We start from the raw sequence: 72,089 nt of genomic DNA, 5'->3' as shown, positions 1-72,089 counted from the left end.
GCCTGTTTTACAATATGTCCAGCTGTGTATGTCTATCACTTGTCTTATTCCTTAAAAATAGTCGAAATTTTGTTGTACAAAGCATAGGCACAGGCACAGTAAGAAATATAGAAATAATGTTATGAAATGAATTAGATAGTTAATTTGGGCACGACTACAAACCTTGAACTAGTGGAGCTGAATCCAGGTTTTCATTAGATTTTGTTTTTTATCACCATAAGATGATCCTTTGTTTTGCATTATTAATAGTTTATTAAGGATCATTATCTAACAAGCACATAAACTAACCTATTATATTACACATAGTAATCATATTATAATTGTATTTTCTCCTGTCCAGGTCCCTACAAGCAGTATGGAGTTCTCCAATCACACATCAAAAAAATTGGGTCACATAGAAGATGCCTACATTATTATGGATCGTCTCCAGCCAGAAAAAACAGCCCAGACTAACCGCATCCTATTAACAGACCTTTGCCATAATAAGCAATATTTATATTCACATGACTGTTTCTGTTTCTCAGCTGTGAAAAATAGACAATCGATCTGTCTTTAACACCTGTTATTCCATTTTTGACAGCGGAGTGTCATCCATTTTGCTTCTGTTACCCATCCACTGATTCATTCTTATTGGACATTACTCTGACATCAATTTGTTTTAATGGATCCATTCAGTGTCAGACTAGGATGTCTAGGGTCCACCAGTGGAATTGTTTCTAGGAGCCCACCACCAGGACCCCTGCAGATCATCTATACCAAGACAGGGCAGCTAAAGGAAATAACATATCGGGCGCCATTCTGCTTACCCGCCATACAATGTGCACCACTGCACTTCCTAAACTACAGCTAAGCTGAACTAAGCTAGACTCTGTATGGCAAGTGTACAGCACGGTTCCAAGAATTGTTACCATTATCTGTAGATGCATTGTCCTGGAATTGCTGATCTGCAAACATCCTGGCTTTCGGACTCCTGCAGATATAATATTGATGTCCTATCCTAAGGAAAATCAATATTAGAAAGATGGATAAATCCTTTAAAGAGGTTGTCCAGGGATTGAAGCAATCCATGAGTTGAGCAGAAGGCATAAAATAATGATAATAATAAATTTTTTTAAAAAAAAGCATACTCACCTGTCCCTGGCGCTCTATTGTCCATCACCAGTGTCCATTCAGTCTCATGCTGACGCCTTCTTGCTGGCAGTCCTGCACCTCATGTGACTGCTGAGACCAATTAAGTACAGGATTTATAGAAATGAGGCCATGAGACCAAACAGACACAGGCAGGGAACAACGGGGTCCTGTGGACAGGTGAGTAAGCTTTTAAAAAATAAATAAATTTACACCTCCCTGGTGGCCGCCACAGTATTCACTCCAATTTATGGACAACCTCTTTAGAGGGGTTGTCTGGGCCAAAGTTTTTTAATGGTCCCAAACAGTGGCCTCTTCACTGGCTCCCCATACTGTATGGGGAAGAGTGATTGGGCCATTATATTATGTGGGGGCAGTGATGGAGGCTAACATCCCGTGGGGAGTACATTAAACAGTTTGGGGCATATTAATGGGGTTGTCTAGGGTTAACTTTTTTATGGCCTATCCTCAAGCCATAAGTACCTGATTACTAGGGGGCAGGCCCCATCAATTGTACGGAGCCACTTCTGCCTGTTCTGTATACAATACAGGGCTGGAAGCCGAAAGCTCCATCCACTATATAGTAGCCCAGCACCTTCACTGCAGCTCAGCTCCCACTAACTTCAATATGTACTGAGCTGTAGCTAAGATACAGTGGACAGAGCTTTCTGCTTCCAGACCCGTATTCTGTACAGGATGGGCACTGGAAGTTGCTCTGTAATGCTGACCAGTCCGCAGGCTGGGTGTCTGCCCCCTACATATCAGGTATTAATGGCCTATCCTAAGGACAGCCCATAAAAATTTCTGCCTGGACAACCCCTTTAATATAATCAGTAATGCCTCACACTTTCAAGAGGTTGTCCAGTATTATTATTAGTCTGTGGGAAGAATATGCAAATCTGTCTCCCAAGATGTATACAGGGAGACAGTGCCTGTTATGCTGTCCTCTATAGCAAGCACCCTGAACATCATGCCCGACTTGCCAGAAGTCTTCACTGCATAACGCGAGGTTATAACCAAATCAATTTCTCAGCTACGGACGGCACTGTTTCTGTCTCTTTGGGCTTCATCAGCGCAACCTAGAGAGAATTGATTTGGCTTAAGTGAGAGGCTGAGAGACCAGATTATGGGGATAACGTCTATCCTTAGGGAGAGACCACCTTCTCAGGTGTGTGGAGACTTATACAGCCATAGTTGCTCCACTGCAAGGGAACATGGGAAGAATATGCAAATCTGTCTCCCAAGATGTAAACAGGGAGACAGTGCCTCTGTTATGCTGCCCTCTATAGCAAGCACCCTGAACATCATGCCCGACTTCCCAGAAGTCTTCACTGCATGATTCGAGGTTATAACCAAATCAATTTCTCAGCTATGGACGGCACAGTTTCTGTCTCTTTGGACTTCATCAGCGCAGCCTGATTATGCAGTGAAGATCACCAGCAGGATCCAGTTTTGCAGCTCTACTGTTTTCTTTTGCTGGCAGACCTCGCTGGCACAAGCGGTCATGTTCAGTGGTAATAAATCAACAGAGCTGCAGGACCAAACCACGCTGGAAGACTATGGGGTACAGAAGGGTAAGTTTTTTGTTTTTATTTTGGGGGGGTTCACTTGCCCCAGCCTGATTAAAAAAAAAAAAAAAAAAAGTTAACCTGTAACCCCTTTAATGTCCCCCAGCATATTAGCCCCCATCACTGCCCCCCTCCCCCCAATATAATCACCCCATCAATGGTCCCCATACGGTATAGGGGTACAGTGTCCCCCTTTGACACCCCTGAGTATAATAATGAGAGACTCAGGGGAGGTGTAAAAACATAAAAAAAATGTTACTCACCTATCCTTGACCCGGCATTACTCCTTCCAGATGTCCCATGGACCAGGCCAACTTCATTATGCGTCACAATGCTGGTCAGGCCCATATAAGATAAGATAATCCTTTAATAGTCCCACACTGGGGAAATTTCAGTATGTTACAGCAGCATAGTAATACAGATATAGTATAATACACAGTAATATATTACAGAAGTAGACACATAATCTGAGAAAAAGAAGATATACTAGGAGTCCATAGCAGCTAAGTAAGAAAAGAAAGGAAGGAAAGACTTCAGGGTCATTTAGTTCTCTGTGCGGAGTGATCTTCTCTTGATGTAGATTATGTAGCCTGATTGCGGTTGGGAGGAAGGACCTACAGTATTATGCCCCACAATGGCTCCAGCAATCTGTATTATGACCCACAGTCTTTCTATAGCCTGCCTCAGGCAGCAAAGAGGCTAGGTTCAACCCTGACCAGTAGTGATCCTACGTTTATGACTTTAGTAATGGCGCTATCTCACACAACCCCATAAAGAGTTCCTTTCACCACCTCAAACAAGTCCAGTTCATTACATAAATAGGTGCTGCCCCTGATTTTGGCACAGTTGGAATTTTTTGCATAGCCCCCACTTTTCATGAGTAATCAATCCTTTTACAAAAATTTGTAGAGGATCAGGGCACTCACCAGGCAACAGGTATTAAAATCGATAAGTCTTTATTTCATCTTCTTAAAAATACAGCATTGTTTGTGCAGGAATAGAGATCGATGGAAAAATGTACAAATGAAACGACTAGAGATGAGCGAGTACTGTTCGGATCAGCTGATCCGAACAGCACGCGCCATAGAAATGAATGGATGCACCTGGTACTTCCGCTTTGACGGCGGCCGGCCGCTTAACCCCCCCGCGTGCCGGCTACGTCCATTCATTTCTATGCGAGCGTGCTGTTCGGATCGGCTGATCCGAACAGTAGTCGCTCATCTCTAGAAGCGACGATCATTTCATGCGAGTTACATTTCGTCATTTTTCCATCGATCTCTATTCCCGTGCAAAAAATGCTGTAGTTTTAAGAAGATGAAATAAAAACTTATCGATTTTAATACCTGTTGCCTGGTGAGTGCCCTGATCCTCTACAAATTTTTGTATTTTTCTGCTACAAAGTTCTTTTTCACAGTGAGCACCACTATGAACTGGTTATGATATATGGTGATCCAGAATTTATCCCTCACATTATCCTTTTTCCTATGAGTGAAATATCAATGTATTATTGAAAAATGATTTACTGTCCCGGGGCTAGTAGTGCCGCTGTTTTGTTCTTTATTTTTTCCAATCAATCCTTTTAGTTTTGGGGCCTGATATGCAAAATAGGCTTGGTACTATCAAGAGGGTGGTGTCAGGCAGGAACAAGTCAAGGAATATGATTCTAGGCTCTGATACTAGGTTACTGTTATTTGAGCTCTGAGTCATTCCCCCTGCCTGTCACTGTCCTTCTGACATTACAGAGCTTAAATAGCACATTAGGTCCATTTATCCACCTGCTGGTCTCCAAGTGGCTTTCATCTACCTTCATTGACCACTTCATCAACTGTCTCACACATTTCCTTTCAACTGATATCCTCACTATCATCATGGGAAATTTTAACACCCCCCATTGACTCAAACCATCTTTCTGGTTTCAAACTCTAATCTCTCACCACCTACTTTGGACTCTCACATTGCTCCTCTACATATGGAAACACACACATGATCTAATCTCCACCCACCTCTGTTCTCTAGTCAGCCTTTGTAACGCTTCTACCACGTTTTCTAACCATAATTTACTTACAAATTCCCATTCCAAAAACTCACACTACTTTCCCTTGCAGGAACCTTAACTGCCTTTACATCTACAGACTCTCTTCTAAAACTTTCAGGCACATCCTCACTCCAGGACACAGATGCTTTCATTGCTTTCTATAACAGCACCTTCAGCCTTTGACTCAGTGGACCCCCTCACACGCACCAGAGCTTGACCAAGCGATAGACAACCCTAACATACAGTCCTGACAAAAAAAATTAACGTGGTTCAAGGTTTGCACTACGTCTCTGGAAGAAAAGCCACTCCAAGGAAGACTTCTTCAGTTGCAAACAGGCGGTTGTCAACTTCATGAATGCACTCAACTCTGCAAAACAGGTCTACACCACTACACTCTATACTATGGTTTCTATCTTGCAACCCCAAACAGTTATTTAATACTTTTAACACCCTTCCCTATCCCCCAAGGCCCTCTGCGGCATCACTTATCTCAGCTGAAGACTTTGCCTATTATTTCACCATCAGAGAGAACCTCAACCGACACCCCACACAACCACTGTACTCAACTGTTCATTACTCTTCCTCCATAACTTAAATGCCTTCTTCTCTACAGTGTTTACACAAGAAAACCCAATGTCCAGCAACATGATTAGGGGTCATGTTAATTCTCAATTAAATACCCCCTGTCTAGCCCAGGAGGAAGTGCGGCGCCAACTTCAAAACACTAAAATAGAGAAATCGCTAGGTCTAGATGGAATGCACCCCCAAGTTCTGAGTGAATTAAGCATGGTGATAGATAGACCCTTACATCAAATATTTAAGGATTCAGTAATTACTGGGTCTGTTCCACAGGATTGGCGCATAGCAAATGTGGTGCCAATTTTCAAAAAGGGGTCTAAAAGTGAACCTGGAAACTATAGGCCAGTAAGTTTGACTTCTGTGGTGGGTAAGATATTTGAGGGCTTTCTAAGAGATGCTATCCTGGAGTATCTCAATGTAAATAATCTTATAACACCCAATCAGCATGGGTTTATGAGGAATCATGTCCTGTCAGACTAATCTGATCAGATTCTATGAGGAGGTCAGTTCAAGACTGGACATGGGTAATGCAGTAGATGTGGTGTACCTGGACATGGGTAATGCAGTAGACGTGGTGTATCTGGACATGGGTGATGCAGTAGACGTGGTGTATCTGGACATGGGTAATGCAGTAGATGTGGTGGATCTGGACATGGGTAATGCAGTGGACGTGGTGTATCTGGACATGGGTAATGCAGTAGATGTGGTGTATCTGGACATGGGTAATACAGTAGACGTGGTGTATCTGGACATGGGTAATGCAGTCAACGTGGTGTATCTGGACATGGGTGATACAGTAGACGTGGTGTATCTGGACATGGCTAATGGAGTAGACGTGGTGTATGTGGACATGGGTAATGGAGTAGACGTGGTGTATCTGGACATGGGTAATGCAGTAGACGTGGTGTATCAGGACATGGGTGATACAGTAGACGTGGTGTATCTGGACATGGGTAATGTAGTAGACGTGGTGTATCTGGACGTGGGTAATGCAGTAGATGTGGTGTATCTGGACATGGGTAATGCAGTGGACGTGGTATACCTGGACTTGGTTTATGCAGTAGACATGGTATATCTGGACATGGGTAATGCAGTGGACGTGGTGTATCTGGACATGGGTAATGCAGTGGACGTGGTGTATCTGGACTTTTCAAAGGCTTTTGATACTGTTCCACATAAAAGGTTGGTATGCAAAATGAGAATGTTGGGACTTGGAGAAAACATATGCATTTGGGTTAGCAACTGGCTCACTGATAAGAAACAGAGGGTACTTGTTAATGGTAAATATTCAGACTGGGTCACAGTTACCAGTGGGGGGCCACAGGGGTCAGTATTAGGTCCTCTCCTGTTTAATATCTTTATTAATGACCTGGTAGAGGGTTTACAAAGCAGAGTTCCATATTTGCAGATGATACTAAACTTTGTAAGATAATCAAAAATGAGGAGGATAGTAGAAGGGGATCAATTGAAGCTGGAAGCATGGGTGGAGATTCGGCAAATGATGTTCAATGTAGACATGCATGTAGGTTATGCATTTTGGTCGATGAAATAAAATGTATGACTATGTACTTAATAGTAAATTACTGGGTAAGACTGCCAATGAAAAAGACTTAGGGATTTTTGTGGACAGCAAGCTTACCTTTAGTGACCAGTGTCAGGCAGCTGCTGCTAAGGCAAATAAAAATATGGGATGCATCAAAAGAGGTCTAGATTCTCATGACAAGGACATAGTTATACCTCAATACAAATCACTGGTACGGCCACACTTAGACTATTGTGTGCACTTTTGGGCCCCAGTATACAAGAAAGATATAATCAAACTTGAAAAAGTACAAAGAAGGGCAACCAAAATTATTAGGGAAATGGGTGGATTGGAGTAAAATGAGAGATTAACAAACTTGGGGTTATTCATTTTAGAGAAAAACCATCTACGGGGAGATCTAACAACAATGTACAAATACATGAGGGGGCAACACAAATAACTTTCTAATGATCTTTTTACTCCTAGGCCAGTGACAGTGACAAGGGGACATCCACTACGTCTGGAGGAGAGAAAATTTCACCAACAACATAGAAGGACAGTAAGAACAGTGAGGCTCTGGAACTCTCTGACCTAGGAAGTGGTGATGGTGGATTCATTAAACAAGTTCAAAGAGGGCCTGGATGCCTTTCTTGAAGAGAACAATATTACAGGTTATGGATTCTAGATTTTAAGGATACGTTGATCCAGGGTTTTTATACTGACTGCCAAATTGGATTTGGGAAGGGATTTTTTCCCCCTGAAATGGGGAAATTGGCATAAGCCTCATGGGTTTTTTTTGCCTTCCTCTGGATCAACACTGTAGGGGACTGTAGGTTGGACTTGATGGACTGATGTCTTCATCCAACCTCATCTACTATATGACTTTGTAACTTGCTTCTCCACCTTTACCACTGAAAAGCTCTCTCCCCTAATTTCAAATTCAGACCTTACCACACGTGCGTGTGACTCAATTCAATCACACCTCATCCCCAACTTCCTTGAAGTCTTTTCTCCTACTCTAACCCACCTCTTAACCTATCTCTAACCAGTGGTAACTTTCCTTCTGCCTTTAAACACACTAGTGTCACACCCACACACACTTCCTTAAGAAATCATCATTTGACCTGTTCTCTCCAGCCAACTTTTGTCCTTTTTGTACTTTCTCACCTCTGAAACTACGAAAATGCTAGTCAACACCCTCATAATCTCCCACTTAGACTATTGTAACATCCTTCATTATGACCACCCATCAAGTGCTGTCATTCCCCTCCAGTCCACACTAAATTCTGCAGTTTTCTTCAACCAACTGTCCCCCAATTTCTCATCAACCTCTCCCCTCTCATCACTTCACTGGCTATCCATTACCCAGAGAAAAGAGTTTAAAATGTTAACACTAACATACAAACCACAACCTGCCTGTTCATACATCTCTGACCTAATCTCCCACCACCTACTAATACGTAATCTGCAATCCTCTCAAGACCTCCTATTTTGCTGTGCTATTATCTGTTTTTCACACAACTGCCACCAAGACTTCTCCTGTGCATCCACTGCCCCCTGGAACTCACTACCATAACACATAAGACACAGTCACAACCTTCAAAATTACTGTAAAGACTCATGTCTGTTATACTCCAATTCACCCCCCATACAGCAGTCACCAACTAAGAGGAAGATGAGACCCCACAAATTGTTATACCCTAAAACACCCCCCCCCATACAGCCATCACCAACTAAGAGGAAGATGAGACCCCACGGACTGTTATACCCCAAATCACCCACCTCCCATACCCACAACTCCCCCCCCCCCCCACACACACACTTTACTAGCTTTGGCAATGCCAAATATCTATTCGGTCGTGCCAATAAAGCTTGTTTGATTTGATTTGATCTCTTCAGGAAAGCCTACAGCCTTAAATAAGCTTGCTGCCACCACACCACCATCTGAACAGCTTCTATCCTCATCTACTGTCTCTATCCCCCTTCCCTCATAGATTGTATCCCTTGTGGGCAGAACTCTCTGTCCCTCTATCCCAGCTGGTCACTGTTAGTATTGTACATGTTTTGTGTATTTTGTATTGAACCCCTCAAATGTACATCACCATGGAATTAATATAATAATGTACAGTACCATAGAATTAATATAATAATGTACAGCACCATGGAATTAATATAATAATGTACAGTACCATGGAATTAATAAAATAACATAAAGCACCATGGAATTAATATAATAATGTACAGCACAATGGAATTAATATAATAATATACAGTACCATACAATTAATAAAATAATGTACAGCACCAAGTAATTAATTTAATAATGTACAACACCATGGAATTAATATAATAATGTATAGCACCATGGAATTAATATAATAATGTACAGTACCATAGAAGTAATAAAATAATGTACAGCAACAAGTAATTAATTCAATAATGTACAGCACCAAGGAATTAGTACAATAATATACAGCACCATGGAATTAATATAATAATGTACAGCACCATGGAATTAATAAAATAATGTAAAGCACCATGGAATTAATAAAATAATGTACAGCGCCAAGTAATTAATTTAATAATGTACAGCACCATGGAATTAATATAATAATGTACAGCACCATAGAATTAATAAAATAATATACAGCACCGAGTAATTAATTTAATAATGTACAGCACCATGGAATTAATATAATAATGTACAGCACCATGGAATTAATATAATAATATACAGAACCATGGAATTAATGGTGCTATAGAAATAAATAATGATAAATAATTATAATAATTCATCATTATTGAAATAAATCTGTCACTTTGGAAAGATGTATTGGTTACTCGTGTAAATAGGAATCTTGTCATTATAGGCATGACTGGAGTTTTAATGTGAGACTGTGATCTATGTAATGAAGGATAACTTTTCATTTTCTTGAAATGTAGTGATCTTACATTTTATTGATCAGGTGCTTTCTGAATAGTCATTAAGTGACAATTTTTCAGAACCCGAAGCTAATTGTATAGTTAAACCATCAGTCTCTATGACCTTACAGTGCTCTCAGAAACAATCTAATTGGTAATTTGTTTTATTCATAACATGTGGGCATTGGACAGATCCCATATTGCACTATTGTTTGCTCTTGGGGTCCTGCTGAGTATAAAGAGTACATGGCTTTTTAGAACCTTTGATTTGATCTGGCTCATATTATATCCTTGGGTTTGCGAAGGATGAAATACTCCTGGTACCTATACAATTCTATTTGAATCATATATTTTAATGTGAAATGTTTTACATTTTTGTAGGGTTTTACAATACAAAAACATCTACTGAGAATAACAAGCAATCATAAAGCGGGGTGGGAAAGCCTTGGGGCATAAGGGAGACAATTTGAGGAATTTCGGCTCATTTAAATTGAGTTTTTTTTATGAGCTAAAGACTGCATGACTCCACAGCCAGTTGTTTGGCTTTACCCCCCTGGGCTAACAGTTGCCAACTCTATCCTGCCAAAGTCCAGGTTTTCAGTCTTCAGGCTTCTGAGATTCACACTGACATTTAAAGGAAAGTTAGAATTGTAGTATTTCAACATCCAAATGTCAGTTTCACTGCAATGTGAAAGACCAATCTAAATGCAATTGAAAACAATATAGAAACAAGTTATCTTTCTACCCGTTGTAAGTCACACATTGCTAAACCAGGTCCTAAATATCTCTTTCTATGCAATGATGGTAGGCAATGATTAGAAATTGTTTTATTATTCTGAAACTAAATCTTTTACTACAGTGAAACATTTCAAATAGTTTCCACCTATGTGCGACAGGCCGTAAAAGACAAGTGTTGTGCATAAAATGCCAAGGGCATCTTATCCTCTGGCTCCACATTTATTAGCAAGTAATAGAAGATATTTATCAGGACGGATTTGGTGAAAGGGCAACCTGGGGCCAGTCTGACAAACCTGCTAAATTTGGCGCTTTGAAGCAGTGGATTACAGTTGTTGGTGTGTGAGAAAGTAATGAATGTACAATACGGCTTAATGAAGACAGATCAGCCCCACTGTTAGTATATACCTGCTGGGTTAAGGGAAGTTCATAGCTAGATAACAAGAATTAGGAAGACTTAGATGAGGCAAATAAATTGAAGGCGATACTTGTTGGCTTGTTCCTGTGAAGATCAACATTATATTGTTGTCACTGGCGAGCTGGAGAAGAAGAAGGTGGGAAATATCCACAACACTATCAGATGCAAGGATCAGTAGTGGTTCAAGACTGGTTTTATTGTCCAATACTAAGCTGTGTGCAACATTTTTCCTCCAAATGTTACATGATGAATGATGTGTTATACTCTAGAGACAACTAGTGAACATTTGACATGCCCCCCTCCAACTGACCAACTTCCCCCGCATTCCTGCAGGCACTATTATGCCCCATAGCGGCTCCCGCACGCAGTATTATGCCCCATATTGTCCCCTGTACACAGTATTATGCCCCATAGTGGCCTCTGCACACAGTATTATGCCCGATATTGGCCCCTGTACACAGTATTATGCCCCATAGTGGCCCCTGCACACAGTATTATGCCCCATATTGGCCCCTGTACACAGTATTATGCCCCATAGTGGCCTCTGCACACAGTATTATGCCCCATATTGGCCCCTGTACACAGTATTATGCCCCATAGTGGCCCCTGCACACAGTATTATGCCCCCATATTGGTCCCTGCACACAGTATTATTTCCCCTAGTGACTCCTGCACACAGTATTATGCCCCATTGTGGACACCCATGAACAATTATTATACTCAGGGATCTTATCAGCATAATAATAGGAGACACAGGGGAAGGTAAAAACATAAAAAAAACACTGTTACTTGCCTATCCCTGGCTCCGGTGCGGTCCCTGCTGATGTCAGCCATCTTCAATGACGTACGAGATGTCATTTGACCCGGGCCTGTGTCACGATGCATAAGGACACAGGCCCCGGTCATGTGACATCAGGGACATTACACAAGTAGGTCTGAAGCCTGCCTGGAGCCAGGAGAGGTAAGTAAATAGGGACCATAACCAGCTGAATTATTCCAGCCAGTAACCGCCTATTACAAAAAAACAAAAAACACAGCAATAGTGGTTGTCACCTGGCGCCCTAATGTCCTGGGCCTTGTGACAGCCACTACCACTGCTACCTCAATAGTTACGCCCCTGGACAAACTTTGACTCTTCTAAGCCTAATATCTTTTTCTTATTTTTTTTTTGTAAACATGATGTGTCCAGATGTGTCATGTACTTTATAAAACTCAGGGAATAACAATACTAACATGAAGGATTTTGCAATTTTCCTTATGTTTTTGGCTGTCCTGATGGCTCATCCTCTTTTCAAAACACGGCATGCTTTGGGTCTGGTTTTTTTCCCACTCATTTTCCAATAGATGTCTTTATAGGGGAAAAAGATGACAGAAAAATACCAGTAAAATCATGAGTGGGCAATAAAACTCTAATACAAAAAAACATTGCAAAGAGTAGCAAACCCACAAACACTTTTTTAATGCAAAATATGCCAAGGATAAAAACAGCGTGCAAGTTGCCTAAAGGCTCGGGTGTTATTCATTTGCCTCTTGTGTTGAAATATTTCATTAGAATTTACACCTTCTCATCATCCACCATAAATATAACAGCTGTTGGGCATTACCGTGGTTCAGTGGTTTGCACTGTTGCCTTGCAGTGCTGGGATCCCAACCAGGGACATTGGATTTTTATGTTCTCCCTGTCTCCATAGGTTTCCTCCCACATGCCAGAAATATAGGGGCCCCAGGCACCTTGAGGATCAAGGCCAGTTATGCAGTTTAGGTTAGAAGGCTCTATTCTTCCTGTAATTGGTGCTAATATTTCGGCCCCGAAAACAGGAAAAATCAGAAAAAAAATGTAATGTCAAAATGCCCCTCAAAGGTCAGACATGTATTTTGTTTTAATTTTACAGAATATTTAAAGAAAGAAAAAACATTCAAAAATAAAATTGCGTAAAACTAAAAGCCTACATATCTCCAGAAAAAGCCCAAAAATTCTTTCATTAATTCTGTGAAAAAAAATGTTATAGCCCTCAAAACTACATTTACCAAAAATCTCAGATTTGTGTCCATTTATGATCTACGGTGAATGGCCCAGTCATGAGGTGGCTTAATACATTAAATACTTTTCTCAAACTGAAATTTTCTTTGCATTACTATATTCTGACCCCAATAAATGTTTATATTTGCTACTACAGAGTTATGTATGACTCTTGTTTTGTCGGAATGAGCTGAAAATTCGATATCTCTTTGACATTCTGATGAGATGGCAGTCTGTTCCAATATGGTGGGGTTCATATCCTGCAACAGCTAAGATTCCATAGTTACAATAGACTGTGGCATTTAAGTGGTTAATAGTCGCAAACAGCGAGTTCACCATTATGTCTATTAGCAATGGGGGGTGGCTACTGTACAATAAAGCCTGCAACCGGTTGTATATGGAGAGGAGTCCTCTCCATACTCTCCACCCAACATTATGACGTACTAAATAAGGGGTTAACTAGAGGGATAGAGATGGAGCCCTCAGGAGCTGTTAGCACCATAGCCACCTTCCAGCATTATCCATGATCAGAGACAATAGTAGAAATAGCGATGGACACAAAATGGACTAGTAAATCCCTCACCTTCAGGTGTTGTGGTGAATGGGTCACAACACCAATGGAGGCATTGAGGTGACGGTGGCAGCAGAATCCAAAGACCAGACAGTAATCAGGGAGAGGAAAGCCAGCGGCTAAAGATGGAGGTCTGCGCTCTCTGGTCCACAAATTGGAATGTTAACAGGGTGGATAAAATATATAACCTTTATTGGACAAAAACCTACTGCACAACACGTTTTGAGCTCCACAAGCTCTTCTTCAGGTTCACAATTTCTTGCCATCGACAGATCTTTGGTCTTCACCATAGTAGAGTTTGGAGTGTGACTGTTTGAGGTTGTGGACAGGTGTCTTTTATACTGATAACAAGTTCAGACAGGAGCCATTACTACAGGTAATGAGTAGAGGACAGAGGAGCTTCTTACAGAAGAAGTCACAGGTCTGTGAGAGCCAGAAATCTTTCTTGTTTGTAGGTGACCAAATACTTATTTTCCACCATAATTTGCAAATAAATTCTTTCCAAGACAATGTGATTTTCTGGATTTGTTTTCTCATTTTGTCTCTCCTAGTTGAGGTCTACCTATGATGCCAATTACAGGCCGACCTCATCTTTTTAAGTGGGAGAACTTGCACAATTGATGGCTGACTAAATACTTGTTTTCTCCATTGTAGTAGTGAATTTACTACACAACAGATACAAAAATATTTGTTGCAGTTTAGCAGTTAGTCCTGCAGACACAGCTAGAAGTAAACTATATTATGCAGCTTTTTTATCCTTAGTTCTCAGGGTTTAGTGTCACTTTCATGCTGTTTACACATGGCTGGACTCTTCAACTCACACTGGACAGTGATTGACACAAACAACATCCAAAACAGTCACACACACCCAGGAGGGTAACTATAGGGGGTCAGAGGATGACCATGCAAAACCTCGTCTCTAGTACATCCCAATAGCCCGCTGTGAGTGATCAATTTGCCTCTCTTTTTTATACTGGCGTGGATGAAAAAGAATCCCAGATTCCACAGTTCAATGTTTTGGTACACTAATACCTGTCTAGATTTCTATTTGTAGTCTTTAATCATCATCACGAACACCTATTAACATAAAACAATATATAAAATTCATAATTTGCATGTGTTAATGCAATAATTCATTCAATATGAAGAAATAGCAGCATTTTACTAGGATATACCATCTCTTCCTAACTGGTGAGGGTCTCATTACTATAGTCCTCAGAATGAAGGGGCCATACAGATAAATAACGCTGCTACAGTCATTGGAATGGCGCTGTGTTTTTGTGTCTCTGTCCAATGCTGAGGAATGTGTTTAATATAAACAACAAGAAATATGTGAATATTACAGATATGGATGTTATCTAAAAGTGGCTTTACATTCAGACATGTTTTGTATAATATACCATTGTATAGACTGGTGTTATTATCATTGGTGTGTGTACATATGCTTCTGCCAGTGGCGTAACTACCGGGGTAGCAGGGGTAGCAGCTGCCACAGGGCCAGGGACATTAGGGGCCCTGCAACAGTCGCTACCGCTGTGTTTTTTAGGTTTTTTTAATAGGCCGTTACCAGCTGGGGTTACCCCAGCTGGTAACAGCCCCTATTTACTTACCGATCCTGCAATCGGCCGAGATCGGTGACGCCACGGGCCCCACAAACACTATTATTATACTCGGGGGTCTTTTCAGACCCCCAAGTATAATGATCGTAGGCCCGGAAGAGGTAAGAGAACATAAAAAACAGTGTTACTTACCTCTCCGCGCTCCAGACAGGCTTAGGGCCTAGTTGTATGACGAGCCTAACATCACATGACCGGGACATGCGTCCTGGGTCATGTGACGTCCGACGTCATTGAAGATGGCTGACACCACTGAGGACTGCATGTTGCTGCTAGTGGAAAAAAAAGAAGCGAGCTGCCCTTTCATCAGGCGGATTCCGCAGCTTGTTGATCTGCGGTGTCCGCCTGGCAGCAGCAACCTCCGGACTCAGCCTATTCATTTGAGCCAACTCTAGAGGGGGAAGCAGTGCCCGAGACAGTCGTGGCAGGTGGGTTTTGACCCGAGAGTGACACGGCTCCCCGTGTGAACTAGCCCTTACAATGAATGCTTTATACTAAATTTTTCTGACTTATATTTAGATGACTTACCAACTGCTTTTGTCCTGAGATTGTTACGATCAGTCTAAGTCATCAAGAGAGCATTGGAGACTTTAGTAAAAGCAGTTTCTACAAAGTGTACCGTTGGAGGATACTGTTGACTATGCCTCAAAATTCCCATTGGCAGAATATTTTTGTCTTTGCATTTGCAGGCAATGTTGACCTGCAAAGAGTGACCCTAATGTAAATGGAGATGTCCTGAACTGCAGGATACACCATGTGCTGTAGACTCAGTTGGTTTGATCCCGAGAGGCATTTCCTCTTGTGACCCTCCAAATAGGACTATACCTCGTAATTGGTTGTTTAAGGGCAGACATGGAACTACATGCCTATTAGATAGCGGCAGTTAATAATCACTTACCTACTAGTCTTTAGTCAATTACTTAGATGGGTTCCTGTGATTAGTTCACTATATTGATGCTTGAAGGGGTTTTCCATAATTAACTTTTATGACATGTCAATTAAATAGGCCATGAAAGTGTGATGACTGTGGACCTGACTACTGGGACCTTAAAGATCCTCCTGAGAATGAGACACTGTCATTCTTTATTGAAATGGATGGCACATATGTAAAAAGGTCAATTGAGCGCGGACCCTATGGCCAGAGGGTGACAGTCCCCTGCCTTTCCATCCCATACGTCTACCTGTTGTTTACTCTAAAATGAAAGGAGTGTAAAGCTGGAAGTACAATGGCATTGTGTGAATTTTAAAGTTAGCTCATATTGTTTTGAGGGGTTTTCTAACCTAAATTCCACAAGTTATGCTTTTTTTTTTAAATTTAGATTGTGAGACCCATATAGGTTTCACAATGTGCTTTTTGTTTCCTATCAGTATGTCTTTGTAGAATGGGAGGAAAGCCACGCAAACACAGGAGAACATATAAACTTGTTGCCGATGTTGTTCCTGGCAGAATTCAAACCAAGGACTCCAGCGCTGCAAGGCTAAAGTGCTAACTACTGAGCCACCATGTTGCCCCATGGCACTGTGCAATTTGTCAAGTGTTGTTGTTTATATGAAGTTTTATTTTTCAATTATTTTGGACCTTTTTAGGACCAGACTTTTTTTTTTTATTATGTCCGGAAATGGAAAACTAGAAAATTCCACAATGAAGTACTTTGCTTTTCTCGTGTCTTGTACTGTACAAATTACTAGTAAATATCTAAACAGTCAGCAAGATAACCTATCACAAAACCTCAACGACACAGGCGGTAAACAATGTGCTGTTGTGTGCAACTTCCATTTAATCTCTTTAGGCACTTCCTAGAAATTACAGCCACTTCCTGGACTGACAGTTTTGGGAAATGCTTAAAATATCCAGTACATTTCAAAATCTGAATTATGAAATAATTTTGAAAATATCTTTCCTTACCAATTGCACATGAGAAAATCACTCCAGTTGTGACACTCAAATCCAGTGGTAAAGTGGCTACCCAAGAATAAAATGGCTGCCCTTGATCGGTGGGAGTTTGACACTTAGCCCCTGCACTGATCAGCTGTTGTCTATACAGTATATAGAGATTGAAGGATATGGCTCAGTACACTATGCAGTAGCCGAACAACAATATTTAGTTAAAGCAATAGAGCAAACAATTTGGGGAACCGCCTGTTGTCAATACCATACACAATGCTTAGGCTAGATGCACATGAACAAGGTACAAAATGGACATGAAAAATGGCCATTTTTCACAGCCATCTTACACCCGCTGGGAACTTGTATTGCACATGTGTATCTATTCATACTGAAGTAGGAAATTGTAGACTTGACAGTGTTAGCCTAAAGCCCTACGTTGCAAAAATGCAGCATTTTTGCTACAGCGGAAATTCTGCAGAAAAAAAGCTACTTTTTACATTACCTGCAAAGTGAATGAGATTCTGGCTAATCCCATCCACACATTGCAGAAATAAAATCTGGCGTGGAAAAGCTCCGTTTTCAAAAAAACCTTTGGTTTTGAAAATCCCATGTTCCAAAAAGCTGCGTTTTGCATTACCTTCTGGCCAACTCCATACACACATTCTAGCAAATCCCATCCACACATTGCAGAAAAATCCACACAGTGATTTCCAAAACCGTTGTCAATCACAGCGTATCAGTTATACCAACGGAAACGCTGGCGGTTTCCCTATTGGTATAATAGAAGCAGAGGAAACCTTTGTGGACTTTCTGTAGAAAGCACTGCAGGAAAAACTGCGATTTGTGGCCACCGCAGTTTATCACTCTCCGCTTTTTTGCTGTGGCCCGCTACGTGGGGCCTTAGACTAAAAGTTACTGAAAGGTCAAGGCATTCCATTTTATTCTAAAAAGATTTTGGAGAAAATGCATCATTTCAAGTGAATTTGTCAGACGGTTCTTCCGCCCTAGACTGGGTAATTACCTTTCCTATGGCGCCCCTCACTAAGCTTTCTGCTTTTGAAAAGCCAGGTTATAAGCTTAGATTGGCATTTGCAAATTCACCTTAACTAGTCACGGGGGGAGTCATCACTCTAAATTTACACCCTGTGTGGCGTGACCGACATGTCCCTCACAGTCAGACCTCAAAAGGTTGGCTTCCCATGATTTAGCACAATGACTGCATGACTAGATGAAGCTGCTCACCTTCGTTGATTGATGACCTATTCTTATGATCAGCTGTGTGTAGAGACCACAGAGTTTGGAGGAGAGTTGTGGCCTCTTCACAGAAAACCAAGCACAGCAACATACATTATGGTGTCAAACTTGAATCGGATTGAGCTACAATGGCACTGATGAATATGGCATCAAATGGCATTTGAAGTAGAAGCAGCACACAGGGAGCGCCACTTCACATCTGATTTGTACCGTTTAGAACAGAGGTATATTTTATGTGGCAGGGGGCCACTGGGGTCCTATCAAAGTCTTTGGTCAGGTAGTAACTGCACACCCTGATAGCTATGCCCATGCACAAAGGCACAAGTGAGCTGTGTGGTGAGTGTAGGTTAGAAGATGTGGCTAGTACAACATAACTATAGATATGACTGCCTAGTCTCTGTTGCTCTTAGGGAGCCTTTACATGGAGTTATGTTAAAAGTCGTTCAGAATGAGCGCGTAAAAACCAGCTCCCATTGACTTGAATGGGTGCCGGCATACGATTGCTACCCATTGAGAGGCTTTTTTCCCTATTGCTAAAAAAGCCTCCCATTGATTTCAATGGGCAGCGCGCGTATGCCGGCACCCATGCAAGTCAATGGGATTTGTTTTTTATGCTGCTCACTCTGAACGAGTTTACAGTCAGAATGAGCGGAGCGTAAACTCCATGTGAAGGTTCCCGGAGGCTTATTTTTCAGCATGGAAAATTCCACACCAAATTCCTCACCATTTTCCTCTGTGTGAATGGACCCTCAGGGTACGTTCACACAGGGTTTATTGGTCAGGATTTTGAGGCCGTATCTGCCTCAAAATCCTGACCAAAAAGACGGCCCCCTTTGAAATCAATGGGAGCTGGTCAGTTCTTTTTCCGTCTCCTAGAAAAAGAAGCAATATGCTCATTCTTTCAGGCGGATTCGCCTCGCGACATCCGCCTGAAGACACTCCCTAGCAACTAGGCCCATTCATTTGGGCCTAATCCGGAGCGGAGTGTGCGACTGGATGCCGGTGCACTGCACTGGCATCCAGTCGCGGCTACCCATATTTTGGTCCGGAACCTGAGGCAGACCTCCAGACCAAAAAACCCCGATTGAACTTACCCTTAGGATCCATTCACATGAAGGAAAATGGTGAGGAATTTGGTGTGGAAATTCAGTGCAAAAAAGCCTCCTATTGACTTCAATGGGCTCTGCTAGCTTTTTTTTACACTAGCGGAAAGTTCCACTAGTGGAAAAAAAAGCTAGTGGCACCCATTGAAATCAATGGGAGGGTTTTTTTCAGCATGGAAAATTCAACGCCAAATAAAGTGCCATTTTCCTCTTTGTGAATGGACCCTATGGTGTGTGAAGGGAAGAGAGAATATAGGACAGAGGAAGACTATTCCTAGCACACTGAATATCTCACTTAGGCTGAGCCCCTACGTTGCGTAAACGCCATGGTTAAAATGTCACGCAAAAAAACACAGAGTTTTACACTCATTGTATAGTGGATAGGATTCCAGAGCACCGTTTCTGTTGCCCGCTACATGAGGCCTTAACTTAAGGCCTCGTTCACATCTGTGATGGTAATCTATTCGGGGGAGTCCGCATGGGGATCCCCCGAACGGAATACCAAACGCACTGGCAAGCAGTGAGCCAGACCCCCAGATCTCCGCAGGGAACATGCGGACAGGAAAGTACTTCACAATCTACTTTTCTGTCCACATAACTTGTGTGATCTCTCGGCAAGCACACAGACCCCATTATAGTCTATGGGGTCTGTGTGCTTTCACTGTACACCGCTTGCAAATGTGTTCGGTAGTCCGTTCCAGGGGTCCCCATGCAGACTCCCCAAACGGATTACTGAACGCAGATGTGAACTAAGGATTAGTCTATGTCTGAGGAAGAGGCAGAGCCAGAGAACAGGACACAGGGAAAAAGATAATAGGCAGAGGCCCACAGAGAGCACTGGCTGATCTGGCATTTGCCAGAATTGTCAGATGGGCACCTAAGTGCCATTTAGTCCCACCAAGAATATCATACATGTTTATGGTAAGACATGTGACAATATTGAAGTGATGTGGTACTACGGAAACTTTCCAGAATTTCAACCACCGAAGTCCCTTTCTTTTGGGAAGGAACAGAAGTCCTGTAAACAATATTCTGTCCTGACAGTCCTCACATTACTAGCAATAGTACGTCAACAAAAAGAAGAAATATACTGCTTCTTCTACAACTAGCCGGCCTCTCTCCAATTCTGCAGCAAACACATTGCAATGACCATTCCTCTATGGATCACCATTTCTTTGTAAATGGATTTGGTTTTCAGATCCGAGACAAACTGCAATATCCAATAAAAAAAAGATCCGCCATTGTAGGCGCTTTTGCTGATCCCTGTTTTATGCCTGCACCATGGAATAAAGTTTAATGTGTATGCTGAGTGCTGCCCTTTCTATTCTTCATTGGATATTGCTAGAAATAATATCTTATCTATTCCTGCATGGCTATATCCACACGTATTCAACCAGATCCCTTCTCTGTGCTAATAGTGCTGATAGGGATTCAACAGGATGTCTCTGGTTAACTAAAGCAAAGCAAAGAATCCAACTTTGCGCAACTCATTACTTTCCTGCATGTATTTCTACCAGTGAAAGTGCAGCAGAGACAGAAGGCAGTTTGTTTTATTAATGGTGTACTATATCAGAGCAGGAAATATCAAACAGGAAAGGAGACTGTCACATCTTCCAAAACCGTATTACTAGCTCCACCCTTGTTGTAGAAGCAGAATGATCTCCTTGGAGCATTTCATCCTCCTTAGTTCTGCTATTTTACTGTGCCACGGAACATCTTCTACACATGAAAATAAGAAAGGTAAATCTCATTTTACTTATAGCTCATAAGAAAATTAATAGAATAATGCATTAAAGCAATCATATTTATTATACACATAGTAAAATATACTAGGCATTACTGCAATAAAAACAGAGCAAAAAGCACAGTGTAAATCCAGCCTGAAGAAAGGTGTTTATTACTTAGACAACTTTCTCAGCCTGCGGAGGAGAGAGGACAAAATACTAATATTCCATGCAAGTCTTGCTATATACATTGTGGTTCTGTTAGAATGATCCGAGATAAGCTTAGCCTAGTCCAAGTGGTCAGGGACTGATCTTTGTTTAGTCAGTGCCTGGTAAAGACTAGGGATATGGTTGAGTAGATGGTTTGTTCTCTGTGTCACTGTATGCCATGGAATAAATCTGCCTGATGTCACTTTCAGGCTAGGGCCCCACGATGCGTTGCAGACTCGGTTTCCCTGAAAAAAAAAAATTGAAAATATATATATATATATATATATATATATATATATTTACAAGAGTTTATTTTGTACTTTTGTATACACATGCTCTTCAGAATTCTAAATACTATTAAGGGCGGGTTCACACCAGCGCTCGATCTCCATATTGCAGGTTTCTATTTTCTGTTGGCAGAATTTGGAAACTCGGCAGTCAGTGTCTGCCCGTTCAAATGAATGGGTTTGACAACTGACCGCCGGTTTCCGTCTCCTGTCCAGTTTCTCGGGCAGGAAACGGAAACCTGTAAAACGGAAATCGGGCACAGGTGTTAACCCGCCCTAAGAAGACAACCAAAATTGTGTAACTCTAGAATTCTAGAATCATCAAGTCAACATTCTTTTACCTTACTACATTCTATGTATTCTATTATATGTTTTTATAAGATTTCTATAATTTTTTATATTAAAAATGCATGGTTTTTTTTTGCAAAAAAATGCATTCTTGATGCATAATCATCCAAATGATGCTTTATCATGATACGGTTGAAAGATATTCAACTTTCTAATGTCTTCAAAAGGGAGTGTCTCATTGGGAAAACTCATTTTTTAATTAAACATGTTCATTTTAACTGAACAAAATTTCATGATATACAGAAGGGATTCATTTCCCTAACTAATTCCCTCCTGTATATCATAACATTTTGTTTATTTTTCATGATTTTGGAAATTTTTGTCAAGTTGTGAATATGGAATAAAAGTTAAGTTTTATTTGATCCTGGAGTCATCAGTATGCTGGATCTTTTTACTGCTTTTCTTAATTCATAGGTATATATATATAGTGGCTTCCTTTGCTAATAGTATATTAAAAAAAAACCCGAAGTATACTGCGTGATATACAGTCTTCTATTGTATGGAATAGAGCAGTAGACTTCACTACTGTATAAAGCACAAAAAAAGATCATCCATATGGCACTGTTTTGGCCTATGGGGTGAATGGGGCCCTGATCTTTCTTGAAACATATAGCTAAGGGCTACCACAAAGTGCAGCGTGAAAACAGCCAGATCTTTGAGTGGGCTAACACATTCCAAGATATGTAGCAATGTACAATGTATTCTCACCACAGATACAGTTTCCTTTCCTTTAAAGGATTCCAATTTCCACAGAAGTGAAACAGAAAGTAGAAAGTCGCTCATAAACATGTTTTTCATCAGTTCATGAGTTAACATACTGCCATTACTCATTTGGATTCTAATAATCTTTTCCGCCTTTGGCAGGGTATGGTGTTTCTGTGCAATGACACGAAGCTGGGTGAGGAAAGACCTAGCCATGACTTCATTACACAGATATTATTGCCTTCCAGTCTTCCTAACATACCATAAAGTGCATTCATTTATGTCCCACCTATGAGGGCAGTGTGTTCTTGGGCCTGGTATCAGGTTGTCCCACTGACTGCTCAGTCTTATATTGTGACATATATCCGAAATAATAATTTTTTTTATAATAAACCCCAAATATACAGTACAGACCAAAAGTTTGGACACAAAAAAAAGGTGAACGGATGGACTGTACATGCCTGGTTCCCACCAGTGAAGCATGGAGGAGGAGGTGCGATGGTGTGGGGGTGCTTTTCTGGTGACACTGTTGGGGATTTATTCAAAATTGAAGGCATACTGAACCAGCATGGCTACCACAGCATCTTGCAGCGGCATGCTATTCCATCTTGTTTGCGTTTAGTTGGACCATCATTTATTTTTCAACAGGACAATGACCCCAAACACCTCCAAGCTGTATAAGGGCTATTTGACCAAGAAGGAGCGTGATGGGGTTCTACACCAGATGATCTGGCCTCCACAGTCACCAGACCTGAACCCAATCGAGATGGTTTGGGGTGAGCTGGACCACAGAGTGAAGGCAAAAGGGCCAACAACACTTTTTTGTTAACCTGGACACAAAGTCGGACATGCAGGACTTTTTGTCCAGTTAAAAAAAACGGTTTTGCTGCAGACAGGTACAAAACGCTCACAGGCGCTCACTTTTCAAACCCATTCACTTGAATGGGTTTGAAAACTGACTGCCAGGTTTCCATCCCCTGTCCAGTTTCTCGGAGTAAAAGATGGATAAGTGTGGAAATACATTTCTTGAAACTTACTCCTTGACTGTATTACAGATCTATTAATATAGAACTGGTTTATAGGTTTAGATGTACAATTCTTTACACATAAAAAGTAATGCTATGGTGTCAATCGTAGGTACCTGCAAAGCACCTGTTCTCGAAAAAGGACACCATGTACCAAATAAAATTCTGTTTGAAGTTGGAGAATGGATGCAATATCATTGTGATGAAGGCTACATGACTGCAGAGAGGAATATTGTGGAAATCGTACAATGCCTTTCTTCTGGATGGTCACGTGTACCTAAGTGTTCTGGTACTGTTCATAAACCAGATAATACAGATAAATATAATATTATGATGTAATATTTTCTATATCTTTACGAAGTGGAACTCGGTACTGCATCCCAGTGGTCAATATGGAGACTGATTTAAAGATGTTGCCACTGGAACCCACTGTTTCTATCCATCTATAAATGAACTTGAAGACATATATTATCATAGACACATGACAGGCACCATAATTATTTAGGGGAGTGTGCCTATTTATAATTGTAGTGCATTTAAGGTAGTGGGTGATAGATTAAGGCTACATTCAGACAACTGAGATGAAAAATGGAAGTCCTTTACGACTGTGCTGCACCCAAGGGGCACCCATTTTCACGGATCTCCCATACATTATAGAGTATGATCCGTAAAAATGGACAAAAATAGGAAATGACCTATATTCGGACAATGGTCAAAATAACGGTCATGTGAATGGCCCCATTCACTGACATTAAATTTTATGCTGCCATTTGATGTCGGGTGTCATACATAGCCATTAATCACTGCCGTGTGAATGTAGCTTAGCATATAAAACCTTGGACTTAATAAATTAACCCCAACAACACACATTAATGGGAGATTTGAAAGTGAAATTTACATGTCAATGGTTTTTGTAACTTTTTTTTAACTTTTTGAAGGTATCGCCTGCTCTGTCCAACTAAAAGATAAACTAAATTTAGTTGACTCCAGTGGCCCAGTGTCAAAGTTTTCATGTAAGGATGGGTTTACACTGAAAGGATCAGAAATCAGCCAGTGTTACTACTATGGGTGGGATCCACCATTACCTACGTGTCAAGGTAAATATCATATATCATACATATTTGTAGAGTTATATCACATGTCGACATGCTTCTCTCTTTAATGGTATGAGATGAAACATGTGTCTAGATTAACACTAACATAGATTCGATGTGTCATAGAGATGAGCGAGTACTGTTCGGATCAGCCGATCCGAACAGCACGCTCGCATAGAAATGAATGGACGTAGCCGGCACGCGAGGGGTTAAGCGGCCGGCTGACGTCAAAGCGGAAGTACCAGGTGCATCCATTCATTTCTATGGAGCGTGCTGTTCGGATCGGCTGATCCGAACAGTACTCACTCATCTCTAGTCATCATGTGTCTAGAATAGAGTAACATTGTGTTCTGTTACAGACCCCGGTGACAGACCCAAGTGTTCACCTCCTCCACAGCCAATGAATATTCAGGTCATTAAGCTCAAAAGTGACTATTTCAGTGGAGATAAAGAAATTATAAAGTGCAAACCTGGTTTTCAGCTTCATGGCTCCCAATCTATAACTTGTAAAAATGGACAATGGACATCACCACCTCAATGTCTTCGTAAGTTCTGAAATTATATACTGTATGATAAAAACTTTATTTAGTGCCAACATATTCCACAGCACTTTACAAATCAGGGGGTACATGAAGAGAAAGTATTTGACATTACAATGTAACAAATAAATTAACATATCAAACAATAGGAATGAGGGCCCTGCCCATGACAGCTTATAATCTATGAGGAAATAGGGAGACACAAGAGGTAAGAGGACTTGTTAGGTACAATGGATCCAGCCATCTATTAATAGATGTGCTCATATAACTGAAGGCATATGAGCCCATCACCTGCCAGTACCTGACCAAGGCCAGCATCGTGACGCATAATGACGCCAGCCTGGCCTGCACGACATCTGTGACGTCACCAAACAGGCCCTAAGCCTGCCTGGAGCTCAGGAGAGGTAAGTAACTGTTTTTATGTTGTCTCACCTCCCCTGGCTCTCTGATCATTATACTCTGGGGTCTGAAAAGGTTTACTTTTTACTTATGCTATTTTGGGGAATGTCTATCATTTTTCAAAACAGTGAAAAAAACGGCGGTTCAGCACTTTAGATTTTTTTGTTCACTGTATAGGAAAAATCCTACTAATATTATAAAGGTGAAAGTTTGTATGTTTGTGGGTTTGTGTGTTTGGATGTTTGTTCCTCAATCACGCTCAACCAATTCGCGTGAAATTTTCCAAAACATAGTTCATAGGCAGGATTGAAAGGCTACTTTTCGGAACAATCACGGACGTACGTTCTTGGCAGGGGCCCGCCAAAAACCAGAACTCATAGCAGCAGGTCTGCAATCCCACACACTTCTTAGCATAGCAAGCCACAAACTCCCTATTGCCGCCTCCGGGCTAGCCCCTAATCCCAGGCAATAACATTTACATATACTTTCACACTTCCCCACTCACTTTAAGGTTACTCCAGCAGCCTACCTCTTCCATGCTCCGGACCCAGCATTTTTGCCGAACACCAGCATAATCGGGATCCAAAAACACCACCCGGCCTGCCACAGCAACTACACTGTATTTTCAGGCGCATGCGCACATTACCAACGTACACAACATCTTCTGGGACACCACCACTTTGCGGCTGTAGCCTAGGCCGCAGCGCCGGAAATCCTCGGCAGCCCGCGACAGTCCCCTACGTCGCACTCAGCTTACTGGTCTTGCGCCTTCCCAACCCTCCAGCTTAGCTATGACATGCACTGTCATTCGGCAGCGGGACAGTGCATGTTCCGGCAGGGGAGTTAGGGGATTTTGCTAAGAGGGCTAAACAGGCGTTTTGTTTTTTTTTGGGGGGGGGGGTGCCCAACAGGTGGGGGCCATAGGAAGGGAGGTCTGCAGAAAAAGGGGGGGTGGGGAGGTTGATCGCGTTCCACGCGCCAATGGAGAGGGGGTCTGGAGTGCTGCGGGGGGGGGGGGGGAGTTGGGCACGGAGAGGATGGGGGTGCAGGGGGTGCCGTGGGGGTGTGGCTGGGAACATGGGAGAGAGAGGGCGGCCTGGGGCACCGGGGCGTGAAGGGGCATGAGCGCGGGGGACGAGAATGACTTGGGGAGCCAGGAGTAGCCGGTAGGTAAAAAGCCTGCGGGGACAGGTGAGGAGCAAATGGGACAGGGGCGCACAGGAGTGGACGTGGCAGCACACGGCGGATCATAACCAATGGCGAATGCCGAAATATCAGCGGCTCAGCGCCAACTCCAACCCGCAGACAAAGTCGCGGGCAGATGCTAGTATTTTTATAAGTTTGTAAAGCAGGCATTTTTGGAAACAGAGATACCTAATGTCTATGTGGTTCACATTAGTTTGTAACTTTTATATGTATTCTAGCTAAAGGGAGAGATTAAAACTTTTAGTTCTTTTTGCTTTGCTTTTTTACTTTTTTTTAAATTTTTATTGCATTTATTCGACTCCCTAAGGTTATAACCCCAGGGGGTCTGATCACTAATGCAATTCATTACAATACTAATGCATTGCAAAATATCAGCATTTGTATGACAGACATGAAGCAGCAAGTTAATCAATGTATGGCAGACAAGCTTTGGAGCGTTCAATAGGCTCCCGACTGTCATAGCAACAGGCCAGCAATCCCTGGAAAAATGGCGCCTTGATCAGCAGAGACACGTCGGCATTGGCGGCCTCTCCTCTCCTATTAGGGTGGATGTTGGGAAGAGGTTAAAAAGAACAAATACTTACAGTCATTTCTCTCTTGAGTTTCCAATGGTCCCCAGCATCCTCTTCAGAGCTCTTCCAGCTGGTGACTGATGTCATATGTCTCAGTGGTGACCTCTAGGGCATATGGCCACTATTGCAGGCAGAAGAGGACCGATGAGGGTCCTCCAGAAAAAAAACAGATGGAGCGAGGATGCCCAGGAGAAGTGAGGGGAGTATAAGTGTTTATTATTTACCATCATCTCCCCTGAGCCCTCTCCATACAACCCCATATGGCCTAGGACATACTATTACATCCTTTGGTCATTAAGGAGTTAATAGGCTCCTGGCTGTCATAGTAGAACAGAACAGATTGCCACCTTTGGATCTTGTTTTGGAGGATGTAAATCATGACAAATATGGAAATGCATGTGCATCCGGTAAATAGATGCCTTGATCACGTTTCACTGAGGAATCTAAAGGGTTAAGGGTTTAAAGACCTGAGATCTGCTGTAATGGTATGGTGGAAGTCGGGAAAGGGTTAAAATTGAAGTATAAATAAATGTTGCTGTTTTCATTTGTTTGACTCCAGGTTTACAGGAATGTGATGAACCTCCCTCTATATCGTCCGGGACACTGGATTTGGTGACCACAAAGCCAAAATATAACAGTGGTAGCATTGCAACGTATAAGTGTAACAAAGGTTTGAAAATGATTGGACAGCAAGATATCACCTGCATCAATGGAAAGTGGTCTTTGCCTCCAGCTTGTACTAGCGGTTAGTATGTTACGTTAAGATATTTACATTTTGTAATTACTAATTATGCTAATATAAATGGACTGGATGCCAATAGATATAGATCATTTAGCCATAACATTAAAACCAATGATAAGTGAAGTTATGAATATGGATTATCTCAAGACAATGGATCGGCCAAGTACTTATGTGGTGTTCTTGGCATGCAGCAGTTAGATCTGCCAAAAGTTGTCAAAAGACATTGAACCAAAGACATGGTTGTATGTGTCCAAGGCTCACTTATATGCATGGGAAGCAAAGACTCCTGTTTGGTTTGTTCTAACATAACAGCTATGGTAGCAAAAATTATAGAAAAAGTTAACACTGGTTATAATAGAACGGTGTTTGTGCATGAGGCTTTATTGCCCATAAGCATGACCATGCTGGAAATGCCAACGATGAGCATCTAAAATGGCTGGTCTCAGGAGTCATGTTTCCTTTCACATCATGTAGACGGATGGAAGTGTATCTATTAAAAAAGGTGTCACCAGGATGCACTGTAAATAAAAGACCAGCCAAAGGCAGAGTGATGCTCTATCCAATGTTCTGCTGGGAAACCTTGGGTCCTAGTGCCGCAGCCCAAATGGAGGGAACTGAAGGGTGGGAGTAGCAGTGGCTGATGAGGTGCCACCAGCTAGGCCGAGCAAACGATCACTTTCCCCAGCTCTGCTCATAGCCCGGCCACCAATGACGCGGTTCCTGCATCACTACCTGATGGTGGTGGTAGTAGTTTTCCCCGGGACGCTTCCAGGTGGAGAAGGGTCCTCCCTGCTCTGTACTGGTGTGATGCAAGTTGGAAGGGTCCGGATGTTAGAGCAGGAACGACTCAGGAAGGTAATTATGCAGTTGAAACAGGGTGAAATTTTAGGGCTAGTTCACACGGGGCACGGGACCGCGTATTTTGGTCCTGATTTTAACGGGGGAAGCCGTGTCAGAATAGGACCAAAATGGCTGTTTGACAGCTTGTCCTCATCTGACCACTCCTGAATGTTATCCTAAGGCCTTGTTCACATCCTCAATTGGTATCCCATTCGGGGAGTCAACATGGGGACCGCTCGAACAGAAATCTATATGCATAAAAAAACAGTAAGCTAGGCAGCATGGCGGCTCAGTGATTAGCACTGCAGTTTGGCAGTGTTGGAGTCCTGGGTTTGAATCCTGTCAAAGGCAACATCTACAAGGAGTTTGTATGTGTTTGCATGAGTTTCCTCCCACATTCCAAAGACATACTGACAGGAACAGAAAAAAAAGAAACCACATGGACCCCATAGACCATAATGGGGTCCCTTGGTTGTCAGCCTGAATCATGTAGAGAGAAAAGTACTGTAAGCAGCGCTTTTCTGTCCGAATGCTGTGTGCGGAGTCCATGAGGTTTGTTAGCTAACCGCTTTTTAATGCGTTTGGTATTCCGTTCGGGGGGTCTCCAAGTGGTCTCCCCAAACAGAATAGCGAACACATTTGTGAACTGGGCCTAAGCAAATTTATAATACAAATTACAACTACTGAAGCATAAATTGACCTAGAAGTGCATTCAGGAGAGGAGAGAGAGACTGTAGACCGAGTAGAAAGGTAGTCTGATGGATTTGATAATGAACGGCATCATGATATATAACGTCGCACAAGGCAAACAGTCCAATTTTTTTTTTTTGTCAAATATACATGAATTTCAGTAATATAATGCTCCCAAAGCCTATAATGTGTAGTAATTAGAACTGTAATATTAATTGTTGTCACTAGATGGCACTAATGTAACAGAAACCAGTGATCATAACTGGAGGGACTCCATATAATTAGAGTGTACCTTCATTTATAGGTAACTTTTCATAAATGAGAGGGTGGAGACTATCAGTGTTAAAAGTGTAGAGAGTAGCAAGGTGTAGGAGCAGCAATTATATAGGTTGTCTTTTCTACTCCCCCCCCCCCTCCGTAGACTAATATGTAGGAAATAACTGCCTGAAAATTGGAGAATAAAACATATTTCTATGATAATATTGCAAAGTTTCTTATTTTCACCTGTACTATTCATTTATTCAAAGTTGTTTATAACTGGAGATGCGCTTTAAGAGATGTTCCAAGAAGTACGGTTAGTATAGTGTGCATAGGGAATCTATTCCACTTGTAAGAGTGAGCTAGAACCAAATACAGTGAAGGAAATAAGTAGTTGATCCCTTGCTGATTTTGTAAGTTTGCCCACTGACAAAGACACGAGCAGTCTATAATTTTAAGGGGAGGTTAATTTGCACACTGGAATTAACTCAACTCGCTGTGTTTGGAGGAAGAGAAATGCTGCCTATGACCCAAAGAACACCATCCCCACTGTCCAGCATGGAGGTGGAAACATTATGTTTTGGGGAGTGTTTTTCTGCTAAGGACACAGGACTACTTCACCGCATCAATGGGAGAATGGATGGAGCCATGTACTGTAAAATCCTCCTTCCCTCCGCCAGGACATTAAAAATGGGTGGTTGCTGGGTCTTCCAGCAGGACAATGACCCAAAACATACAACCAAGGCAACACAGGAGTGGCTCAAAAAGAAGCACATTAAGATCATGGAATGGCCTACCCAGTCTCCAGAACTTAATTCCATAGAAAATGTATGGAGGAAGCTGAAGTTCCGAGTTCCCAAGCGACAGACTCAAAATCTTAATGATTCAGAGATGATCTGCAAAGAGGAGTGGACCAAAATTCCTCCTGACATGTGCGCAAACCTCATCATCAACTACAAAACACGTCTGACTGCTGTGCACGCCAACAAGGGTCTTGACACCAAGTATTAAAGTTTTGTTTGCCAAAGGGATCAAATACTTAGTTTTCTCTGCAAAAAGCAAATACATTTTTTAAAATTTATACAATGTGATTTTCTGGATTTTATTTTTGACATTCTCTCTATCACTGTTAAAATTAACCTACCCTTAAAATTATAGACTGCTCATGTCTTTGTCAGTGGGAAAATTTGCAAAATCAGCGAGGGATCAAATACTTATATCCAGTGGTGTAACTACTGGGGTAGCAGGGGTAGCGGCTGCCACAGGGCCCGGACATTAGGGGCCCGGTGACAGCCGCTACCGCTGCATTTTTTTTTCCTGTTACTGGCGGGATTTACTCCAGCCGGAAACGGGCCCTATTTACTTACCGATTCTGGCAGGGGCCGGGATCGGTAAGTGACACCACGGGCCCCACAAACACTATTATACTCGGGGGTCTTTTCAGATCCCTGAGTATAATGATCGGAGGTCCAGGAAAGGTAAGAGAACATAAAAAAAGTTTATGTCCAAAGATTGGACACAGGCAGTTCCATATACTGCTGGAAAGCTAACAGTGCGCTGAATTCAGCGCACTATCGGCTTTCCCGATCTGTGCCCTGGGTAAAGCGCTATCGGTCCCGGTACCGTAGCGCTTTACAGTCAGAAGGGCGTTACTGACAGTCAGTCAGGGACGTCCTTGTCCACAGTAGTGCCTATCGCGCTGTACAGTGTGAGCGGGGAGGAACGCCCCCTCCCTCTGCTCACAGTGCTCGTCCATAGACAAGTATTATCAGGAGGTGGGGGGCGTTCCTCCCCGCTCACACTGTACAGCGCGATAGGTGTTGCTGTGGAGAAGGACGTACCTGACTGACTGTCAGGAACACCCTTCTGACTGTAAAGAGCTATGGTACCGGCACTGCTAGCTCTTTACCGAGGCACAGATCTGGAAAGCCGACTGTGCGCTGAATTCAGCGCACTGTCGGCTTTCTAGCAGTATATAGAACTGCCTGTGCCCAATCTGATGAAAGGTCCTCTTTAAGTCCTAGAAAAGGCAGCACATGGATCACACTGTGGTCAATAGTCTCTCACCACTGTGAGGACACATCGCTCCCCTCTAGAACAGGATTGAGCCAAATAGCCATAGCAGTCACTCTGATTATAGTGTTTTATACTCCACTGAGTAAGTAATAGAATTTTTAATAATGCCATGATTTGGTTGTATGGATGTTTCCCACAGTGGGTGGTGAATACTTCTTGTCTTGACATTTCTTCTTGCCTTCAGATCTCCTGAGGAGTACCCTTAATAAATGTACGAAATGTATTGGTAGAACCATCATTGGAATTAGGGTGACCTAGGGCTGCCCTTGGCAGGGCAGGAAGTAATGATGGGTCATAGAGTGATGACTAAGGCTAGATCCTGCCCATCCCTACTAACCCGACGTTTGAATACCTGCTTATACCAGATGGTTCCATTATTTATTTCATGTGATATTATATTAAATCACACTTTTGTACATTATATTGGGCTCTTTTTAATTCACTATTTGATAAAAAGTTAAGTTTTATAAATAGTGATTCTTGCTCAGTTACATTTTGATATCTAGGGGTCAATAAAGTGGAATTCAGGCCGTGCCCAATAATTCACAGCTTTTGTCATTGTAAAGTTTGGGGCTTCTGACCATATTACTGTTTCATCATAATAACATTTGCACATATACACAGAGACCGCTGAGCACCATGAGTTTATTTCTGTTCATTTTTTCAGATGCTGCCTCGTGCCAACTGTCCATAGAAAAAATTGCACAAAATAATTTAGTATTGCCAAAGAGCGCATCCATGGATAAAGCCTACAACAACGGTGATAGAATTTTTACTCGCTGTAAATTCAACTATTATCCTGCATCCCCAACTATGACAGTGGAATGTATAAATGGAGATATGATCTATCCAAAATGTACAGAGGAAAGTAAGTATACAGATGTTTACGGTCGAGAATTATGTTATTCTATTATCATGTATTTTCTGGAAGTCCAAGTTTATATGTATTTTGTGTGACGGGGTAGAACCCTACTCGGTCATTGTGCAATAACGTGCCTCTCTATTGGAGTTTACAGTCTGTAGTTAAAGGGGCTTTCTAGGTTATTATTGATGTCAGATTGTTGGAGGCCTCTTGTCTCATTGCCACAGTGAAGGGAGCGGTGCGCACGTGGGAATCTGTCCAATCTTCTGTATGAGAGTTCTGAAAATAGCTGAGCTGATGCCCTTGTTCTTTTTTTTGGGACTCCAATACAAGTGATTGAAGAGACCTGCAAATGTGGGGCCATCTCTCCTTTCACCATGGCTACGAGATGGGTTAGGGCCGTGTGTTTTCAAGATATATATAGCCAGTTACCTTTCTAACAGTAGGCGTTCCATTGTCTGATACAGTGTTTGAAATGAATAAGTTTGGATCCCAGAAGCCTCCACTAGGAGGAGCTTAAGAGTTTCCTGCATACTTATTGCTGTGTAACAGCTGGTAGTAAATTACTACTGTCCTTAAAGGGCTCTATCATTTGGAAATCATCATTTTAGTTAGTGATATTCCTGAATAGCCTTTAAAAAGGCTACTCGGGGGCTCCCCCCCCTCATGGCTTGGGGAATGGTCTAAAATGATGATTTCCAAATGATAGAGCCCCTTTAAAGTGGTGGCTGCCAAGAGACAGAATGTTATATGTTAAATCTATATCTATGAAAGATATCATACAACTCCTTTGTTAACGGAGCACCCTTATTTCCCCTGTATTAAACCCAAGCCCGTGCATTGGACATAGAGGGAAGCAGGGTGCAGCTCTCAATAGAGTATAAAGGGAAGGAATAAAGAAATGTAGGATTTCACAGAAAGGATCCAAAAATTGTTAATAAAGTATATTTCAAATTTTATTAATGATACAAATACTGCCAGAATATTAAAAGTTGTTGGAAAGTTTAGTCACTCTTTATTTATACATTAACCATGTAGTGCAGAGTTTTACGAAGATATGTTTTAGAATTGTTAGTACATGGGGAATTTACTGTATTTATTAAACCATAAAAATTCAGGAGGGTCTTATGTACAGGACTGTAGCCATGTCACATAGACAACATGGAAATGTATGAGCACAAACAGTATCGCTGTGGTTAATGTGTCCATATTTTAGTGGTCCAAATTTTGGATTGCATTGCAATTATTGTTCATACTGGTTACCTTACGGTTTGGAAAAGAGAGACCACCAGGGGCAAATTTCTTAGTCTTTTTTTTAGTACATTATGCTTTGTGGTATAGTAGATGCACACAGAATTTTATCATGCAATTCAAAGGCTGTGTAAATGAAAAAACCAAAGGATTTGTAATTTTGTAGATTTTATTAGAAATCACCATGAATTGTAGAGATTAACCCTCTTACTGATTTTAGACCACTAGGAATATTGGTTGTGATGACCCATTAGAAAAATAACCAAGATACTATAATAATAATACATATTATTTATATAGCGCCAACATATTCCTCAGCACTTTACAAACTATAGGGTTCAAGTACAGATAAAGTGAGACATTACAGAGAAATAGTCAATTCACACAATGGGACTGAGGGCCCTCCTCGCAACAGCTTGCAATCTATGAGATAGAGGGGGTGACACAAGAGGTAGCAGGGGTGGCATCGGATGTTTTTGTGATAGAGGTTACTTTCATTACACATGAATAAAGCTGTATGAGCTGTCACCAGTCAGTGTCCTTTAATCCAGCTGGTGCCTGGACATATATAGTCATAGTCCGATATGGCATCATATCCTGTAAGGTAATGTGAGGGCGTAAACAAAGGAGTGTTCATTTTGGGTTCTAACTGTGGAAGGGTTTAGATTAGTATTTGTGATAGGCCTGTCTGAAAAGATGCGTCTTTAGTTTGCGCTTGAAACTGTAGAAATTGGGAGTTAATCTGATTGTCCGGGATAGAGCATTCCAGAGAAGTGGTGCAACTCGGGAGAAGTCTTGTATACGAGAGTAGGAGGTTCTGATGATAGAGGATGGTAGTCTTAGATCATTCAGTGATTAGAGAACACAGGTTGGGCAACAGACAGAGCCTTGTGGATGAGTGTGATAAGTTTATATTGTATTCTGTATTGAATAGGCAGACATTGTAGTGACTGCCACAGACTGGAGGCATCGCTGTAGGCTGTGTAGAGAGAGAAGAACAGGGTGCCTAGGACTGAAGAGGTAAGACATAGAGCCGGCAAATGATACTCTAAAAGTGCAGTCTGAGAGATAAGAGGAGAACCAAGAGAGTGTGGTGTTCATGAGGCCGACAGATCGGAGCATAGTGAGGAGGAGTTGATGGTCAGCAATGCCAAATGCTGTTGAGGGATCCAGAAGCATAATAAGAGAATGGCCACCATTAGATTTAGCTGTCAGGAGATCCTTGGAGACTTTTGCGAGGGCTGTTTCAGTGGTGTAGAGCGTGGAAGCCAGATTGTAAGGGGTCAAGAAGAAAGTCAGCAGAAAAATAGTGAACCAAATGAGAGTAGAGCAAGCGTTCCAAGATTTTGGAATGCAATCACCTCTGAACCACGTAGTATCTGTGAATACATTGAGATGCATGCTGCCCTCATAACTGGCTTGAGTGGCCACATAGATTACTCATCGGTGCAAAACATTTCTGCCAGGTTTTTTTCCTGAGATTTCAGATTTCAGGATAAAACTTTGACATGACCGCAAAGAATGAAGTGTTATATATCTAAGGTGATGACATAATATTAGAGCTACTACTTCTACATGGGCAAAGGTCTTTAATATATGAATTTCAAAGGTACATGTATTTTAATACAGTATTACTCAATCGCTGTCACCAAATAATAATGATGTAGCCACAAAATATACATATGTGTTGTAGAGCCTTGTCGGATAAACCAAGAAAAATTAGATGAAAACTTCTTGGAACTTCATTCAAAATATGATTATAAAGTATTTTTTGAGAATGGAGAGATCATTGACTTCATGTGCAAAGAAGGATATGCCACAGTAACTGAGACAACTGGACTATGTGTTAAAGAAGACATCATCTATCCTCTTTGCCATAAAATATGTAAGTAGACATAAGAACATCAAATTATATCATTAACTTTGTGCATTGTGAAGACTGAATATAGTGTGTAAGACCAACACTAAACAGCCTGAACATTTTGTTGAGGCGAATGGTGAGGCGAGGTTTATTAAGACTAAGGCCCCATGTAGCAGGCTGCAGCAAAAAAGTGCTTCAGGAAAAACCACAGTAGTGATGCATTGTGGTTTTTACCCGCAGCGCTTTTCCTGGTTGGTCCGCAGAGATTTCCTTTGCAGACTTTCTACTTCCATTATACCTATAGGGGAAACCACCGGTGATTTCATAGGTACAATTGACATGCTGCGATTTCCAAAGCCGTAATGGTTTTGGATCTCGCAGCATGTCCACTGCACGTGGACTAAATAATTCTTTATTTTGGATTTTTTGACTGTTAGGGAATTGCTAGGACAGCAATTCCCCAGTAGCTGTTGAAAACCCTGGGGCGGGACACAAGAGACAGTGAGCCCTAAGCTGAAACCCCCAACTGTCCCTTCCTATTGCCAGGCCCTATCCTACATAATAGGTGGCAACCACGAAGACAGTCCCTTCCTGTATATGTGAAACACAAAACGCAGACAAGACGGACAACAACAAAGGGAGGTCAGCTAGCCAAGGATCAGTAAACAGTCGAGCGATGCCGTGCCAAATCAGAGTCCAAAGAATAGTCAGAATGGAAAGCTAGAGGTCAAGGATAGAATGCAAGCAAGGATAATGACAGCAAAAAGCAAGTACGCACAAGGCAATAGCAAGCACTGGTGTGAATGAGAGCCAAGACTAAATAGGGGAGGAAGAACCTGCCCTGAACCTGACAGGAAGGCCGGCTGTCAATCACAGGGCAAGACAAAATTTAACCACTTAATGGACAGAGGCAACAAGGGCAGAAGACTGGTGTGGTGCAGAGACCCGAATAGGCAGAGATGTTACAGTGACACGCCATGATTCCTGACGAATTTGTGATATCTTGGCTAATAGGTCAAAAAAAGTAAATAATGTATCCAATAAAACAGTGTAATAGTGCTAGAAATGAAATGGAGTACCAAAGCCTTATGTAGACTAATGGGAAAAAGCTCCACATTATTATGTAGTCTTCTCAGTATGATAAATCTTCCATTTTCTGTAAACATAATTCTACTTTACAGGATCAACAAAACCAAATAAGGAGGATAAGTCCTGCAGAAGACATGTCTCCTGATCAAATGTAAGAAGTTTCCATTAGAATACCTACAGGATTCATGTATTTTGTTTTATTAATGGCGAGAACTCAAGAAAAGCTAAAGAAACATTATTTAACTATTTGAATGCTTGCTTTTAATATGATATAACATAATAATATTAATCATGGAATGTAAAATTTCTCATAATTGGAATTAAAAGCTATATAAAAAATGTGATTCTATATTAGTTCCCTTGGTTTCTACACATTACATGTTCTACTATTAACAGTAAGTCACCGTCTCTTTCGCTCGCAGTGGTGTCATGAACGAGAAGCCTGGACTGCTACAGACTGGAACTGTATTTTGTATAGTGATGAAGTATGGGGACCTTGGTGTGATCACTTCAATCCTGCCTTTGCTGTGGTGTAACATATTACCCCAGATTCTGGTGTTATGATCAGTGAAGTCATTGAATATAACATTTGGTCACCCCTAGTAGGAATACTAGGTACACCTTTCAGCGATATTTGCAGGACACCCTGTGGCTTCATTTCTTGCCTATTGTGGGAGGGCTTCCAATTGAACTCTGGTATTACTCTAGCATGTCTCCATCTTGGCAAAAGTGAAGCCCTGTTACTCTTGCATGTCTCCACCTTGCCAACATGCATTATTGTTCTATATAATAAACAGTAGGCACCTATCAATAATGCTGAAGTAAAAGTTCGGCCGGCCATTTATGACATTGACATACTTCACATTACGAGAGATTTTTAGCCCAAAGATAAATGACGACACACACAGCTTTGATCGAAACTTTGGTGTGAGACTTGCCAACTGCTGCAACTGTGGCCAAAAAAACGAATGCAACTGATCATCATGCTAGTTCCTCAGTGGATATTAGAGCACAAAGCTCGAACATACTAGGATCTTGCAACGCCATTTTGCCTGATTCACAAAATGGTATAAGCCACAAAAACAATATGGCCGAACTTTATTGATATGTTAACGTGGATACATTTTTGTCAAGGTGAAGACATGCTAGAGTAACGGGGCTTCACTACTGCCAAGGTGGATACATGACATACCTTGAACACCAACTGAATTATCACACTGTTGAGCTTTCTAGCGGTATATAATACCACTGATCTGTGAGGACATGAAAGGTCCTCTTCAAAGACATACAGGATGCTCTAGGTTTATCATTGAATGATTATTTCATAGATTCATCTTGAACCAAATCTACCCAAGAATGACATATGGAGGCCAGCAGTTATACAAGATAAACACAGAATCGTATGCTATTAGAAAGTTATATTAGTCCTGTACTAAAAACTAGAGAAGTCTGGCTGTAATTTTTCACTTATTTAGCAAAAATATAAAAGTAAAACACAAAAATGAAGACTGTATTTATGTATTTATCATGAAATAGATAAGGTACATAGAGCAGTGATCCTGAAGTGTGTATTAATAATTTTTTACTATCAGTTTTAGTTGTTTCCACAGCAGATTTCTTCATTAAGCAATAACAATATCATCATATAATTTCTTCATATATTAATTAATTTAATATTCCAAATGCTCAAGTGCAAAGTGCTTAGATTCTGAAAGATAAAATAGGAAATTATAGACATTATCAATATTAATAACAACTGTAATAGAGGCAGTGCTATTTTATAATAAGTTGTAATGTGTTGTGTTAGTGATCAGATCCCCTGGAGTTCAAGACAATGATGGGGGTCTATAAACAAAAAAAAAAAAAAAAAAATCAATCAAAAGATCTGAATTGTTGTATTTTTGCTGTTTATGGACAAGTACTGTGAGGAGAGGAAGGAGGCGTTCCTCTCCGCTCACACAGCGCTATAGGTGCTGCTGTGCAGAAGGACGTTCCTCTGACAGAGTGTCAGGAATGCTCTTCTGACTGCAAAGAGCTACGGTACCGGCACCGCTAGCGCTTCACCCGGGGCACAGATCGGGAAAGCCGACAGTGCACTGAATTCAGCGCACTGTCGGCTTTCCAGCGGTATATAACACCGCATGTGCCCAAATCCATGAAAGGTCCTCTTTAAGTGCCTTGTTTAAAATCACTGAACTTGACCCATACTGTTACCAAAGTCTGTCTAGGAAGGTCACATGGCTTTGTGTGCAATTCTATGTACCAGTTTTTGAGGGCATAGCTGAAATAACCAAACTCAAATAGAATAAAGTTGGATGTCCAATATATTTTTTATCAAATAGCATATATATACGGAACTTAGAGGCAGATTAGAACCGGAATTTTTTTATATAACTGAAATACGTTACATTGTAATAAGTGTGGGGAAGGTAGCTCGGTAGAAGCAGTGGTGCGAACCCAAACAGTCAAAGACAGGGACACAAAATATGCAGAAAACCGGTTCATTTAGAAAAAAAAAAAAACAGGAAAATAAATAAACCTTGACTTCAGGCACAAAATGAGCAGAACAAAATACACCCTTAACTTCAGGTTAAAACAAATAAAAACCTGCTCGTCGGAGCGATTAACTAAACGGAAACGTTAACCTAACTATAGGTGTGGCTTACTACCAACCACATGAACAAAAACATGCACAACTTTGTCTCACCGGACTCAGGGTTACAGGACAGACCAATACACTTCCTTTCACACCCTGGATCTGCACTGGAGAGTAGGATCTGCTGCCTTTTTCTGGCCCAGTAATGAGCCAAGGACACATCTGAAGCTGAGGCCTACTCAAGACCCACATTGGACCAATATACGGTAAGTAAAAAATCTGGAGGAGATATAGTGAGATTCCAGTACTCCGCCTGTCACCTTCTCCTATAAGATTGCACTTACCTTTAGGAGCATGTGGGATATAGAAGAATTCCTTTGTCGCACCGTACTTGTAAGTCTTTGGGATTAGATATTTTATATCCATGAAGACATGCAAAACGAATTTTATCACCATGTCTGACATAACATTTTGTTGCGTATTCCCTTTGTTTATAATTTCTGTTACAGTTCTCTTCTCGGATTTGTCTCCATAACAGTGTAATATGATTTTCGGTCATGTTTTTCTCACTTGTAGTACAAGGCTCTAAGACATGGAGAAAATTTTGGTTACAAAAATAACATTAGGGGGCTTGAATCAGTGATGTTCTGATTGCTGGTTCAGTATCATGTACTGCAATACACGTATATTGCAGCACATACAGACTACCAGCCTATGTTGTCACCTCTTTTATGTGCAGGATCAGCAAGGAATGTGCTCAGGAAAACCCACAGTCACTGATCAGACCTCAGGCTGCCATTAGTGGATATTGGCACCCCAGAAAATGTTGAGGGAAGGGGACAGTTATAGATTATACCCTTAGATCTAGGGTCTAGAGCAGGTGTTAGCTGTACGTTATAGTTAACACCTGCTCTGGAAGTCACTCGCTCAATGTCTGAGCAGGCAGAAGACTTCTGCCATAATAGTACAACGAATTTCCTTAATGCCTTGGCCCCAACTTGTGTTCCTGACTTCATGTCCAGAGAGCTGCAACACAACTCTGATTACTTATTGCTTACCTAGCTTCTTGCTGACCATAATACCTGTACTTCCATCCCAGACCTTGAACTGCATTCTCACTCTCCTTTTACCAGATCCCCTGGAGAACTGTAGTCCATGCACCACCATTATAAACACTATGACCATTCCAAGAGGTAGAGACCTGTTTGTCTTCCTGTGCTGATCCCCCATATGGCAGTTAAAGGGTGAGGACTTAGACTATACCCTAAGGGTAAGTTCACACGGGGTTCTTTGGTCAGGGTTTTGAGGCTGTATCCACCTCAAAACCCTGACCTAAAAGATGGCTCCTATTCAATGGGAGCCGCACAGGTCTTTTTCCTGGGAGCTGTTTCTTCCAGCTCCTGGAAAAAAGAAGCGAGGTGCTCATTCTTCAGGAGTCGCCCCGCGATTCGTCCTGAAGACACTCCCTCCTCTGGACTAGGCCCATTCATTGGACCTAATCCGGAGCAGAGTGCGTGGCTGGATGCTGGTGCAGTGCACCTGCTTACAGTCGCAGCTTTCCGGTTTTTGGATCAGAACCTGAGGCAGCCTCCGATCCGAAAAACCCTTTGAACTTAACCTTAGTGACCAGTAGGTCCAACAATCTGCTGCCAATAACAAGCAGTTGAATAACCTAGATATATGTAATCAGCTTGGCTGCCAGTCTTATATAGCACCACTGTTATAATATGAATAATAATTCCTCATACAAATTGGTGTAACATCACATACTAGTATAGAAGAGTTTCTCCCTCTTTGTCCGTCTTACTTTTACAAACCTCATTTTTCCTCATTTGACTCCTTAGCCTTTCTTTTGTCCACCCTAAGATTTCCCCATTTTCTGTACTTTCTTATTCCCCAGAACTGAAGTTTTTCAATAAGGATGTGCCAATTTTTAACCCATTAACTGCAACAATCCCCAATTGGGGATCAGGTACTTTAACCCGCCTACGAACGCCATCAGTCATTGAGGTATGGAAACAGGACATGCACGTGCTCAAGCAGGATGTTGTCCGTTATAGGAAACCTAAACTGATCATGTGCATGCATTGCCTTGTGCACACGAGGTCATTTTCACGGTGCAGTTCCCATATTATTGAAATTTAAAAAAATGGCAGTTAATGGGTTAAGGTCAATTGTATGTACTAGAGATGGATGAACCTTTCAAGATACATTTTCATTAGGGTTGTTCGGTCCCAAGATTTATTTTGGGTCGAACCATTTCAGTACAAACCACAGCTTAAATTTGATTATAACATTGTATAGAACACTCTTAGGGCTCCTAGAAACCCATTTCTATATGTGCTCTCTGTCTACGAAATGTACAGCTGAAGTTATGTAAAAGTGAAAATGACACTTTTATGCATTTTAACATTTAAAAAACTCCAAAAATTACTCTTTTTTGGGGGGAAAGGTGCTTGCCCATGTATTTTTTGTTTTTTAACACACACATTCTGGTTATATTGTATAAGCAATGGTTGTATAGAAAAATGAGCTCAGTTTTGATGACTAATAAGTTACAGGCTTGTTATTTGGGAGACAATTTTGTGGTTGTGTGCCTAGTTGGAAAGTGATAGAGGTGAAGTATGTGCACCTTTGTACGGTCTTAATGTACCTAATATTACTTAAATAAGCCCTGATTTTTTATGACTGGGATAGAGGAGTCACCCATATAATGACCCAATGGATCTATTTATATAACTGAGGGTAGAGTGAAGCAATTTTTAGCTTTTAGCTGGAGTATCCCTTTAAATAACTAAATTATGACATTATTAGTAGAGATGAGCGAATGGTATTCGAAACTCTAGTTTCGAATACCTCGCTCCATAGTAATGAATGGAGCCGTCGGTGCGGACGGCACTTAACCCCTTGGTGTTTGGCCGCTTCCATTCATTCCTATGGGAGCGAGGTATTAGAAACTTAGAGTTTCGAATACTATTCGCTATTAGGCATTTAACTAAACTACTTTTAAATGTTTATTTCTATAAGCAACAAACTAACAATAATCACATATGCACGTACCAAGACAAACTGGTGGCTGAGTCCACTTTCCATTTTGACATTTTATTTTTAGAGATCCCAAATGTTTAAACAATTGTGGACACTTGTATGTCACCGATGATCCTGACGGGTAAGACGCTTTCATTTCTGTTACGAAATCTCCATGAGGTGTCTCTGGGGGCCTGCCACAAGATGCTTTTACTAAAAGAAATTTTAAAATGATATTAACATTTTGTAATACACGGGGGGAATTTATTAAGACTGGCGTTTTATAGTCTGATGTTAAGAAAAAGGTCCCAGCTGGCTCAAGGCAGGAACTGGGATGTAGTTCCTGTATAACACACTAGAGTTATAATAAGTATGTCGCCCACATTTGCACAAAGTGGAGAACGTTATGTGTTAGGGTAAGTTCACACAATGTAACGTTGAGCGTGATCTGGCACGTATACACGTGCCGGCAGATGACGCGCTCAAAATGCTCCCATTCATTTCAATGGGAGTTAGGAGCGTATACGCCACGTTATTTTGCGCCCATGATTTTGCGGCCGCAAAATCACGGGCACAAAATAACGCGGCGTATATGCTCCTAAATCCCATTGAAATCAATGGGATCTTTTACGGCATGCAAACTCTGACACGCTGTATACGTGCCAGATCACACTCAACTTTACAACGTGTGAACTTACCCTTACTCCACATTACCACCCATGTACACCAGAAAACTGGCACAGATGGCGTGATAAATTGACCCCATTATGAGTAAACATAGTAAAACCTAAGGACAGGTTCACAACTAGAAAAAAAATCATAAATGCAGTTAGATTGTATATGTGGTCTTTGCAATAAAATAACATTCACACCGTAAAATATGCTTTGGAAATAAAGCTTTAGACTAAGGCCCCATGATGCAGAAAAGCTGCTTTTTTGTTGCAGATTTCGCTTTTATTAAAGTTTTTTTGAGCCAAAGTCAATAGTGGATCTAATAGCTGGGAGAAGTATAAGAGCCTCCTTTATATTTCCCATTGCAGCCACTCTTCACTTTGGCTCAAAAAACTGCAGCAAAATCTGCAACAACAAAAAAAGAAGCGTTTCCACAACATTGGGCCTTAGGATAAATTCATACGGGAATAAACCGGCTCCCGGAAAAAACTCCTGAGCGGCTCCCATTGATTTCAATGGGAGCTGTCTTTTTGGCCAGGATTTTGAGGCCTCAAAATCATGACCAAAAAACTCTGTGTGAACTTACCCTTAGCCTAAAGGAGTATCCTGGGCTCATACATTTATGGCCTACCCAGAGGGTGTGCCATAAGTGTCTGATAAACCACTTGCACAACTGTTTCCAAAACTCAACAGTGTGCAAGCAGCTCTTCCCACCTTTTCATTTTATTTTCAGACAATGCCAGCCAGCTATCTTGTCATCCAAGAAAGGGTCACAGGAGCTCTTGGACCCCCACTTATTAGGCACATCATATAGATATACTATAAATGTCTTTGGTCATAATACAACAACTACCACGCTTTATTAATGTAAATATTGTAACACTGTTTTCTTGCAAGTCTATTGTTTAGGCTACGCGTACCTGACGGATGAGCTTTTACACCAAAGTGCTGCTGCTTCAAGGACCCTAAAATCACAACAACAAAAAAAAAATCACAATTCTTCAGTCCTCATTCTATAACCCACAGGTCATGAGAGTAGAGTAACACCTAAATACTTGGAGTTTGGGAAAAAACCTAATACAGTTGCTACAATAACAGTCCACTTGGATGAACATATGAAACAATATATCAATATAAAAGACACCCTATTGAAAAAAACTTCAGCAAAAATCAGAAGGTCTTTGAATTCCTTATTTAAAAGGTAACTGAAATTCCATGAAAAGTTGAAATATGTTCAGGGTGTAGCTGGGCAGTCTGTCCTATGACTATACAAGCCTTCATGGATGACGTCCTAGCTTTTCTTCTGCTAATAATTAAATTTTGGTCTAGAATTAGATGCTCTATGAAATGAGACTAAGTTGTATGAAAAATTGGTGCCCATTTACAGTCCTATGAAAAAGTTTGGGCATTCCTATTAATCTTAATCATTAACTGTGTAAGTACAGCAAATGGGCCATTATACTGTGTGGGTGAGTATACTGTGTTACCCCAAGAAGGGTACTATTACTGTCTGGGGGAAGAAAAGGAATGACTTGGGTCAAAGGGCATATGGGCACAATTGGGTGGGTTTAAGGTCATGGCTTAACACAAATAAATTTGGAACATACTTGGGGATGCTCGGTTTTAAATACTTGTTTATTCCAATCTATACCATATAAACGGTATGTATGAACATTAGGCCAACTGTGTTAATAGATGTGTGTTTCTATTCCTGTAGAACATTCATTGCAGTTAAAATGATCTGTTGTTACCGATCTTATGGCAGATTGAATATTCCGAAATTCTGTAGCTACACTGTATCATTAGCTTTGATGGATCTGATATTTTTTAGTTCCTGTAAAGGTAATTCTATTCTGCTGTTCTGTCTGATCCTTCAGGGCTTTTGGGAGAAGTTGGATTTAAGTTGTCAGCAGTCACACAAATTACATTATGACCTGTGGATGTTACCTGTCTTGGAGCAGGTTGGATATTCCAGTACACCTCTGTTACATCGTATCATTAGCTTTGATGGATCGGATATTGTATATCCAGAAACACATTCAAACTGGACATCCTCATTGTCTCCATAATGCAGCGCTCCATAATACTTTAGTTGGATATTTCTTTTTCTCATTACATTCTCCTGTACAGTGCATAACCCTGTGGCAAAATACATAAATATAACTTAATAATCACCATACTCTGTAAGCAGGCAGTGTCTATCATGGGGGTTAGCACAGTTTAGTGGTATAAACTGTTTTGAAGCAATACTTGTGTTAATATTTCATAATTTTTAAGCCTCCCATTGCTTTTTTAAAGTGGTTATGCAAATGTGTGTTTGGAGATGGTTACGCCGGGGATGGATATTTCAGCAAGACAATGATCCAAAACACTGCTCCAAATCCTCAGGCATTCATGCAGAGGAACAATTACAATGTTCTGGAATGGCCATTCCAGTCCCCAGACCTGAATATCATTGAACATCTGTGGGATGATTTGAAGCGGGCTGTCCATGCTCGGCGACCATCTAACTTAACTGAACTTGAATTGTTTGTCCAAAATACCTTCATCCAGGATCCAGGAACTGATTAAAAGCTACAGGAAGCGACTAGAGGCTGTTATCTTTGCAAAAGGAGGATCTACTAAATATTAATGTCACTTTTCTGTTGAGTGCCCATATTTTTGCACCGGTCAAATTTTGGTTTAATGCATATTGCACATTTTCTGTTAGTACAATAAACCTCATTTCAATCCTGAAATATTACTGTGTCCATCAGTTATTAGATATATCAAACTGAAATGGCTGTTGCAAATACCAAAATATTTAGAACTAAAAATGATTAAGATTAATAGGGGTGCCCAAACTTTTTCATAGGACTGTACATTATGACCTGTATATCTCATTCATCACAGCTTACATTATCTGCTGTTACCTGTCTTGTGGCAGGTTGGATATTCCAGTACACCTCTGTTACATCGTATCATTAGCTTTGATGGATCTGATATTGTATATCCAGAAACACATTCAAACTGGACATCCTCATTGTCTCCATAATGCAGCGCTCTGTTATACATTAGTTGGATATTGTTTCTTCTCAGCTCATTCTCCTGTACAGTGCACGACTCTGTGCCAAAATACATAAAAAATAATTTCAATATGTTAGTTACAAATTCACATAATGACCCAAATTTACCTAACCATGAAGTAAAATCTGTCATGAAAAAACATTCTCAAAATCACCTGGTAAAGTTTAAGCATTTCAAAGTTATCACACATAAAGTGACACATGTCATATCTGAAAAACTGGCATATACATCCTATAAATATGGCTCAATTTACTTTCACATATCCCTTTAATTTGTATTAGACTGGTGATATTCTGCCTCTTGGCACCCTACAGGGATCAGAGCGTCAGACCTCCATTAATCTAAATTATATTTTAAATCTGGTTCACTTCTATAAAGTGGGGTGTCAGGCCAATCCTTGCTGAGACTCATCTGCATATACACAGTTATAGCGCCTCCCATCTTGTCTCCCATTACATCACCTTTACAAGTTGGAGGTTTCATATTCCATTCTCCTTTTGAAGTACAATGAATCTCTGATGGCCCTATAAGGGTATTTCTTGGATTTTTGCATTTCAAGGTTATCACATGGCCCATAGAAAATTCATCATTAGACACAGAAGACACAACTGTTAAACTGTCATCAGTCACTGGCGGACATAGGCGAGCTGTAATGAAATTAGAAACAGCATAATAACATGATTATTTTTGTGCACCTGAATCCCACAACACACATACACACACACACACACACACACACCAATCTGCATCTCACATCCTTCCCTCTCTCAGTACCTTAAACTACACACATCTCTTCATCTCTTCCTTGCTGCACATACTGCAATACTAAAACATGCCTATCTAGTCATGTGACCGTGTGACGACACACAAGTCCTTTTGATCACAGTAGTACAAGCTTCCCCCGATCACCACCCGCAGCTACAACCTTGTAACTGTTATAAGAGCTGATGGAGATCGGGGGAAAGTTTATTAATAAACACAACACTTCAGGGCCAGAGCGGGACACAGTGAGCTGTGCGGGACAGAGGGACAGGAGCTTAAAAACAGGAAAATCCCGCTAAATGCAGGACAGTTGGAAGCTATGAGACAGTGTCACTATTACTGTAAGAGGGTGAAACAGCCCCTGTGTAGTGAATGTGCAATGTGTAATTGAGTTGGTGTTTTCATAACCTGACATTTTGTTGTTTGACCACAAGAGGTCGCTGTTGCAAGATAACAAGTAAAAGGAAAAAGGCTGCATGCCCCTGGAAGATTGATGTGGAAACCCTGATGGTTGTAGGAAGGTTCTAGGAGCCATTTTGAGTCAGAGTGTGCTGGACTCTAGAGGAGAAGAGAGAGCTGTGGAGACATCACTGTGCAGAGAGGGTCCTTGGAGGGAGAAGCCACAGCAAGAATAGCTGAGGATTTGAGACTTTCAGAGTCTGTCCAGACACCATCCTAAGGAGAAGATTACTGTCAGAGACTTGGCTGAGAAGTGAGACTGCCAGTGAGACCGCATGCTGTCCGAGGAGCTCCTCTTCACCCTGATGCTAACAGAGACTAAAAGGTACCCAACAGAAGTAAGCGTACACGCACCACACTGCAAGTTTTGCACCATATTGCTGGGACTGAGTAAAAAGCCTGTAGTTAGTTAGTTAGGTATAATCATCACCCCAGGCTGCAATACTGGTGAACTATCTACCTGTCTGGTAAAAGGACTAAGTCACAGAGGATTTCTACAGTTATATCTCCCAGAGAGGGACTTGTAAGGAAGTCTGGGAGTAACATTTAGTTTAACTTTACACTGTTTGGCTTGCAAGCTAACCAACCATTATACTTGCTTAGTTGTACTTGGTTTGGGGGGAATTCAGTAGTATTGTGATAAGATTGTAAACCCTGGTGTTACACCGCCGGATGCCTGTGTCACACACATTGAATTGTTCCTGTGTAATAGGGTAATAACAGGTAACAGGCAGCTGCATAGGCGCAGCCTGCAGGTAGGTAAAAGCTTGGAGTATATTGAAGGCCACACTAGTGGGCACCGTGCTGTATAACACCAGGGTCCCAGCCTCTAGGCTGTGTAAATGTAATACCTGGGAGTGTTCTTTTGGACAAAAGAGGTTATCTAAACTAAGTAAAGTCCTATCTTGGTTAAATTGAATTGGACTCACTTCCTTTGTTCGTGACTTCGCTGTATCCTGGGGAGCCCACCTCGGTACACGGCTTACATTACTAGCATTACCCTCCAATCTTCCCCTCTGCTTAGGGCAGGCACAGTCTTGTCCTTCTCCCCAAATAAAACATTTCAACCTTGCATCGATCAGTCTCCAATTCAATACCTCCCACACTGTTAGAAGCCTCCCCAGAACAGAGGAAATAAGAGATGTCTTCTCCCTCCAGTACCAGTCTATGATGCCTGTGCCCCCAGATCAGAGCATCCATTCTGCAGGCTCCATGTGTGTGGTATAGCAGCATGATTTATGTGATTTGTATAGCAGCACAATATTAGTAAAATAATATATCCCGTTTCTAATAAAAGGAAACCTAGTTTGTAAAGGAATGGAATGTCCGTCTCAAACAAAAGGTCAGTGTACACTGGATATGAAACAACTGAGGGTCCATAACAGTAATCTCTGATCTAAATGAGGGTTTATAGATTGGTTTATGGTTAAAAATTATGCATATACATGTTAGTTATAAATGGCTACCTTCACAGTGAGGAACATAACTTGTCCAACCATCTGCAGCACATATTCGAGTGTTATGTTTGCTGACCATCCGATACCTGGTTAAAAACAAATCTAGTTAATAGAAGTAGAGGAAGGATATATCCATGAATATATTATGTACCCTTCCTTCTAAAAAACCTACATACCTCTTATGTATTGTACAATGAGCGCTATATGTCTGGGTTTATATTGTTCTTTTATGACTATACTGCATTTTCTTAGTAATAGGGCCAGTTAGGTCCTTGTTAAAAACCCAATAAAACGATCACAACAAAAATCAGAAAAAGTGTCCACCTGCAAATGCCAAGTGTATCATATAATGCAAGGCCAACAGGTAATGAGAGAACGCAAAATTTGCTTCTAGTGCACTTTGCGAAACCAACATCACATTGGTCTACATAATGAGAAAGAATAGATTTTACCTACCCATCCTCACAAGTGTATTCCACCTCTGCTCCAAATACAAACTCTTCTCCCTTTATTAGTTTGAATGTGCCAAAAGCGGCTTCTCCAGGATGGCCACAGTATTTCTCTGTCAGGAGCAGAAAGAACAATTCAGTAAGGACTCAACATCTAGGTGACAGTAAAACAATTATACATCACAGGTATAAGTCAATGCACCAACTATAGATGTTTTTGTTCGTTTTTATGGATCACCCTATGCATCCATGGTATGAGGGATCCGTGAAAATGATGCACCTTGGGTGCAAGATGGCTGTGAAAAATGGACACAGCTGTTTTGCACCTTGGTCATGTGAGTGTAACCTAAATCTAAAAATCACAGTAACTTTTGCTGAGATCATGTGTGGTTTGCAGCCTCCCTCTGAGCTCTATTTCTGGATCTGCCCGTAGTGCAGTTTTTAAGTGAACTTTCTTAACTTTCTATTTTTTTCCCTTTTCTCTTTTATCTTATTCATTATAACTAATTCACTTGTGGTTCTGACTGTTTTCCCACAACTGAAATTGCTCACCAGACATTGTTCAGAGTTTATTACAATAATAACAAGTTTCATGGTATTACACCACTGACCACAATCTCACTATTCTCCATCTAAAGTGATTCAGAATGAAGGTTCATTTGAATGCTTACTATTAGCATTTACAAGGTTTAACTTATATATTAATGACACATTGATCCCTATAATATATATATATATATATATATATATATATATATATATATATATATATATATTGGTAGAATGAGGAAAGGGGAAGGGATGAATAAATCAAACTTCTGCATTTGTTCACCACAGAAAATCATCATAACCTTCTTTTCTCCATTAAACAAATGCATCCCCTTTATAGTCTATTCTGCTGATGGTGCTGAATGAAAGCTGTGGGCGGGTTCACACCAGCGCCCGATCTCCGTTTTGCAGGTTTCTGTTTTCTGTCACAGAAGACTGGGCGCAGGTATGAACCCGCCCTGTGCTGTTATTGCATGGCTATGGGTGACTAAGACAGTTTTGCTTTTTGACAATTTTTATAAATCTGCCCTTATGTGTTTATACTCACTTTGGCATCGTTGCGGTGATAAGATCTTCCATTTTGTTTGGACACAAAGGGCTTTAATATGCCCACCAATGTATCCAGGGTGACATCTGTAAATTGCCATCTGATTATCTGAGTAGGCATCTTCATCCCTGTTACCCAACAGATATGCATTGTCAATTTTTGGTGGTGCTGCGCATTTAGCTTTGAGAAAAAAAAGAATCATTAAAAATTTTAATTTTGTCTGGGATATTTCTTTTTCTTTTATAAATTATTTATAAACACAAAAATACAAAAGAAAGCAACACCAAACAAAATATAACAAAACAGGAAGGGCCGAAAATAAGAACAAAAGCCCAAAAACCAAACAAATAGCACAAAAGGCGGAGACGCGGCCTCTCAAGAACTAACAAACCGAGAGAGGAGACAACGCCGCCAAACACCGGTAAGGGAGGAGAGGAAATGAAGAAGAACCAAGGAACAAGGGAAGAAAACGGAAAGTAGGAGGGAAAGGAAAGTAGGGAGAAACAGAAGAAGGAAGGGGGGGAGAGAAGGGGGGGGACCCCCGGAAATGAACCACTAACAAAATCCTGGGTCCAGGTCGGACCTTAGCCTATGATATCTTTGAATGACTGGGATCCCTGGAACAAAATCCAGGGGGTCAAGGCCTTTAGGAAAGCCTCATGAGTATCTCGAGGCCGTAAGGTCCTCCATAGACTGAATGTCCTCCACCTTGCGGAGTCAGTGGCGAAGAGAGGGCGGGTTGGGGGATTTCCAGAGGGCCGGTATACAGGCCCTGGCAGCATTAATCACATGCCGTATCGCCGATTTACGGTAGACCCGAAGGGGGACGTCGGAGAGGTGCAGGAGAAAACAAGCCGGCGTGTTAGGAAGGGTAGTCTGAAAGATTTGAGAGGTCAGGCGGTGGACACTGTCCCAAAATTCTCTCAGAGCGGGGCAGCTCCAGAACACGTGAAGAAGCGTCCCCTCCTCCGAACCACAGCACCAGCAGAGCGGGGAGGAAGATGGGAAGAACTTGTGCAACAGAGATGGAACATGATATCATCTAGTAAGGATCTTGTAGCCCGCCTCTTGGTATTTACAAGCCATAGAGCTCTTATGGGTGAGCTCCAAGATCCTAGCACAGTCCGCATCCGAAAAATACAGGTTGAGATCTGTTTCCCACCTGGACAGAAAGGGGAGCCTGTGGTCCGGAGAGGGGGAAACCAGCAACGTGTAAAACTCCGATAGGGAATGACGTAAGAGACCAGAGCCAGTACAGGCCTTCTTGAAGCCCGTGAGGGGCTTATCAAAGCCACTGGAGCCAGGCAGTGAAGAGAGGAAATGGGAGAGCTGTAGACCTCTCCAGGGGTTCAGAGGGGGGAGGTCTAGGCCCACGCGTAGGTCCCCAAGAGAGCACCACAAACCACCCGAACGAAAATGCAGGACCCTCTGCAATCCCACATCAAACCAGGTCCGGAATGGACCCCGGGAGAGCGCAGCTGGGAAGGCAGGATTGCCTAGGATAGGAAAGAGGAGACGGGGAGGGAGAGAGGCAATCCTTCCAAAAAAGCGACCTACATACCTTAAGGGTGGGCCCAATCGTGGGATGGGAGTTCACCAAAGGGGAAGTGACTGAGTCCAGCCAGGGGAGCAAATGGAGCGGAAGGTTTGAAAAGCAGCCCTCCAAGGAGATCCAGTGCTTGAAGTTATATAGCAACTTGAAGAAACTAAGGGGAACATGGATCGGCAGAGTCTGCAACAGGTAAAGGAAGCGCGGCATTACATTAATTTTATATATGGTGCAGTGGCCAAACCAGGTATAGGTACCCCTAGACCACCATTTCAGATCCGAGCGAACAGTTCGAAGCAGAGGCAGGTAATTTAATGGCCGATCGAGACCAGCGGAAGGGAAAAGCATGAGCAAGCGCAGGCTGAAGCCCCGGTGGAAGGGAAACGTCCAGCGCCTCAGACTTCTGGAAATTAATGTTAAAGTTAGTAAGATGATGAAATACATACAGCTCAGACATCAGGATGGGGAGAGAGGTGACCGGGTCACGCAGGAAAAACAAAAGGTCGTCCGCATAAGCCACAATCTTGAGATGATTTTTCCCCATCTCAAGGCCCAACAAGTCGGGGTTGGCCCTAAGTTTCGTAAGCAGGGGTTCAAGGGTAAGAACAAAAATCAAAGGGGAGAGGGGGCAGCCCTGACGCGTACCATTACTAATCGGGAAGGGGGAAGACAAGATCCCATTGACCCTAGTAGACGCCGAAGGATTGGAGTACAACGAGGAGATCCAGGATTTCTTAACCAGGCCAAGGCCGACATGATCCAGGACCTCAAAAAGGAAAGGCCACCCAACCCGGTCGAATGCCTTCTCCGCATCAGTGGAGAGAAGGCAGAGCGGGAGATTTCGGGAACGGGCAAAATGTACAACATTAATAACTTTCACTGTATTATCTCTAGCCTCTCGAGAGTTGTCTAGGATATTTCACCAGATTTCTGTACTAACCTATGTGATTTGGTAGCCTATGTGTTAATCCAGGTTACAAACTATGTGCCAAATTTCATCCAAATCCGTTTCATCCAAACTTTCACATTTCTAATATTAGTAGGATAATATGGCAGCAGAACACGCTAAAGTGAGCAGTCACTCATTTCTATTAGGCTGGTAAGGTTTGTAGGAATTTATTCAACACTAGTAGAATACCCGCGGCTTCGCTCGCGTAAAATATGTTAAATAGAGATGAGCGAGTAGTGTTCAATTGAGTAGGTGTTCGATCGAATACTACGGTATTCAAAATACTCGTACTCAATCGAACACTACTAGCTGTTTGAAATTTAAGGTTCGATGCTATACATTCTGCCAATCAACGCTGGTTCTTCTCTTACCTTTAGAAGTCTTCTCCGTGCAGTGTCCCCGCGGCGTCTTCTGGCTGGAATTCACTCTGCCTAGGCATCCAGCCTAGGTAGAGCCGACTGAGCATGCGCGGGCATGCCCTCGCATGCGCAGTCGGCTCTGCTCAGGCATCGGGCCGGGCAGAGCCGACTGCGCATGTCCGTGCATGACCGCGCATGCGCAGTCGGCTCTGCCTAGGCCCCGATGCCTAGGCAGAGTGAATTCCAGCCGGAAGAAGACGCAGGGACGCTGCGCCGGAAGAAGACTTCAAGGAGAATCCAGCCCGACCGTCACTCGAGGACTTGGTAAGTATAATTTTATCGAATTTTGCGTACCCCTGAAACGAGCATTTCCCCCCATAGACTATAATGGGGTTCTAAATCCTTTCGAACAGTCAAACAGTGTGCGGCTGTTCGAATCGGATTTTGAACCTCGGACATTTTAGTGTTCGCTCATCTCTAATGTTAAATTGTTGGTTATGCTAGCTAAAGTAAAATTTTCAGTGTCACACTGAAATTGATATTTTCAGAGTGCTACAGTAAATTTTATTTTGCATTTGTTTTTGCATTTTACTAATTTGTCGTGGCAATGATGTGAACAACAACTTTTTCTTTAATTTCAATGTTTTTATTGATTTTATATATTCAATACTTATTATGTAGTATAAACTATTACAACTATTTTTGGAACTATTTTTTTTTATCAAAAATTAAAATGTATGCCCCTTACACAAACATATAAAACGTTTACACAACATAGTACAACCCTTCCCCCTCCCTCCAGTGTAATCTATAAGTAGTTCACAGACAAAAGAGTAACATTGGTTTACAGTTACACAACTATCTATTGTAGTTGCTTTTTGGTAACAATGTTTCTGGTTTTACCTTCAGGTGTATACCTGTATATGAAAAGATTTTTGCGGTTACCCACTCTAGAGCAAGCAACGTACAACTGTCCATGTGAAAAACATGGGCTCTCCAAATTAATGCCGGCTACTTTAAGTGATTGACCTTGTGCTTTATTTAGGATAAGTTCACAGTAGTAGTGACAAACCATTTCTGAAAATGGGGAAATGGATCGTCGCTGTGGTGGTATATGGTAACTATACATTTTTGATTACTAATGTTATTTAGAAAGTAGGAGGGTGTTTAGACAAGTATAAGAAATTCAAGTTATCCCGAGCCCCTTAAAATTACCTTATGAATACAACCTAATTTTTCATAACTGACTATATTTGTCACTTCAAACTGTGAAATTCTCTGCTTTTCATACAGCTATATCACCCAAGACAAATAAGTTTGGAAGATACTTGGGGATACTTGGATTTAAAGGGATCCTATCATACAAACACATTTTTTTTCTTAGTAACACATCGGAATAGCCTTAAGAAAGGCTATTCGTCTCCTACCTTTCGTTGTCTTCTCCGTACCACCGTTCCGTAGGAATCCCGGTTCTTGTCGGTATGTAAATTAGTTCTCTTGCAGCACTGGGGGCGTCCCCAATGCTGCTAGAGAACTCTCTCCAGCGCCGCCTCCATCTTCATCAGGAACGTCCTCTTCATGCTCTTCTTCCAGCGCAGGTCTCAGACTTCTAGGCCTCGGGCAGAGCAGACTGCGCATGCCCACAGCCCACGAGAAAATGGCCGCTTACAATAGCCTTTCTTAAGGCTATTCCGCTGTGTTACTAAGAAGAAAATGTGTTTGTATGATAGGATCCCTTTAAGGTGTGATTCACACAAAATCCTCATATTTTCCAAACCACACCACATATATATATATATATATATATATATATATATATATATATATATATATATAACATCAAGTCTACTTTGCTAATAGATATTTGTTTCTATTCCTGTAGATCATGATTCTCATTCACTGTAGTTAAAATGATCTGTCAATACCGATCTTATGGCGATTGATATACTGGAATACTGTTTGTGGCTACACTGTATCATTAGCTTTGATGGATCTGATATGTGTTTTAGTTCCTATACAGGTATACTATTCTCCTTTTCTAGGACAACTCTTGGGTACTAAATTCTACACATGAACACAATGTTTGCTGTATTCTGCGTTTCTGTCTGATCCTTCAGGGCTTCTGTGAGAAGTTGGATTTAAGCAGTCACACAAATTACATTATGACCTGAGTATCTCATTCATCAGTTTACATTATCTGCTATTACCTGTCTTGGAGCAGGCTGGATAGTCCAGTACACCTCTGTTACATCGTATCATTAGCTTTGATGGATCTGATATTGTATATCCAGAAACACATTCAAACTGGACATCCTCATTGTCTTCATAATGCAGCGCTCCGTTATACTTTAGTGTGATATTGTTTTTTCTCATTACATTCTCCTGTATAGTGCATGACTCTGTAACAAAATACATAAAAATAATTTATGAATCAACATACTCTGTAAGCAGGCAGTGTCTATTCTCTATTGCACAGTTTAGTGGTATAAACTGTTTTGATGCCATACTTGTGTTAATTATTATGACTTTTTAAGCCTCTCATAAATTTTTTTAAAGTGGCGAAGCAAGTGCATGTATGGAGATGGTTGTGGAAGGTAGGTGGGGATTAGCAGCAGGGGAGGAGCCTCTCATGGACCAACAGATTAGAACTTGTGTCTTAAACTACACGAATATTAGTGCAGGCAGTGGTGTAACTACCGGGGTAGTGGCTGCAACAGGGCCGGGGACATTAAGGGACTCCGTGACAGCTGCTACTGCTGCGTTTTTGTTAGTTTTTTTTAATAGCCCGCTACCGGCTGGAGTTACTCCAGCCAGTAATGGGCCCCATTTACTTACCTCTCCGGACAGGCTTCAGGCCTACTAGTGTGATGTCCCTGACCGGGGCCTGCATCTATATGCATTGTGACATCCCGTACATCATTGAGGATGGCTGACATCAGTGGGGAGTGCAGGGGAGCTGGGGATAGGTAAGTAACAGTGTTTTTTATGTTTGTATCCCCCCTTTGGGTCTGAAAAGACCCCAGAGTATAATAATTGTTCATGGATGTCCACAATGGGACATAATACTGTGTGCAGGGGCCACTATGGGGCATAATACTGTGTGTAAAGGGGCCATTATGCGGCATAATACTGTGTGCAGGGGCAACTATGGGGCATAATCGTGTGGGAGGGATGCCGGTCGGGGTCTTTGGCCCATGTCAAAAGTTCACCAAGGGGTCCGCCATTCCTAGTTATGCCACTGAGTGCAGATCTATGTCTGGTCATAGCAGGCATATATCTTTATTTCTGTGCATAATGCAGAAAATGTATTGACAGGCATCCATCGCTTAATAAATATGGCACAATATACTATGCGTTCACACAAAATACATTATAACCTGTGTATCTCATTCATCACAGTTTACATTATCTACTGATACCTGTCTTGGAGCAGGCTGGATATTCCAGTACACCTCTGTTACATCGTATCATTAGCTTTGATGGATCTGATATTGTATATCCAGAAACACATTCAAACTGGACATCCTCATTGTCTCTATAATGCAGCGCTTCATTATATATTAGTTGGATATTGTGTTTTCTCAGCTCATTCTCCTGTACAGTGCACCACTCTGTGCCAAAATACATAAAAATAATTCATGAATCAGCATACTCTGTAAGCAGGCAGTGTCTATTATGGGGGTTTACACAATTTAGTGGAGTAAACTCTTTTGATGCAATACTTGTGCTAATATTTCAGACTTTTTAAGCTTCCCATCACTTTTTAAAGTGTGAAGGCAAGTGTGTGTATGGAGATGGTTGTGGAAGGTGGGTGGAGATTAGCGGCAGGGGAGGAGCCTCTCATGGACCAACAGGTTTACTATAACTTGTGCCAGAAACTGTGACAGATATTAGTGCAGACATATGCCTGGTCATAGCAGACATAGATCTTTGTTTCTAAAATATGGATAACTAAAATGCAGAACATGTATTGACAGGCCTCATCTCTTAATAAGCACGGCACAATATACTCTGCAATTACACAAATTACATTATGACCTGTGTATCTCATTCATCACAGTTTACATTATCTGCTGTTACCTGTATAGTAGCAGGTTGGATATTCCAGTACACCTCTGTTACATCGTATCATCAGCTTTGATGGATCTGATATTGTATATCCAGAAACACATTCAAACTGGACATTCTCATTGTCTCCATAATGCAGCACTCCGTTATACATTAGTTGGATATTGTGTTTTCTCAGGTCATTCTCCTGTACAGTGCACGACTCTGTGCCAAAATACATAAAAAATAATTTAAGAATCAATATGTAAGTCAGACAACTTTTTCTGTAAGCATGCAGTGTCTATAGGAAAGTCTATGAGGGGAAATTGCCAAACCATTTTCACATGCCATATTTCTGCTAAAATTTGAGACCTTTGCTCCTTCCCCTCCTCACAGCCTCCAGCATCTTCCTGCTCACTCTGCTGTTCAGGGTCACCTGAATCAAACTTTTCCCCTTGTGAATCCGTGCCTGTGTTGTCGTGACATTGGCGTTTTTGTCAATATGGAAATGAGCTCTTTAGAGTAATAGGGTCATTGCAGCTCACCTCTCTGGAACACTTGGTGTCCATTTGCATATTGACATAAATAACAATATCTTGACAATGGAGGCACTACTTCATAAGGAAAAATCACAGATTGAGAAGATCCTAACAGATCTTAACTTGAAGTCTGCTTCACAAGCGCACACTGCCTGAGCAATATAGATTCCTAGCGCTCTAGTTCCTATAAAGCCATGCTTTTCTCATGTCCAGCCTGACCCTTCAGTGCTTCTGGCAGAACCTGGATTTAGGTTGCTAGCAGTCATACAAAATAAGTCATTGAAATTCAAATTACTCCCAAATGACACAAGGGTTACTGTATATAGAAATGAAAATCAACTTTAGCTAGTTTCTGTTCCTCTAGATTATGACCTGTGTATCTCATTCATCACAGTTTATTATCTGCTATTACCTGTCTTGGAGCAGGTTGGATATTCCAGTACACCTCTGTTACATCGTATCATTAGCTTTGATGGATCTGATATTGTATATCCAGAAACACATTCAAACTGGACATCCTCATTGTCTCCATAATGCAGCGCTCTGTTATACATTAGTGTGATATTGTTTTTTCTCATTACATTCTCCTGTACAGTACATGACCCTGTAGCAAAATACATAAAAAATAATTTACGAATTAACATACTCTGTAAGCAGGCAGTGTCTATTGGGGGGGTTGCACAGTTTAGTGGTATAAACTGTTTTGATGCCATACTTGTGTTAATATTTCAGACTTTTTAAGCCTCCCATCGCTTTTTTAAAGTGTCAAGGCAAATGTGTGTATGGAGATGGTTGTGGAAAGTGGGTGGGGATTAGCAGCAGGGGAGGAGCCTCCCATGGACCAACAGACCTACTATAGCTTGGGGGAGGATAGAAGTAGTGACGATTCGGATCCGGAAATGGGGAAACGGAACATCCCACTGGATAATCAGAAAATCTCCCTGGGGCGGTCACATGACTGCCCCAGGAATATGGGTAAATATACATTTTTTATTATGCTATTTAGAAAGTAGGAGGGGGAGGGTGTTTAGATTAGTGTAGGGATTTTAAATTATCCCGAACAACCCCTTTAATAAGTATGGCACAGTTTACTCCAATACACTCTGGTTTCAGACTACCATGTAAAATGCTACTGTAAATAAATCCTCACTGTGTCTTTTTTTTACTTACAGTCAGAAGATTTCTAGTTCTACCAGATTCTGTGATTCTGTTGCCATAAACATCTGATAGATGTACAAATCTCTACAACTAAGGTTCTGTGATCCCATCTGTCACGCTCAGGTTTGCAGAGGTGGCCCAAATTATGGAAACAACAAGTTCACTTACCCTATGTTCACACTAGCGTTTGAGTCTCAATATGAGACTACATCTCCCTACAAGGAGCACTTTCACATCCACCGAAAACACATGTAACTGTTTTTTAATCGGATAGGGTTTCCGTCTTTCGGGTTCCCTAAGATAGAAACCTGAACGCTAATGTGAACCTAACTTTACTTGTGTTCTGTAAGAATCTTTCATAGAGCTTTCAGGGAATGTGTCACCAATTTTTTTCATTTGTTACAACTACATAATGAAATATATCAAATCAGTTTTTATATTCTAACTGATCTAACTAGTGGTTTTATTCTATTTTCTCTACATTATTATAGCGCCTCCCATCTTGCCTCCCATTACATCACCTTTACAAGTTGGAGGTTCCATATTCCATTCTCCTTTTGAAGTACAATAAATCTCTGATGGCCCTATGAGGGTATCTTTTGGATTTTTGCATTTCAAGGTTATCACATGGCCCATAGAAAATTCATCATTAAACACAGAAGACACAACTGTTAAACTGTCATCAGTCACTGGTGGACATAGGCGAGCTGTAATGAAATTAGAAACAGCATAATAACAGGATTATTTTTGTTTTTTCAATTCTCGCTTTCACCTAAAAAGCATGAAATTTAATATATGGCACTTAACTATGGCCTCACCAGTCAACCTATTGTAATCCTGGGGTATCACCAGCAAAGAAATATTATTATATTTGCATCGAACCACAGAATAAGTATAGAAACTCATTTTTCACAAAAAAATTTGGAGTGTTTTCTGCACTTGTAATTATATGTATTTGTGTGTAATATCTATATACTGTATGTGTAATGTCTGTGTTCATATTATACATATGTACATATTACAGATATATATATATATATATATATATATATATATATATATATATATATATACTGTATCTTATAAACATACATGTTTACGTATTTGTGTATGTGTTTATTACATATCAGTACCATACTGTATATGTGTGTGGTTTAGTGTCATGAGGTTCAGTATGTGTGTGGTATAGCAGCATGATTTATGTGATTTGTATAGAAGTACAATATTAGTATAGGAATATATCCTGTAAAGTAATATAGTAATATAAATATATAAAATTATACAATAATATAATATATAGTAATATAGTAATATTGCCTGTAAAGGAATGTCCGTCTCGAACAAAAGGTCAGTGTACACTGGATATGAAACAACTGAGAGTTCATAACAGTAATCTCTGATCTAAATTGGGGGTTATAGTTTTCTTTATGGTTAAAAATATGCATATACATGTTAGTTATAAATGGCTACCTTCACATTGAGGAACATAATTTGTCCAACCATCTGCAGCACATATTCGAGTTTTATGTTTGCTGACCATCCGATACCTGGTTAAAAACAAATCTAGTTAATAGAAGTAGAGGAAGGATATATCCATGAATATATTCCTGCTAAAAAACCTACATACCTCTTATGTATTGTACAATGAGCGCTATATGTCTGGGTTTATATTGTTCTTTTATGACTATATTGCCTTTTCTTAGTAATAGGGCCAGTTAGGTCCGCCTTGTTAAAAACCCAATAAAAACTACTCAGATAAAAATAAGAAAAGATGTCCACCTGCTTATGCCAAGTATATCATATAATGCAAGGCCAACAGGTAATGAGAGAACACAAGATTGGCTTCAATTGGACTCTGTGAAACCAACATCACATTGGTCTACACAATGAGAAAGAATAGATTTTACCTACCCATCCTCACAAGTGTATTCCACCTCTGCTCCAAATACAAACTCTTCTCCCTTTATTAGTTTGAATGTGCCAAAAGCGGCTTCTCCAGGATGGCCACAGGATTTCTCTGTCAGAAGCAGAAAGAACAATTCAGTAGGGACTCAACATCTAGGTGACAGTAAAACAATGATACATCACAGGTATAAGTCAATGCACCAATATAGATGTAGAGTAGATATGTCACAGTAAAATAATGTACAAGCACCGGCCATTTTAGTTAATCTGAGACAAATCTCAAATTAATCAGTTTCGGAGAGGTGGACCGATAAAATAGCAATAATAACAAACGGAGTGTGATGGGCCACATTGACTATAATGGAGTCCGTCAGTTTGAAACTGAAACTGACTGAGCAAAAAGTCCAATGTGCAGAACTTTTTCCTTTGCCAATTTTGAGGCGGACACTGCGACAGACTCTAGAACATACGTGATTCATACCCTGAACTTGCTTCTTTCTTTTTTAAACATGTTTGCATTTGCAATTTTATTTAATAGTTACTAGATAAGGGAGACTTGCCCCAGAAACATCTTGGCTTACAGATCCTAGGGCAATACATTTCCTTGAGTTACTTAATTTTCAGGGTAGAGACACTTGTAGTAGTTCCCCTCTCCGCATAAAATATGCGGAGAGAAAAGCACTGCAAGCAACACTTTTGTTTCTGTATTTTTTTCCCTTTTCAGGTGGAAACTGGGCAAAAACCAAGCAGACCCTTCTCAGGTACCAGCCCGCTGGGGTCCGCAGGTTTCCTAAGGTAACCGCTTTTTTAAGCAGAATAGGCTTCCCCTTGGGGACCTCCCGAACGGAAACCAGAATGCAGGAGTGAACCTAGCATAACTTTTGCTGAGATCATGTGTGGTTTGCAGCCACCCTCTGAGCTATATTTCTGGATCTGCCCTTAGTGCAGTTTTTGGTGAAGTTTCCTAACTTTCTATTTTTTGTTTTCCCCTTTCATCTTACTCATTGTAACCAATACACTTGTGGTTCTGACCAAACGACCAGACGTCATTCAGTGTTTATTACAATAATAACAAGTTTCATGGATTGCACCACTTCCTGACCACAATCTCTCTGTTCTCCATTTAAAGTGATTCAGAATGAAGGTTCACCATAGTTGAAGCTACACTTAGATGTGAATGCTTCATAGTCCGTATTCTGCTGATGGTGCTGAATGAGAGCTGTGCTGTTATTGCGTGGCTATGGACAACTAAGACAGTTTTGCTTTTTGACAATTTTAATAAATCTGCCCTTATGTGTTTATACTCACTTCTGCATCGTTGCGGTGATAAGATCTTCCATTGTCTTTGGACACAAATGGCTTTAATATTCCCACCAATGTATCCAGGGTGACATCTGTAAATTACCATCTGATTATCTGAGTAGGCATCTTCATCCCCGTTATCAAACAGATATGCATTGTCAATTTTTGGTGGTGCTGTGCATTTGGCTATGAAAAAAAAAAAAGAATCAGTAAAAATTAGAATTTTGTCTGGGATATTTCACCAGATTTTGGTACTACTCTTTGCTTCTCAACCATGCCATATGGCATTTATTCATCTACAGAGGAATTTCTTTAAAAGGTTTCTCAGGGGCCACAATATTGATTGTCTAATTCTTAGAAAAAGCTATCAATATTGGATCAACGCCCACCTCTAACATAATTGCCGACTGTCCTGAATATCCTAGGACAGTCCCAATTTTCTTTATATGATCCTGACAAGTTTGAGTCTATCCCAGCCCAAAATGGGGTTGTGTATACATAAACCCTGCCCCTATTCTAGCCTGGTTTGGGGCAGGCCTGGGGGGGCAATTATAAATGCAGTGTATGATTCATCCCTTTATGAACAGACTGGGAGCTTTAGCAACCCCTTTAACAATGCCATTAGTGGGGTTCCAGTACCTGGGACCTCCAGTATCAGTTGTTTGAATGAACCGTGGTATCTGTGTAAGCGCCGTGACTCCTTCTCTGCTTATATAGTATCATACATTTCATGGCGGCCTCGTCCTACTCACATCTACATTATGTGACAAGGCTGGAATTACATCACATAATCACTATAAACAGACAGCGTGTGATATGAACAGGTGCCAGGGCCTTTTCATACAGCTGATCAGTGGGGAATCACTGATCTCTTATTTATGATCTATTTTGAGGATAGATCATCAATAAATATGAGGTGGAAAACTCCTTAAGGCCGAGGAAACCTCTGCGGACTTTCTTTGAAAAATCGCTGTGGAAAAAAAATGTGATTCGTTACCGTTTCTCCTGCAGAACTGTTTTGCTACAGCCCACTATGTGAAGCCTTATATTAATAACCTCCCACCCTTGTATTCATAATGCCCCCTAATAGCCCTTATATAAGTGACCCTCCTTATGGTTACAATGCCTCCTTATATAACTGACACCCCATTGTCATAATCTTCCTAATGAATCTACCCTTATTGTTATTATTCCCCCTCCTAACGAACCCCCTTATACTAATAAAATACGCACAACTGCACTAAAAAAAAGTTATAATCTGCAATCCTTTGGTAAAAGGTAAAAGCCACTGCTTCATTCTCTTCTGGACCCATGCTCTATGAGCAGGGTTCACACAGAGAATGTCTGCGCCTCAGCACAGGAGGCTGTGCCAAGAGCAGGCATGTTCTTTTTTTATGTAGATTGTGAGCCCCACATAGAGCTTTTTTTTTTTTCCCTATCAGTATGTCTTTTTCGAATATGGGATGGAAATCCATGCAAACACGGGGAGAACATACAAACTCCTTGCAGATGGTTTTTTGCCCTTGGTGGGATTTGAACACCAAGACTCCAGCGCTGCAAGGCTGCAGTGCTAACCACTGAGCTACCGTGTGGCCCCAAGCAGACATGTGTTCTGTCTGGTCTCGGTGTCTTGTAAACCGCAGGCCTGTAGTGGCAGGCGGTTTACAAGACATTTAGTTGCTAGATGGGTTTTAACTAGATTGCTGTCTGCAGACATCAATCTAGTTAAAAGTAAAATCTGTATGTAATGGAATTGTTATAGGAGCAATTCCCCAGTAGCTGTTGGTGAAACATGGGAACATGACAAGACAGTGATCCCTATGCTTAACCTACTGCTACCCCTACCTGCTTGCCTCACTGCCCTAGGCAGCAGAGGACATCTGGTCGACAAGCCCATCCTAGATATGTGATGACACAGAACACAGAGAAGACAAACAACACAGAAAAGAAGTCAGCAAGCCAAGGGTCAAAGCCAGAGAGACAAAGCAGTACAAAATCGTAATTCAAAAGAATAGTCACAAGGGAAGCCAAAGGTCAGTAATACAATAGTAGCAGAAGAGGAGCTAGAAAGTCTAAGGATAGAGTCACAATAGCCCGAAAGCTTGTGTGGGCTGATGACCTGTATTTAGGAAGCCCTGGACCCGCCTTAGACTTGACTGGTAGACAGGCTGTCAATAACACAGGCAAGGCTAGAATTAACCATTTGATGAACCAAGGGAAACAAGGTGCAGGAGATGGGTGTGGTGAAAATTCAACCACAGAGGACAAACAACAGAGCAGTGTTCACACAGTGCAACGAAAAACACTAAGCCAAGAATCAAACTGAACATGTCTCCTGCGTCGCAATGTGTGAGCGGAGGGTTGGCGCAGAGGCCCAAACACACAGAGACGCTACGCTGTATTAATGGTAGGCCACACAGAGTCAGTGGGCCTGAGCAGCCACCCCCTCCGACCCGAACTTCCCCCCACCCCTTCCCCAGGGTAGCTACGCCTCTGGTCCCATTTATAGATTTTGGATCAAGGGCTAGGAGCTTCAAGTTACATCTCTGACTTCTAATGTAGCTTTTCATAGGTGAACCCTCCCTTAGAGAATTTTATACGCTGCAAATTGTTACTGTACTCTTCTGACTGGAATTTCTCCTTTGTGCAAGAGAAAAATCCAGTAATAAAGCAAGAGACTATCAATGTATTTCACTTCTATTGTGCAACAGATACAGCCAAAATTGCATAACTTAGCATGAAACTCTCAGACATATTTTCTTATAATTATAGTCTAAGTTTCCAAGAAGCCTTGTTTCATCATCTTATCCTGTTATTTCTGTGGATTGTCTTATTATCATACTAAAGCACTGGCTTATTGTTGTAGGTCTGTCTTGGGTCATCTCTAGGATGATTTTGCAGAAATACCTCTTCTCTAGATAGATTTTCCCTGTAGGAGTCAATGCCGTTAGTTTAGTTTTATGTGGCAGCCATTGAAAGAAATTAGTAATGGGGAGTTAACACTACCGTTACCAAAGTCCGTTGCTGTCTTCCATCATAGGAAGTACTTTATTTTCCGTTACATAAGTTATTTACATTAGTGTCAATGGGAACAGAAACAGAATCAATCTGTGACCGTTCTCTGTGACAGCTATGACGGAAGACAGCAACAGACTTTAGTAATAGTAATGTGAACATACGTGAATGCACAGTGGACGTTGCAAAGTGAATACTTAAGCTGTGCAGAGTACATTGCTAACACCTAATTCCCTACTTTTGAGGGGTGCCGATATGTATAATCTGCAGCACAGGGTCTTGCCAGTGACCTCAGGCTGCATGGAGCCCCATGTTACCTTGTTGATCCTGCATCAGCTGACTTCCTTTATAGACTGCAAGACACATGCATGCTGTGTCTTAGAAGTCTATAGTACTGAACCAGTGATCACTGTAAAAGGTAAAACGCAATGCCAGAATTGATTAAAAAAAACAAAACAAAAACAAAACCGCAAGAAAGAGTTAATAAAATGTATTCAATAAGTTGTAGGCACCCAAAAATGGTGTCGTTCGTGTTGTTACAAAATGCATCTCAGGGTGCATTCACACTGAGTAAACGCTAGCTTATTTTGTAGAGTAAAATTACACTTGTAAATTTTGCTATCCCATTGACTTCAATGATATTTTTTTACAAGTGTAAAAATACGCCTGTAAAAAATACGCCTGTAAAAAATACGCCTGTAAAAATACGCCTGTAAAATGTCATTGAAGTCAATGGGATAGCAAAATTTACAAGTGTAATTTTACTCTACAAAATAAGCTAGCGTTTACTCAGTGTGAATGCACCCTCACCCTGCAAATAACAAGCCCTTATATGGCCACATCACCAGAAAAATTAAGAAAATATAGCATTTAGTAATGTGAAGACAAAACCCCCCAAAATCACCAAATCATTAGAACACAACTGGCTGCGGTAGGAAAGGAATGTATAAGCTGTGCGAGCGGATATCAGGGGACACCTCATATTTAGCGCTTATGAGGGACAATAAACCAGAAGTGACCCCCAAAGTGCCCCCCCCCCAAATAGGAACTACTGGTGAGATAGAAGGGAATTTAGCGTTCCCAGTGTACTCCGCACAGTTTACAAATTCACTTAATGGCACCAATATCTCCAGCCCCTGAATTCAGCGCACTGTTGGCTTTCTAGCAGTATATAAAACTGCATGTGCCCGAGGACATGTAAGATACTCTTTAAATGGGGCGTTATACTATGTGGTAGCCAGGAAAGGGGGGACCCAAGTCAAAAATATGCTATGGGGCCGAGTCTTTGCTAGTTAAGTCCCTGTATATATTTATAATATCCTGTCTGTGTATATATTTATATATGTATCTGTGGGAGGAACCACTCAGTCTCTGTACTGCGCACTTCCAGTCTCTATATTGAATGTTCATTGCACCGTTAACAGAATCAGGTTTTGTTCACATAGTGGAATCTGGCGCTGATTTTGCAGTGGATTTCGCCCCCAAATCAGCAGCAGATTCTTCCCTCATTCTGACTCCCATTGAAAACAATTAATGCAGGATGCTGGAAAATAAAAAGTGTCCTGCCGGATCTTGCTGTGGATTCTGCAGCTGATTCGAAGGTCGCAGCTTGAGATTCCCCACTGTTTAGACTCATTTATTTGGGCCTAATCAGAGGTGGAAAGCAGCAAGAGGTTTTATCTACTTGTATGGAATTAACTGCATTACTCTCCACTCCAGTCGGTCCTCCTCCGCAAAAAGAAACACTGTTTTGTGCATGGGTTGCTCCAAAAGGGGTCCAATGAGGCTCTGTCACCCAAGGGCCCACAAAAACCTGGAGCCAGCCCTGCCCTACATACATACTATTATGCCCCATAGTGACCCCTGCACACAGTAATTATGCCCCATAGTGGCCCCTGCATACAGTATTGTGCCTCACATTAGACCATAGAGTACAATGATCGGAGATCTGGGGAGGTTACAAACATAAAAAATCAATATATCAAAAATAGAAATCTCGTTGTCACTCACCATATGAAACCAAGAAGTCTTCGGGGTGTGCAATCCGTGCTCCGGGACTCAGCGGAGCTTGATAATATACATCAAGAAAGAAGGAAGTACGTTTCCACAGCCCGGCTTCTTAAAATTTAACTTTTAATCCATAAAGTTTTAAAATATAATGTGCAAAAAAGATAGAAAATACATACAAAAAGTGAGGATTTAGTTGAGGATTGAATTATGCTAAGACTAAGAGATTTATAATCTTGAAACGCGTCAGTTACGTTATTTTAAACCTTACTATTTTCACTTTTTGTATGTATTTTCTACCTTTTTTGCACATTATATTTTAAAACTTTATGGATTAAAAGTTAAATTTTAAGAAGCTGGGCTGTGGAAATGTACTTCCTTCTTTCTTGATGTATAAAAAAATCAATGTTACTTACCTCTCAGATTACCTCATAGATTGTAAGCTCTCTTGAGCAGGGCCCTCAGTCCCATTGTGTGAAATGAAGTTCTTTGTTATGTATCTGTCTGTATCTGAACCCTACAAATTGTACAGCGCTGCGGAATATGTTGGCGCTATATAAATAAAATGTATTATTATTATTAGTATTACCTCTCCCAGGTTTCAGCGCATTCCTCGCTGCTTTTGGCCCTCTTCAATGTTGGTACAGACGTCACGCAAGCCAGGCTGGCATCGTGACGCATAATGACACCTGGGATGTCACCAAGAGGCCCGAAGACAGCCTGAAAATGTCGGAGCACAGGAACACTGTTTTTTCATGTTCACTCACCTCCCCTGAGCATCCGATCATTATACTTTGGGGTCTGAAAAGATACCAGAGTATAATTATAGCAGTGTTTGTTCAGGTTCACGTGCCCGTAACCTCACTTACTGATCGCCGCTCCTGCTCACAGCTGTCTCTGCTTCCCCTTCTGCCCTCCAGGGGGCCCCAGCGACATGATATGGGACGCAGAAGGGAAAACGGAGGCCGCCACGAGCAGGAGCGGGAATCTGTAAGTACATAGGGCCCGTTACCTGCTGGGGTTACTAAAGCAGGTAACGGCCTATTTAAGAAAAAAAAAACCTAAGGTCCCAGGCCCTGTGGCAGCCGCTACCGCAGCTACCCCGGTATTTATGCCACTGCATCTTTGCCTAGAGTTTCACTTTAAAGCATACCTTCAATTCTATAAGAACATGTATGTTAGAGGTGGCATGTAAGTGAGTGTGAAAGAGGCAACTACAGGGGATGCTCTGCTGGGTCTCATCATTTCTAATAATGTAGGATTTGTTAGAAATGTCACTGTTGGAGAAAACCGTCCTATCTTCACAGCGATGGTCATGAGAAGTCTCATCCAAAATAGGTATCCAAAAGTTTTAACCCATTTTTTCCCTGCATTCTCCTAAACTGTATTTAATGAGGGTTGAGTGCAGACTTATCTCCTATCTACAGCTGTTGCACGGGCAGGGAGCCAAACAGGGGAAAATGAGTTACACTGGGGAATGCATGTGTTCCTGTGGATATGGGATAAATATCATTAATGGGAAAACCCTGTCAACATGCAATATGTTCCCACCGCATTGCTTCATAGCATTACCCAAGTGCACAAGACATTTTTGGATCAGCGTGAAAAAAACAGCACTTTATAATGTACACCATGTATGAATGAGATTCCATTTTGTAGATTGAGTTTTCCCCTACAAGTACCTGAATTGTGATTTCTAGAGTTTCGATGCTAAAATCATAAGCCCAAGGTAGATCAACATGTATAAAGATGGAAATAATGTATATGTGCGTGCACACACACACACACGCACACACGCACACACACACCACTAGTGTATCATACAAAGTACTGAATTCACACCTAGTTGTTCTGCACTTTATACCTCTTGATAAACAAGCAATGATGTAAAAACAATTCAATCTCAGTATTTCTCACGTTCCTTATTCCCCCAAGAGCAGTCCAAGTAAAGCACATTATACAATCACATCTGGTTTAGCTTAAGAAACTTTTTTTTCCTCTAGATCTTAGGTTGTGCAATTGTAAGATTAACCCTTATTTCTGCAAGAGGAAGACTTGGACTGATAAAAAAAAAAACTTGTAAAGGACTATACTGCACTTTGAATTCTGGTGGATCCAGACAAGTAGACAAGCACCTTAACCCTGGAACATGTGCAACACTGACATCATTGTGTCGTTAGAAATATGCACTCACCCATGTAAAGGAGCCATATACACAGTACTGGACTGGGGATTTCAGTATGCAACTACAGAGAGAGGTAGACTGGCACTAGTCATAATCTACAATGCCCTGTTACCTCATGTACTGGAGACTTGTCCGTGGACCCGATGTTTACAGTGCACAGTGTTACTCAGCAATGAATCCTTACAACAGAAGAAATCAACATCTCAGCCCTCACCGACCCTGTTTTATTGTGTTGTTTCATGCTTGTAACATAGGATTCACAAGACATTGGGCGATGCCCACTCCATGACATGAAGTTATCATTATAAGGTTTGTAGTAACCTGCTTAACCTACATCATAATATACAAACATTGTAAGACATATTGTAATCTTACCTGCATCAGATGGCATGGCAGCATAAAACCATAACGTAAGGGATATCACAGCAATGATGTGGTCCAGGCTTGGCATCCTGGTAAGATTATTAAGAAGAACTTCTTGTTAGAATGTCAGTTAAGTGTAAGATCACGGACTCCTTCAGCCTTTTAATATCTGCTACAAGTTCTCTTTTTTCCTTGATTTTGCAATCCTAGCTTTGTTAGCTTATTTTAGCTCTATCTCTTAGCTTTGCTTGTCTGCGGAGTGTTCCTGTTTCTAGGATCCAAAAGCTTTAGGTAGTTTTATTTTGTGGGATCTACGTCTGCGACCAGACAGTAACTCTTTGTATGTGTGTGTCTTGAGAAATATGATTTCCTGTTTTCTAGTTTATCCTGTACTAGTGGTAATCTTTGGATTAACACTGCGGTCGCAAGTCTGTCCTCCCTTTGCTGAACTGGCCAGCTGCGTCATAAAATTTATTCCAGGAATGTATTATTTAGCATTCATTGTAATGTACAACAATGATATATTGCTTTACAGAAATATATAGAGATCTTGTGTCTATCACAGGGGATGAGCTCTCCATATTCACTTGCTCATATATTATCAAAGAAGTAGTGTTCTGTTACTTCTCATTTTAATTAAAGGTGTTTTCCAGGACTGTACTATTGATAATCTAATAAACAGTTCAATGGAAAAAGGAAAAAAAAAAGTCCAGGAGAAATCTTCACATCAATCCATGTTCCACTCCTAGTCCTGTATTGCACAGCACAGATCCAAAACCTCTCCAGCTTGAGGCAGGTGAACGATCTCCAGATGCAAAAAATGATCCAGCTGGCAAGCAGAAGGATAAAACTTAACCCTTAATCTTCTAGTATATCATACAAAATATCCAAGAGATATGGTCATAAAACACTGCCCGGCTCGGATACATCCTTAATCATAGCCTTGGATATTTTGTATGTTATACTAGAAGATTAAGGGTTAAGTTTTATCCTTATACTTGCCAGCTGGATCATTTTTTGCTATTGATAATCTGTCCTTATGATAAGTCATCAGTATCTGATTGATAGGGGTCCGACATCTGTGCTCCCCACCGAACAGTTCCTTGAAGAGACTGCAGCGTTCAGTGAGCACTGTGGCCTCTTTACCGTCTACCAAGCACAGCGCTGTATATTACATAGTGGCAGTGCTTGGTATTGCAACTCAGCCCTAACTTGAATGGGACTGAGTTGCAGTGTTCAGGTGAGCACTGTGGCCTCTTTACTGTCTACCAAGCACAGCACTGTATATTACATAGCGGCAGTGCTTGGTATTGCAACTCAGCCCTAACTTGAATGGGACTGAGTTGCAGTGTTCAGTTGAGCACTGTGGCCTCTTTACTGTCTACCAAGCACAGCACTGTATATTACATAGCAGCAGTGCTTGGTATTGCAACTCAGCCCTAACTTGAATGGGACTGAGTTGCAGCGTTCAGGTGAGCACGGTGACCTCTTTACTGTCTACCAAGCACAGTGCGGTATATTACATAGCGGCAGTGCTTGGTATTGCAACTCAGCCCTAACTTGAATGGGACTGAGTTGTACCTTGGGACGAATGAATATTACATGAGCGCTGCAACCTCTTCGAACAGCTGATCTGTGAGTGTCTCGGGTGTCAGACCTGCACCATTGAGATATCCATGGTCAATTCTAACAATAGGTCATCTATAGTTCAGCCCCAGAAAAAATAAAACTTATTCCACCTATTTCTACAAAGTTTAGCACACAAAATATCACAGCACTTCAAAACACAAACTTCAGGTTACCAGAGCTTACATGAGGCGAGAGGCATCAATGTGTCTTCACAGGCGATGTTCACATCCACACTCACAGACTCGGACCTCCGCTGTTAAGTGACGCAGCAGGCTGACCTCTAATACAACACGTGGCCGGAACACCAAACTCTCTGAAAAGGTGCGAGAATTCCTCCATGGGAAATGCCAGAAGAATTCGATCT

The 72,089-nt window shown here is 41.3% G+C and overlaps 2 protein-coding genes across 4 annotated transcripts; one reads left to right on the top strand and one right to left on the bottom strand.

Annotated features, from left to right (window-relative positions):
• Positions 1 to 20,924: 20,924 nt before the first annotated feature.
• LOC142218518 (coagulation factor XIII B chain-like) lies at positions 20,925 to 37,423 on the top strand. Its single transcript, XM_075287285.1, has 8 exons — positions 20,925 to 21,099; positions 23,768 to 23,944; positions 24,594 to 24,752; positions 25,109 to 25,294; positions 28,025 to 28,210; positions 32,739 to 32,939; positions 35,878 to 36,069; positions 37,227 to 37,423. Coding segments are annotated over exons 1-8 (1,188 nt in total). The 5' UTR covers positions 20,925 to 21,014; the 3' UTR covers positions 37,229 to 37,423.
• Positions 37,424 to 37,483: 60 nt separating this feature from the next.
• LOC142218517 (complement factor H-like) lies at positions 37,484 to 70,457 on the bottom strand. Of its 3 annotated transcripts, XM_075287282.1 has the most exons (19): positions 70,109 to 70,457; positions 62,533 to 62,712; positions 61,231 to 61,336; positions 60,790 to 60,866; positions 59,841 to 60,026; positions 58,574 to 58,765; positions 57,656 to 57,847; positions 56,995 to 57,186; positions 55,783 to 55,974; positions 50,719 to 50,898; positions 49,630 to 49,735; positions 49,183 to 49,259; positions 46,957 to 47,142; positions 46,342 to 46,533; positions 45,377 to 45,568; positions 44,350 to 44,394; positions 42,791 to 42,970; positions 40,075 to 40,315; positions 37,484 to 38,842 (listed from the first exon to the last, which is right to left on the bottom strand). In XM_075287282.1, the coding sequence occupies exons 1-18, from the start codon at positions 70,182 to 70,184 to the stop codon at positions 40,077 to 40,079; spliced, it is 2,790 nt and encodes a 929-aa protein (XP_075143383.1). In that variant the 5' UTR covers positions 70,185 to 70,457; the 3' UTR covers positions 37,484 to 38,842; positions 40,075 to 40,076. The 3 variants fall into 3 exon arrangements, with proteins under 3 accessions (XP_075143383.1, XP_075143384.1, XP_075143385.1); XM_075287283.1 differs by lacking the exon at positions 55,783 to 55,974; XM_075287284.1 differs by lacking the exons at positions 56,995 to 57,186; positions 57,656 to 57,847; positions 58,574 to 58,765.
• Positions 70,458 to 72,089: the final 1,632 nt, after the last annotated feature.

Source organism: Leptodactylus fuscus, chromosome 9 (genome assembly GCF_031893055.1).
Source record: "Leptodactylus fuscus isolate aLepFus1 chromosome 9, aLepFus1.hap2, whole genome shotgun sequence".
NCBI classification, from domain to species: Eukaryota; Metazoa; Chordata; class Amphibia; order Anura; family Leptodactylidae; genus Leptodactylus; species Leptodactylus fuscus.
This window is presented reverse-complemented; position numbering and strand designations above follow the sequence as displayed.

What these genes read in the sequence shown, in the direction of transcription:
- LOC142218517 (XM_075287282.1), bottom strand. Translation starts at nt 70,184, where the DNA reads ATGCCAAGCCTGGACCACATCATTGCTGTGATATCCCTTACGTTATGG. An exon ending in TTATGTTCCTCAATGTGAAG is followed by an intron (nt 60,027 to 60,789) that starts GTAGCCATTTAT and finishes ATTTCATTACAG; the next exon opens with CTCGCCTATGTCCACCAGTG. An exon ending in TCCAACCTGCTCCAAGACAG is followed by an intron (nt 57,848 to 58,573) that starts GTAATAGCAGAT and finishes ATTTTGGCACAG; the next exon opens with AGTCGTGCACTGTACAGGAG.
- LOC142218518 (XM_075287285.1), top strand. Translation starts at nt 21,015, where the DNA reads ATGATCTCCTTGGAGCATTTCATCCTCCTTAGTTCTGCTATTTTACTG. An exon ending in ACCATTACCTACGTGTCAAG is followed by an intron (nt 24,753 to 25,108) that starts GTAAATATCATA and finishes GTTCTGTTACAG; the next exon opens with ACCCCGGTGACAGACCCAAG. An exon ending in TCCAAAATGTACAGAGGAAA is followed by an intron (nt 32,940 to 35,877) that starts GTAAGTATACAG and finishes TATGTGTTGTAG; the next exon opens with AGCCTTGTCGGATAAACCAA.